Source organism: Panicum virgatum, chromosome 8K (genome assembly GCF_016808335.1).
Source record: "Panicum virgatum strain AP13 chromosome 8K, P.virgatum_v5, whole genome shotgun sequence".
Taxonomy (NCBI): Eukaryota; Viridiplantae; Streptophyta; class Magnoliopsida; order Poales; family Poaceae; genus Panicum; species Panicum virgatum.
In genome coordinates this window covers 41,947,711-42,002,802 of record NC_053143.1, presented here as the reverse complement: position 1 = coordinate 42,002,802, position 55,092 = coordinate 41,947,711, and the positions used below count along the sequence as shown (strand labels likewise).

At 44.0% G+C, this 55,092-nt stretch overlaps 1 protein-coding gene and 2 long non-coding RNA genes across 3 annotated transcripts; 2 read left to right on the top strand and 1 right to left on the bottom strand.

Annotated features, from left to right (window-relative positions):
- The first annotated feature begins 3,502 nt into the window (after nucleotides 1-3,502).
- On the top strand, nucleotides 3,503-5,051 carry LOC120646316. Its single transcript, XR_005664378.1, has 3 exons — nucleotides 3,503-3,614; nucleotides 4,296-4,399; nucleotides 4,507-5,051. It is a non-coding gene; the product is annotated as an uncharacterized LOC120646316 (long non-coding RNA).
- A 20,610-nt stretch (nucleotides 5,052-25,661) lies between these two features.
- LOC120644728 lies at nucleotides 25,662-41,992 on the bottom strand. Its single transcript, XR_005663929.1, has 4 exons — nucleotides 41,610-41,992; nucleotides 27,768-28,229; nucleotides 27,125-27,205; nucleotides 25,662-25,871 (listed from the first exon to the last, which is right to left on the bottom strand). It is a non-coding gene; the product is annotated as an uncharacterized LOC120644728 (long non-coding RNA).
- Nucleotides 41,993-51,371: 9,379 nt separating this feature from the next.
- On the top strand, nucleotides 51,372-54,840 carry LOC120644727 (putative disease resistance protein At1g50180). The gene is made up of 3 exons (XM_039921417.1): nucleotides 51,372-53,038; nucleotides 53,154-54,127; nucleotides 54,532-54,840. The coding sequence occupies exons 1-3, from the start codon at nucleotides 51,475-51,477 to the stop codon at nucleotides 54,544-54,546; spliced, it is 2,553 nt and encodes an 850-aa protein (XP_039777351.1). The 5' UTR covers nucleotides 51,372-51,474; the 3' UTR covers nucleotides 54,547-54,840.
- Nucleotides 54,841-55,092: the final 252 nt, after the last annotated feature.

Sequence of the window (55,092 nt, the reverse complement as noted above, 5' to 3'; positions counted from 1 at the left end):
CGAGTGAAAACAATGGTTGTGTGATCTCTAAGAATAACATGTTTGTGGCTCTGGCGTCCATTAAGAATGGGCTATTTATTCTAAATCTTGATGATTCACCTGTCTGTAATATAATTTGTAAAAGGCCTCGGCTTACTAATTTGAATCCTACCTACATGTGGCATTGTCATCTCAGTCATATAAGCGAGAAACGCATGAAGAAGCTCCATGCGGATGGACATCTAACTTCGTTTGATTTTGAATCATACGACACATGCGAAGCTTTTTTGCTGGGCAAGATGACCAAGACGCCATTCACAGGTTTTCAGAGAAAGCATCGGACTTGCTGGAACTCATACATACTGATGTATGTGGACCAATGAGCTCGATTGGTAGAGGTGGATTCCAATACTTCATAACTTTCACTGATGACTTGAGTAGATATGGCTATGTCTACTTGATGAAGCATAAGTCTAAAACTTTTGAAAAGTTCAAAGAATTTCAGAGTGAAGTTGAAAATTAGTGTGGCAAGAAAATTAAAGTTTTACGATCTGATCGTGGAGGCGAATATCTGAGCCACGAGTTTAGCAATCATCTAAAGAGTTGCGGAATTGTTCCACAACTTACGCCGCCCGGAACACCTCAGAGAAACGGTGTGTCTGAGCGACGTAATCGAACTCTGTTGGACATGGTTCGATCAATGATGAGCCAGTCGGATCTACCGTTATCGTTTTGGGGTTACGCTCTAGAAACAACAGCTTTCACACTGAACAGGGTGCCGTCAAAATCCGTAGACAAGACACCATATGAAATATGGACCGGCAAGACTCCTAGTTTGTCTTTTCTAAAAATTTGGAGTTGTGAAGCATTTGTCAAACGACTCCAGTCTGACAAGCTTGCACCCAAATCGGATAAGTGCATATTCGTGGGATACCCAAAGGAGACCTTAGGGTATTACTTCTACAATCGATCTGAGGGCAAAATGTTTGTCGCTCGGAATGGAGTTTTCCTAGAGAAAGAGTTTCTCAAAGGAGAGAAAAGTGGAAGAACGGTGGAACTTGAAGAAGTTCGAGATGAGCCAATAGGACAAGACTCTACAAGTGACGCTAATGTAGCTGAACAAGTTGAGATGCCTATGGAAACAGAAGCACCTCCGCAACCACGAAGGTCAGCAAGGCTCCGCGCAGCACGGGAATTATTATTGTTAGACAATGATGAGCCTGCGACATATGCAGAGGTGATGGCAGACCCTGACTCCGAGAGATGGCAAGATGCCATGAAATCCGAAATAGAATCCACGAAGGAAAATCAAGTCTGGAACTTGATAGACCCGCCTGATGGTGTGAGAACCATAGAGTGCAAATGGATCTATAAGAAGAAGAAAGATATGGATGGAAATATTCACATCTATAAAGCTCGACTCGTCGCAAAAGGTTTTCGACAAGTTCAAGGAGTTGACTACGACGAGACTTTCTCGCCCGTAGCGATGCTTAAATATGTTCGGATTATTCTAGCTATTGCTACATATTTCGATTATGAAATATGGCAGATGGATGTCAAAACAGCTTTCCTCAATGGAAATCTGACCGAGGACGTGTATATGATGCAGCCCGATGGTTTTGTCGATCCGACCAATGCTAGAAAGATATGCAAGCTTCAAAAAATCCATTTATGGATTAAAGCAAGCATCTCGGAGTTGGAATATTCGTTTTGATGAACTAGTCCAAGGGTTTGGCTTCATTAAAAACGAAGAAAAAGCTTGTGTTTACAAGAAGGAAAGTGGGAGCTCTGTTGCATTTCTAATCTTGTATGTAGATGACATACTGCTGATTGGAAATAATATTCCTATGCTTGAGTCCGTAAAGACTTCACTGAAAAATAGTTTTTCGATGAAGGATTTAGGAGAACCAGCATACATACTGGGCATCAAGATCTATAGAGATAGATCAAAGAGGCTTATAGGATTAAGCCAAGATACTTACATTGACAAAGTGTTGAAATGGTTCAACATGGAAGAGGCAAAGAAAGGGTTCTTGCCTATGTCACATGGCATACATCTTAGCAAGACTCAGTGTCCTACGACGACTGATGAGCGAGAGCGCATGAGCAAAGTTCCATATGCCTCAGCAATTGGATCTATTATGTATGCAGTGATAAGTACACGCCCAGATGTTTCTTATGCTCTAAGAGTTATGAGCAGATACCAGTCTGATCCAGGTGAACTAAGGATGTGTTTCTTGTCTATGGAGGTGAGGAGGAGCTCGTTGTAACGGGTTACACCGATGCTAGTTTCCAAACCGACAAAGACGATTCAAAGTCCCAATCAGGTTATGTGTTCACAATGAATGGTGGTGCTGTAAGCTGGAAGAGTTCCAAGCAGGAGACCGTGGCCGATTCTACAACGGAAGCCAAGTACATCGCAGCTTCGGAAGCTGCGAAGGAAGGTGTTTGGATAAGGAAGTTCCTTATTTGAGCTTGGTGTGTTTCCAAATGCGTCCAGTCCGCTGGACCTTTACTGTTACAACAATGGGGCTATTGCGCAAGCAAAGGAGCCTCAGAATCACTAGAAGAGCAAACACATTATGTGGCGATTTCATCTCTTTCGAGAGTTCATCGAACGTGGTGAAATTAAGATATGCAAAATACATACAGGTTTGAATGTCTCAGATCCATTGACAAAGCCACTCCCGCAGTCCAAGCATGAGGCGCACACAAGAGCAATGGGTATAAGATACATTCTAGATTGACTCTAGTGCAAGTGGGAGACTGTTGGAAATATGCCCTAGAGGCAATCATAGAGATGATCATATTTCCTTGTATTCATGATTAATGAAGTGTTCCTTGAATATCCATGAAAGGCAACTTGTATTGATTGACAAATATATGAATTGTTTGTGAGACTCTTTACTTGTATGGTTATTCTAAAGCTGTTCCTAGTCGGAGTTCATGTGAGGACACACATGGATATTAGACTAGCACATGTATTAGTTGATGACTATGTTTCACAAGTCATGGACATGTAGATGTCAAACTAATAATGTGCGCTCATGTGGGACATGAGTCTGAACTGACCCAACACGAGATGATGACTTCTCATTACACAATATGTACGCTGTGTCCTAAGACCTGAGATCGTCGTATGTACTCAAGATGTGAACCGACTTACTTAGGAGCCATCAAACGCTCCTTCGCGCCCAAGCCCTAGGTTGCCTTCGCGGATCTAGCAATCCGGATCGCGACGCTTCTTCCCGTACGTGTGGATACCTTGGAGGTGCCGCATCTGTTGCACAAGGATGAGCCGCACGTGAGGAGGTTCTCGCAACTGCACTGCCGGCTTCCATCTGTTCGACTACATCGATGCGCGACAGAAGTTCCGCATCCGCGCGTCTAGTGGTAATCCCATGATCTATAACTGCAGTAATCCTGGTTTATGCGGTAGAAATTTTTTTGTTTTTGCTACCCCATATTCCTACAAATACCAACCTCCACCTTGTACATGATACTTTGGCACTTGTCTAACATGTATTGTTTATATAATGTAGGAGGCATGTCAAAAGAATAAAGACAATCGAGGCAACGTCAAGTTCCATCAAACAACTGGCTCTCGTAGCTACCTGATTTTTGTAGAAAACTTGGTAAGTGTCAATGTGCAGTTCATGTGTTAGCCTCTTTTCTTTTGTCTTCTACATAAGGTACAACTTTGCATGATTCAGTTCACATACAATGTGGTACATACTAGTATTTCTATTTGCTGGTAGTGACTGCATATCTATTTTGTTGAATTGAACAAGTTCTGTCATGTTTAGCAAATTTTTAGCTACTGTAGATATGCCTCACATGCATGACTGTAGTGCTACCATTTTTCATATTTTTGACTTACTTCCATGCATGATTGATCAGTTTCCTATTCCCTAGTGAACATGTTTAGATGTTTGTTCTGACCAGTGAGTAGGCTGGTTTTGTCTTCTATGCAACTTTACATAATTCACTTGTCATACAATGTGGTACATAACTAGAATTTCTATTGCCTGGTAGTATCTGCATTTCTATTTTGTTGAATTGAACATGTTCTGTCCTGTTTTACCAAATATTTAGCTGTTCAAATGTCTCAAGTGCATGACTGTAGTGAACCCATGCTGTATAATTTTAACTTTACTTCCATTCCTGATTAACTAGTTGCCTATGCTCTGAATACAAAGTGAACATGTTGTTTACATGCCTGTTTTGATAAGTGAGCATGTTGTTCTGTCATTTGTTGCTACAATAAGCGCTATGACAAATTAAGTGATCTGGCTCCATATAAATTTTTTTCCCAGGGATATGAGTTTGAGGATAATGTGCCTAATGCATTTGATTTGTTCAAAGTCTGCCACTACAGTAAGAAAAAAAAGGATTCACATCTGCTGTACAATTGGCTATTGTAAGTCACCTCTGATGGTTACATTCTGAATTGATTATTTCAACCTTTGAGGATATTGTTAGTCACCCATGATCTTGAACCATATTTTCTGCTTGCTTCCTTGCTAGACTGAAATGGAAAACCAGCTGGCAGCAGAACCACCAGAAGGTGAAGAACCCAAGTCAAAGGCTGAGGTTGTAGCTGATGTGCTTGAGCGCAATAGCAAGAACAATCAGTTCCTTCAGAAAGTGGGGCTACAGGCTGAACAACGACCAAGGATCTGTGGACGTGATGCTGCTGCACAACTAGAAGCAGAGAAGATGGCAAATGCTGGTCTTCGATCAATTATCAGCAACCAATCAAAGCAGCTGGAGGAAGTTGAACAGGCAAGGATAAGGGACAAAGAAGAGATGAACAAGAAGTATGCAAACTTGGAGGCCAAACTTGAGCTTTTGCTGGGTACAAATTGACAAAGCTTACTGACTTGCTATGCTACTTTTTGTTAGAACCAAACTTGTGTAGTTGCTGCCCATCTTTTGCTGTGTTGTGCACTGCTAGTCTAACCATTGGGAATTTTTGTTGTCAGCACAATTTTTGTACTGTGCTCTATAGCATTATGATCCTGATTTGAACTATTGTTCTGGTGATGATAATTTGGATGATAAATTTTTTATCTCGTGGGCTGAATTGATTATTTGATAAATGGGCTAAATTTTTCATGGGCTTGACTGTTTCAATCTGATTGGAATTGTAATGGGCTGAGAACGGCCCATCTTAGTGGCCTAGTATCAAAATGAACCCAATAACAAGTGGGCCAGGTTTTTTAGAAAATGTCACGTCATCAGCCATGTTGGCTGCCACATCATTGGCCACGTAGGATGCCATGTCAGCCGCCAAGTAGGATGCCACGTCAGCCGCCATGTAGGATGCCACATCAGACACCATGTCATCGACCACGTCAGCCGCCACATAGGATGCCACGTCAGCCGCCACGTAGGATGCCACGTCAACGTCCATGTCATTGATTTTTGAACACGTGGTATTATCCGTGACGATATCTGTAACGTTTATTTTCGTCATAGATATTGGGTTTGGGTTGGGCTGAGTGGACTTCGGGCCATTTTGTGACAGTTTAAAAATGTCATAGATCGTGCCATTCTGTGACGATTACAGAAAAAACATCTTTCGATTTAATCTGTGACGCTCAATACATGACGTTATCCGAAATCGTCACGAAATCGTCATAGACGATGTTTTGTGACATTTTTTCAGCAATCTATGACAAATTTGTTTTGTCATAGATTAAATGATTTCTTGTAATGTATGGTATAGAGGAGAGAATCTCGATGACTAGGCTAGAAATATTCTTTTGGAGGAGGTAAATAGGGAAGAACGAGTATGGATAGCCTTAGTCCTCACGTGGCTTAGGTGTTCAATGATGAAACTAAGTCTCGGGTACTACTGTGGAACTGCAGTTGTTCTTTTGCTTATATTCTAAGGTGGAACTGCAGAACTTGTGTCTCTATGCTGTTTTTCTCCATTTGTTAGTGTGTCTGTTTTCTAGTCCCCTTGCATAAAAGAATACAGTGTTTTATTCTTCGAGAATCCAAAGCAAGATAAAGATTGTTAAAAAAAAATCCCGTCCGAATTTGTTCAAGCATTAACTCCATCCACACAACAACACCGTGTTCTACAATGTTCGTTCCAGAATGGGAAACACCACAATACTATAATGAATAGAACGTGTTTGACAAGAAACAAAAAAAAATTCTTCAGAAGGCTAGTAACTAAACGAAGACTACCTGCTAGCAAGAATGTTTAGATTTGATTCTGGAGTTGGATGACAACAAACATTCATTAGACAGTACTAATGGGGAAAAGAAAACTCTCAAGATCTTGAAGGGTGTTACTGTAACTAGCACAACAGGAACCAAATATCTGGCAAAGCCTTAACAACAGATTAGTCGCACGATCTTGAGTGCTCAGTTGGCGTCCGTGTGGTTGTCGCTCAACTGCTCAAGGAATGAGAGCACGGGCGGCGATCTCCCACTTCGAGACGAACATGGGGAATCATGCGTGGTGTGGTGCGTACCTTGGGAGCTGCAGGACGGGCAGTGCAGAGCGCCCCGACAGCAGCATGAGGTGCTCCACCCCTGTTTCGTCGCACCGTAGGTGGGTCCTTCTCCTGCTTCCACTGCGGCAGCTCGCCCTTGTCCCGCACCCGCTGCAGCAGCAACCACGCCCCCAACTTGAGGAGCAGATACCTCCCTCCTTGGCACCTGTTTAGGAGACGGAGAAGCCCAAAATCATTAGCACGCACATAAGAGAAATAAGAAGAGCACGAAGCGAAGATAGAATAAACACGGCCTACCAACGACTGTGGATGCGGCGCTGAAGGCTGACGACCTCGAACCCGAGGAAGACGGCCTCTTGTGTTCATGCGACGATGTCATGGGCCCGCGTGCCCGATGTGAGCGCGTCCTCACGGCGCAGGACACAAGGCCTCTCTCCCTTCATGACCTCCACGAGGTCGACCCTACTGGTTTTCTTGGCTAGCTCCAACTACTGTTATGCTTCTTACACAGGTTGTTGAGTTTGGGTAGTGATTCCTAGTCCTAGTACTGGTTTTCTTGACTTGCAACCTGGTTGGGTTTCCAGTATGTCCTACATACTTAACACAGGTCAGCTCTACGAAGTTGAACAGAGGTACAAACGATGGCTTTACCTACCGTAGCATTCCAGTACCTAATTCATACTGGGCCCTATCATCTTTTCCAATTTCAGTGCTATGGCCTATGGGCGCAGATGCAAACATGCAGTGGTTCAATACCTTCTTGGGGTTCATCTGCAACATAGAGATTACTAATCTGTGTTCTACTAGGATCTTTCTGTTATCAAAATAATGTTGGTTCCAGGCAAGCCAGATTTGTGTTCCATGATATTTTTCCTAGAATCTAGCATGCTGATCATGCTGACAATCACAGAATAAGAAAATGATGTCTGATCGATTCAATCAGAAAAAGTTCTCTGGCTTGCTTAAAAACGTCTTAACTATTTGTATAAGTTACTGTCATACGGATTTCAAATAATTATATGCACAACTGTTACAGCTCGAACTTCAAATGTCTTGCATTTCAGTTTACGCACTAAACAGTTGATTCAAGTTTACCATGCTTCTTATCGCACTAGGAGATATCCAAATCTGTGGTTAATAAAGCCATGAACATCATGGTTATCAGTTTCAGTAATATGTTTGAATGGCTACAAGGCTTCAGTTTTTTTTTTGTTACAGAAAGGATCCTTAAATTGACCCAATCATGGTTTTCAGTTTCAGTAATATGTTTTGATTTTCATTTCCTTGGAGGAGGAGGTGTTGGAAGGTAAGAGCATGTGCTTTCAATCATTTTTTTCATGTTTTAGTGAGGGATTAGTGTCCTATTAAGATTTTTTGTTTTCTCTCTCTTCCATGGCATTTGATGAGAAATTGGATCAAATTGACTTCAAACGTGCTTCAATTTAGTAGGGGAACATGATTGCATACTTGTTTATTAGCACCCATGTCTTCAATTTCTTGGTAGATTAGTTAGTTTAATTTGGAGATTGGACATAGATCTAAATATAGATCTACTAGATCTAGATCTGAGAATTAGTTAGTTTAATTGATTAATTTAAATTACACATGATGGTAATTATTTGAAATAATTGTTAATTAATTCTCCATAGGACATGATGGTAATTATTTGAATTAATTTTTAAATGCTCCATAAGACATGATGATAGAAATATGACTTAATTATTAATTAATTTTTCATAGCACCTAGCGATAGCTATTTCAATTAAATCCAAAGTTCTCCATAGGGCTTTATGATAATTATTTGAATTTATTGTTAAATTATCCGTGGCACATGATGATAATTGTTTGAATTTATTCTTCAATTGTCTGTAGCACATGATGATAATTATTTGAATAAAATCTTAAATTCTCCATAGCACATGATGACAATTATTTCTATTAATTATTAAATTCCCCATAGCACACGATGATAATTATTTGAATTAGTAATTAAATTGTCCATAGCACATGGTCATTATTATTTGAATTAATTATTAAATTCTCCTTTTATGTCTTACAGATGGACAGGAGTTCGTGGATGTACGGTTCACTTAGGTGGAAGCAAGGGTATTGTGATGGTGTCAATGTGTTCATAGAGGCCACAGAGAAAAATGCAGCGAGCAAGAACGAAACCAAAATACTTTGTCCATGCAGCGACTCCAAGAACAATCTCCTCTGAGGTGACTGACTACAATCAGATCGCACTTGATCATGCGGGGATTTGTGAAGGACTACACCGTATAGATCCATCATGGTGAAGCGTTCGCTGCTGATGCGATGAATGACGAGGCGGACAGCAGATACATGGACGCATGTATACATGAACTTGATTGCGCAATTGGAGGCCACAGACAAGGATCATCAGGTGGTGCGGATGACATTGATGGTGGGTGTGTTGGGGAAGATGATGATGGTGATTATCTGGAGGAATTGCTTCGGAACATTGGACCGGAGGTGTTACTCATCAGGAGTGCGAGAGGGGAAGAAAATTTGGAGAGGGTACAAAGAGCATCCAGGAAGAGCTTGTACAGCGTTGAAAAAGGTTGCTGTGGCAGAACGCCCCAAACCAGGATCGGAAATACAGTGTTATCGCCAAAGGCGACCTGTTGCACATCACTTGTCGAACCATTATATTACAACCAAACTTTACGAGAAACAGAAGGTACAAGGATACAGACCGAATTCTGAACTGAACAGAGGAAGAGTACTTAGATTACACAGAATATTAAACAATGCGGCGGAAAGTAAACATTACAGACAACTTTTACAGTCTCGAGCCCACCGAGACATGTAACAAGCATACCAGCAGCACTGCACACCGACGGAGGGTTGTACGGCTCCAACATCCAAACGCCTTCGTTGTCGTAGTAGCGAGTAGAACCTTCTTCGACTACATAGCCTAAAAGAGTTAAATCAAACAAGCCTAAGTACAGGAATACTCAGCCAGACTCACTACTACAGAACAGGCCTTTAGTCCAGGCCATTTGTCCCGGCTGCCTTTGGGCCCGGGACCAAAGAGTGCTTTAGTCCCGGGTCCAACGGCTAGCTAGACAGGCGGGAAACACAGGGGCATTTGGTCCCGATTAGAGCCACCAACCGGGACCGAAGGCCACACATTGGTCCCGGGTGGTGGCTCCAACCGGGACCAATGGTTCAGCCACTATTTGGTCCCGGTTGGATCCACCACCCGGACCAAAGATACGTTATATCTAGAAATTTCTATATTTACTTAGATGACTAGAAAAATTTCTAGAAAATTCTATATTTACTTAGAAAATTCTTTATGGACTTGTAAAAATCAAAGAAAATTAATGACTACAACAATTTGTATATTCAATACTTAGTTAAGATGGACCCGCGACGTGATGCGATGAATGATGAAGAATTCCTAATGGATATGATTGCATCCGGTTCCAACGCGGGTGTTCATGGCGACAACACCGGTGATGCCGCCAGTATCGATATATACCTCAATATGTCCGGTGGCAACGAAATTGATCAACCCAGAGATGCCGCGGATGACTAAGAAGCAAATGTATATATCTTAACATCGATTGTTCTTTTCTAAGTCGTGATTACAATTAGTAATTAATAACCATGAATATATATTTATTTTTGAAGCCATCTGGATCATCACAACAGCCGAAAAGAACGAAGCAAGGCCCGACCAAGAAATTGGTAGGGCGATACATTATAACAGAAGTGGCTCCAGATGGCGAACCGATTGCTCCGGAAGCAGCCGCGAAGAAATATATCATGCAATGTAGATGTCTTGTAAGGGACCACATCCCGATTAGCATTAGGTTATGGAAAGCCTACAATCCAAGCGAGCAAAGGAATGCGGTGCCCGAAAGAGAAAAGGAATGGCATTGGAATGAGCTTAAGAAGAACTTCACAGTTCCAGCTGAATCAGAAGAATCAGCTAAGCACAAGACCCTAAGCAAGATGGCCGAGCAGTTCTAGATATTTAAGAAGAAATTGACGAAGAACTATATCAACAAAGGAAAAACACCAGAGTTTACTGGAAATCTTGCAAAGTAGAAGGACTACTGGGATGCCTTTGTGGCATATAAGTGTTCGAAGCTTGGGATTCACAAAGTGGAAAAGGCCAAGGAAAATGCCTCAAAGAAAATATATCATCACACTCTAGGGCAAGGTGGCTACAAGCTTGCAAAAGTAAAATGGGAAAAGATGGAGCAGTATTTGATTGAGAAAGGTATCCAGCCTGCGACCATCAACTGGCCTGAACGTTCAAGAAACTGGTACTGTGCTCATGGCGGAACCTTGGACCCAGAGACTGGGGAGTGCATCTATGGCCCAACAATTCGTCAAGCAGCCCAGAGACTGCAGGATGCCATACAAGCAGCTGCCCAAGGAACATTCCAGCCCGATAGAGAAAAGGATGAGCTCAGTTATGCCCTTCAGAATTCAGAACCTTCGGGCCGCACAAGGGGCAAAGGAGTGGTTCCGTGGAAGTTTGGTTTCAACATTTACATTGACTCATATAGAAGCCGCCAAAGAAGAAAGAACGAGGAGCGAGAGCACCTGCGAAGGCTAGAGGAGCAGCTCCTCTCACACGATGCAAGAATGGCCGATGAGGTCAAACGGCAAGTGGCGTTAGCAATGAGCCAGCAGCAACAACTAGAAGCGGCGGCTCCAGAGCCCAATGTCGCAGCGGATCTATCGCAGCGTAAAAGTTCCACAGACCATCCTACCAATACAGTAGTACCTGTAGTTGAAACGGTAGCTCAGCAGCGGTATGCAGTGGATGAGATCACCCAGCGGACACCCTGTGAGCTGCAAACTGCCTTTAAGAACTTAACGTTCATGGTTGCGCACGGTACCGTGATGCCAACCAATCCAGGTGACTTGTACCATGGGCAGGAGATTTCGGCTAGATACGCTAGGGTTTCCATCGAGGAGGTGTCCAATGATTGGAAGATGCTCGAGCTCGATATTTCTGGTGGTGACGGGGAGAGGACGCTAGTCGAGGCCATTCATGGCTACATCCTATAGGATAAGCAACGCATCATCTTGAAGGCTACTGATCAGGCATCAAGGCCGGCATCTCCGCGACCCCTCGTGGTTCATCACCTCCTTCGCCACCATCTCCGCGGCCTGCACCAGATTCACCATTATCTCCTGGGCAGCCAGCGAGTACTCCGGCTTCACCGGCATCTCCTGTTTCACCTCCTCCGCCACCTCAAAAGAAGCAGAAGCAGGGATCGAGGTCGATGAGCCATTCGTCTAAGGTGCCTCCAAAGAAATAGCTGAAGCGGCCGAAGAAATCTAAGGAGGCTCCAGAGAAGTTAGCCGCGGACTGCACCCCTGAAGAACTGACGGAACATGTTCAGGCCGCTATGAAAGAACACTTCAGAAAGAAGACGCCAGAGAAGAAGGAAAAAGAAATCAATCCTGGGGACTTGAAATTTTTTATTGGAATGACCGAAGCAAACAAGAGAAAGTTCATTCCAGATGCGCCGCTTTCGGACTACGACCGACAGATTAAAAAGTCTTATGAGACGAAAAAATCAGGGTCGTCAGGTTGCGATGTTCCACAGCTAGGTGCCCAGAAGAAGCAGACAATAGACCCGCTTTTTGTCGGACCACCGGAACAACAAGGGCTACTCAATTTTTTGAAGTCATGCAAGCTTACTACTGATGATATCACAGGGTCAATAGATCAAGTTCAGCAGTCACAAGACTTTCAGATTGCTCCAATGGTTCGAACTTGGCCATTTAAGCTGGGCATCAGCCTTGTCCCCCCAGAAATCGTGGATGTCCTTCCAATGTAAATGCGAAGGCTGCATGATATCTACATGAAATTGATGGCCGATTGTCAGTTCATGTTGGGGTGCAAGTTTTCATTTGACGATTTCTTTCGTGGAGACATCATCATATGGATTGAATTGGAAGAAGTGTACCAACTATACCATCAGGATGCCCTCGACCTCTCCATCGCCAGTTTGTGGCTTCTGTAAGTAGAGTTCTTTAAATTTTATTTGTTACCTTATATAAGTAAGGAATATTATTACAAGACTTCATTTTATTGATTCCTTTTTTCATATTGTACCCCGTAGAATGGAGATTTCAACTTGGAGAAGGAAAGGGTACTCTCACATCGGCTTCATCGACCCATCAGTAGTGAACTGCAAAACTCTACGTGACAATCCTGAGGAAACATTTGCCAACTTATACAAGTTCATAACCGTTCAGCAAAAGAAGACTAACATACTATTTCCATACAACTTTGCGTAAGTATTTTTAGTCGTTTAACTCTTTCAATTTTGTATAATTGAATTTTTTAACCCTAACAAAAACCGATTCATACAATCTTACAATGATCACTGGGTACTAATTGTCATAATCACTGACATGAGCTTAGCGATAGTTATGGACTCTTTGAGAATGGATAACGAACGGTACCAAGACATGACCGACATGTTGAAAAAGTAATTCATTCTAGACTTACCACTCAATCACAATTACTTTGAAATGATTTGATGAATATATTTATTCATTTTTGATCATGCACAGGGTTTGGAACAAATTTAATCAGAACCGCAGAAGTAATTTCAGCCCCGAACTAAGATTGAAGACAAACTTTCTGGTACGGACTAGATTCTGCTTTGCACATCCTATTTTGTTTTGTACAGATATAAATGAATATCTGATGACTTCAAAATTTTCTCTTAAAGTGTCGGAGGTAGGCGCAGGGAAGCAATTTATGCGCATATTATGTTATAGAGAACCTCCATGGGCTAGTAGGCGCTCAGAAGTCGTATACCAGATGGCAGCAGGAAGTAAGTACAAATATTTATTCAAAATTTAACTAATTTTGTAAATTGTTGTAATTAATATTCTCGCTTTTCCATAGCTCGATGAAATGAAAGAGACACTCATAGCAGAGGAAAGGATTCTAGCGATTCAAGAAGCCATGTGCGGATTTATCGTTAATGAGATTGTCGACAAAGCGGGAGAATTCTACTATGATGGTGTATCAAACATAGATAATAGAAGTAAATATGACAATATTAAGTAAAATTTTTGTTGCACTTTGAATGTAATTAAGTATGTGTATGTATATATATCTAAATTGTTTTACTTTTACGTAATTAAGTATATGTATATATATATGCATATCTATTTAGGTGTATTTAAATATATATATCAACTTTAGTAATACATATATATATATATAGAAATTTATTTATGTAATATTTGTCCTTAATTAATATGTACCATATATATAGGAATTCACATATACATATGTATAAGTGAATTCCTATATATATGATACATATAAAGGACAAATATAACATAAATGAATATCTATATATATAAGTATATTAGTGGAGTTCATACTCCAGTTCAATTCCAATGCAAAAGTACAATTAAAATAAAAATAAAATAACCCAAAAGAAACAAAATAAAGGGAAAAAAAGGGGCCTTTAGTCCCTGTTGGTAACACCAACCGGGACGAAACGTGGCTGCGTGCCACATCGGCAAGGCCATTGGTCCCGGTTGGTATTACCAACCGGGACCAAAGGCTCCTTTTTGTCTCGGTTCACTGACCTGGGACTAAAGGGTCCCCCTTTTGTCCCGGGCTGGCAATCCCGGTTGGGAAACCGGGACAAAAACCCGTTTCCAACCAGGACAACATCCCTATTCTGTAGTAGTGACTTACCCGACTATGACCTATTATAGCATGGTCCGACTCTCAAGGATATGCTGGATATATTTTTTTTTGGTGGAAGCTGACCTAGAGCCTACTGCTTACTAAAAGTGAGCCCTTACATCAAGGTTTTAGCAGCAAGTTAGTCATTAACCTGAGTCTACAGTTATGCACCTGAACTACTTATCCAAGCAAGTTCATACAAGCAATAGTATTTAAGTCATCATCATCATTATTATGATCCCATCATCCATTTCATGTTATCTACGAAGTAATGTACATGGACCAAGGTTCTCTATATCGAGAGTACAGCGATTCGAATCGATTTCAATCTAGCTAGATCAACCCATCCACATGACACGTGGCATCTCCATGCCCCATGGCCACCGTTCGTAACCGCGGACTAAGAAGTGTCACTGCATCGCTTGGCCCAGAGCACTGGCCCCACTCTGATGTCAGGAGCGTCCTGAACACTCACGAGCTTCACGACCATACTACTCCACCGACATCCCACCAACAGAGCGAAGCGCAAGCAGTTCTTCACCTCTTAGCCCTCCACGGAGTTACATAGGTTTGTTGTTCCCATAAAACAGTATGTGGATGGTACAGTTTTATCTTGGTGTGAGCAATAATGTCGCTTCCGGTCCTTAATTGACCAGACAAGGCTAGCATGCGAACCATGTTCCATGCCATCCATGCACTCACCCAATCAAGCATTTGTCACATATGTTTCAAACGATTCACATTTCTCGGATCACAATATTCCTATCAGGCCTAAGAAATGTCGGAAGATGAAGTGTCGCGAGTTCACTCAGCAACCACGCCTCAAACCCTATTCTCGCGATAGTTGGCCGACATCCAACTATCGACTTCTACCGTAGCATTTGCATAAGTAACTCATCCTACACATACTAGTTCGGGATAGGTTCGGTAAAGTAGGGGGGCTCATGCAATTGGTTCCAATCATCTCCTATACAACCTAGTGCACAAGCATTATACATAACAGGTGATAGTGTGTGTGTGTGTGTGTGTGTGTGTGTGTGTATTTCGATATTTGACACTCAATTCGAGTGCCTCACTGTTTTTAATATCCAATTCGACCGACTTTCAAAAATTGACATCGAATACACGAATTTCTTCAATACAGGGGTTTCTCTCCATTTTCCATATTTTCCTTTCCTTTTCTTATTTTTTATGACCCAAACTGACAAGTTTGCCCCTAGCCTTATCTTCCTCTCCTCTTCACTGCTGCCCCGTGGGCCGTCACCTGTGGATGGCATTGAGGGGAGCACTTTTTCTCAAGTGCAGGTTCTGGAAAATTTACCGGAGCCCCAAGAGACATACAAAAGCTACCACAAAAATTTCAAGAATTAAAGACTAAACAAGAATTTATTTGAATTTAAACAGTTATAAGCACATTTAGAATTATTAAGGAAAAACATTGAGGTTTCATGAAAAGTTTCTTCAACAAATATGTAGATCTACTTATGAGGATTACTACAAAATGTGATTTGTCATTTTATGATTTGTTTACAATTTTCAACATATTTTACAAAACTCTTAGCATTTTCTGCATTTTACTAAATTCAAAAATCTAAAAACAGAAATATGGGCCGATGGGGTAATGGGCCGGCTGGGGGTTTGTGGCCCAGTGGGCCGAGGCGCACGGGGCCAGCAGGCGGCGCGCATGTGGGCCGCGGTAGGCCGGGAATGCGCGGGCCAGGATGTGGTCCGGCCCGGGATGGGGCAAGCTGGGGCAAGGCAGAGACGGGTTGGGGCACGACGGTGTGCATCATTGCCGGCGGTTGGCGCGCAATGGCGCCGCCGGCGGGAGGAGCGGCCGGAGGAAAGCAAACCGGAGGAGGAGGGGGAGCCGAGGGGGTACGGGGTGGCTCACCAGCGAGGAGTGAAGGCGAGCAGTGGCACCGGCGTAAGCGGTAGATGGCAGTGATGGTGCGGAGCAGTGCGACGTCACAGTGGCGAGGCTGAGGTGGGGAGCACCAGAAGCAGTGGAGTCATCGAGGGTCAGACGTGACGCAGTGGAGCTCCGGTGGCGCGGCGGCACGGATGGCGACTTCGACGATACAGAGGAGCACAGCGGAACACGCGTGCGCAACGCGGTCGGAACACACACGGCATGGAGTGGAACGCGCGCTGGGAGGCAGATCTCGGCGCGGTGTGTGTGCGTGGGGCGCGGCAGTGTGCGGTGTGGGGAGGGACGTGCACATACGGCGAGGAATTCATGAGGCGGCGCGCGACGTGGACGGGAGCATGACGTGGCGCGGTCGGAGCACAACACGGCAGCGCGGCTTGCGGCGCGGTGGTCGGCGTCCGCGATTAGCGCGGCGCGACAAGGAGGTTGGTGCGTGGGCGTGGCGCACGAAGAGGAAGCGGGGTGGCGCGATGAGAATGCGGGGTGGAGGAAAGGAGGGCTGCCTGAGGGAGAGTAGGTCAGGGGGCAACAGCGGGCGGGCGCAGCGTGGCCCGCGACGGCAGGAGGAGGGGGCAGTTGGGAGTGGTTGGATGTGCAGGATGAGGGAGCGCGTGGTGTGTTGTGCGTCAACACGCGAGGTGGAGTGAGGCGCGAGGAGGGGAGAGGCGACGAGGATGGCTATGGCTGACAGATGGGCTCGGGGCATCGGTTTTATATTTTTTCTGAATTTACAAAGTGGAGATTTCAAACCAAAATTTGAATGCTTATACGTTGTTCAAAAATTTTGGAAAAATATGCATTGGAAATGTCTTTCAGAGGAGAACACGTTTAAAAACATGTGTTACTTGAAAATTTATACAATTTAAAATATGACATTTCAAAAATGGTTAAAATTTGAAATTTATGGATTTATTTGAGATACTTAAACTTATGATAAGATTTTGGAACTTTGCCCAAAATTCTTATTTTACCAAAAGTTTCCCTGTAAGTTTTCTTGAGGTAAACTTATATTGGAAATTTGGGAGTTTCTTCACAAAGCCTTATTTTGAATGAAATTCACCAAAATTTAAAATTTTGGAAAACCAGTGTGACTAAGTTCTAGGGCAAGAATTTGAGATTTGTCCAAGAAGAAATGTTGTAAAGAATTTTTAAACCTACAACTTTTAGTTTGGCAAAATTTGAAATTCAGTTCAAATTTTCCAAGTTATTTTATTCTCAAGACTTGCATTCAAACATAACCTTGAATTATCTTGTTTTTCCAAAAAATAGACAAACTTTCTGGTTGCTAGGGTTGGCTTCAAAGACAACTTTTGAATGTTACATGCAGGGCTTGACTTGAATTTGACCCAAATTCAAAATTTTTAGGATTATGGTATTGAATTATGCACTAATGCACACATTTAGCTTTAACAATAGTGATTAGTGACACGGAGTGTCACAGTTGCCCTACGCATTGGATGACGCTACATTTTGCGTCTCATGGCTTGGTTGCTCCCGCAGCCAAACTATGTTCTTGTACAGTGGCCCAAGACACTCTATCTCGGCCATGAAAAAGAAATTGATGACGGCTATGTACAGGACAAAGTCGGCGGACAAAGTCGGCGACCTCTCCAAGTTCATTCTTGACGAAGTCATCCATAGGAGAGGCAAGTTCCACGACTAAAACGTCGGCGACAGGACGTCAAACCGACTGTAGACCTCTTCGGGAGCGGGAATGTCCAGGCTTAGGTCATTATTAGAAAAAGCCAGACAACTGTATGTGACATTATTCATATTTTTTTGTGTAAATGTCAGAACAGTTTAACATGTGTACATGTGCATATGTACTAATGTAACTTTTCTTTTGCGATCATATAAATATAAATGAAAAATATAGACGCAATTTATGTTTGGCAATACTGTTTACAAGTTGTTTCAAAAGAAAAAATATTTATATAATTTTCTGAATTATTTGAATTTTCCCTGGAATTTTTTAAAATTTCTAAAATTTTGGCGGGAAAGTTTCCCGCCTCTAGAATTCCATTTCCAGAGGCCTCTGGAGATCAAACGTGACTAAAAATTTCTGTAGAGGCTTCCCAGCCGCCTCTATAGAGCATTTCTGTAGTAGTGCCAGTATGTGAATAAGGTGATAATGCATAAATACAGACGTACATATACACTCATGGTAGAAGCATGCTACATCAGATACTCCATCATTACTTACTAACATGTGATATTTTACTACTTGATTTATATGAACAAGAGACCCACGGGAACTACAATATACATGTGAACCTTGCATCTTCAGGTATTGTAATTAGTTGTGACCCGGAAGGTGGCCATGTATTTTGGTTCGGACTCGGTTCCTGCATATAGGTTTGTGCCTCTAGCTGTGGCAATTCACGAGTTTGGGTTCCACTGTGGCTGTGGGTTTGGGTCCGGTTGTAGCATGGGCTGCGAGTGCGGATTTGGGTCTGGTTGCGGTAAGGGCTGCGGCTATGGGATTGGTCTTGGCTGCGGGTTTGGGTCTAGTTGTGGCACGGGAAGTGGCTGTGGGTTTGGGTTTGGTTGTGGCATAGGTTGCGGTTGAGGGTTTGGGTCCGGTTGTGGCTGTGGGTTTGGATTTGGTTGCGGTAGGGGCAGTCCCGCCTGTGGGTTTGGATTTGGTATTGGCACGGGCCCTGGTTGTGGGTTTGGGTTTGGTATTGGCACGGGTCCTGGCTGTGGGTTTGGGTTTGGTTGTGGCATAGGTTGTGGTTGAGGGTTTGGGTCCGGTTGTGGCTGTGGGTTTGGATTTGGTATTGGCATGGGCCCTGGTTGTGGGTTTGGGTTTGGTATTGGCACGGGTCCTGGCTGTGGGTTCAGGTCTGGTTGTGGCACGGGCTGTGGTTGGGGGTTTGGATCCGGTTGTGGCAAGGGTTGTGGCTGTGGGTTTGGGTCCGGTTGTGGTATAGGCTCTGGCTGTGGGTCCGGCCCTGGTTGTGGGTTTGGATCTGGTTGTGGCACTGGCTGTGGCTGTGGGTTCGGGTCTGGTTGTGGCATAGGCTATGGCTGCGGGTTTGGATCCTGTCGTGGCATGGGCCGTGGCCGTGGGTTTGGCCTTGGCTGATGTGGTCGTAGGTTTGGACCTGGTCGAGGTTGAGGGTTTGGCTGCTGTTGCGACTCCACACCTAGAAGAAGCAGAGCCAGTAGGAGCAGCTGAAAGAAGGGCGAGCGGAGGCGCCTCACCATGGCTTCAGTGCGTCGAGCTTGAAATGTTTGAGTGGCCGGTCGTCGTTCGTGGCTACCTTGACACAGTTCTTGGGTGCCAAGCCGACTGGGTAGAGCATTGATATTTATAGGCGCAGTCAGCCAATGAGCGATGGATCTCTGTGATTTGTGCGTTGTGACGGTTTGTGACACCAGATATTTCGATCGATCTGGTTAGCATGAGTGTTGCTCGTGCTAATGAATAAACGTCTACTTGTCTTAGACGATAGAATAGAGTACACTGTTTAAAATGCAAAAAAAAAGAGTGCACTGTTTAGGCCTCACACTTCGCTAGGTAATCGATCTACCAGTACCGGTTTATTTTCCATTTGGCGACTAAAATGATGTGCGTTCGACATACGTGCAAAATGCTCAAGTGCGGTCTGGAAAATCAAATATGAAATAATGGAGCTCAATTTACGTACGTCCACCTCATGAAGCCAGATTCAAAGAGAATTTGCTTGTAAGGAGAAACAAAAGAAAAAAGCCGCAAATAAAGGAAGCTCACTAAGTTAAGGGCCTCTTTGGAACATAGGATTTCCAAAACACAGAAATAGGAAAAAACATAGGATTGAAGTTGCGTAGTTGTTGGAATCCTGCAGGAATTTAAAACACAGATGCACCGTAGGAAAAACACAGGAATTGGAGGAGAGAGATAGAATCAAAGAAATTTTTCCATGAGGTTGGACCTCATGCTAGGAATCCTTCAAAATTCCTATGGAACAAGCCATTCCATAGGAATTTTATAGGAATTCAAGGTCCAATCCTTTGTTTCAAAGGGCTCCATAGGAATTTTTCCTATAGGATTCAAATCCTTCGAAATTCCTTGACCATTCCTTTGTTACAAAGGGGGCGTAAGGGCCCCTTTAGAATGGAGGAAAAATTCTTATTTCCTGTGAAATTCCTGTAAATTGAATTGATTCGTGTAAAATTCCTACGTGATTCCTGTGAAATTCCTGTGTTCCAAATGAGTCCTGAAACTTTGACCACTAAACATGAAGCTTTGAACACTTGCAAAAAATTGTGAGCTTTATTTTACAGAAATGTTTTTAGTAAATACCAGTGTTAAAAAAAACAATTCCACGTATTCAACATAATCATCTTTCCAGATTTTTTTTACTTGAACAGAAAGGGCACGCTGCGACTGATTATATATATTAGAAAAAAAATCAAAAGAGTTTACAAAGTGCATCAAGAAACATGAAAATGCAAGAAAAAAGAAATAGAAGATTACAGAGTTATTTTTTTGGGAAACATCTTGATTTCGCTCTTTTCATAAATGGTGTTCGAAATTTCGACAGCTAAGCCTCTGAAAAGCTGAAATGAGTATTAGTTGTCGAAATCACCTAGGCTTGATCGCGCACTTTCTAACACACTCAAGAACGAACTAAGTACATAGTATAATTTTTGAATGACTGACGAAATTAAATATATCTTCAGCTTTACCGCCCCACTTGCTAGCAGTTAAATAGCTAACGTCCAGTAGTGCATGCGTGCTTGTTTCAATCATGGCTGTAATTTTCACATCTTTAGCTGGATAGGCATGTTTACAAATTCCACTACACGCACATCTGATTAATTTAAAGTACTTCTTGCCTAATGACCAAACTGGCTAGCAAATTCGTCACGCCGATTGGACCCGATCGATCGAGCTGCTTTCTGAGCGTGCACGCGAGGTCGCGAGCTAGAAAGTAATGGGACGTACAGCTAGCTTTCTTAACGCAAGTTAACGTACTCGACCTATCAGGATTAACTATGGTAACACCCCTGACAAATCACAGTGGGGATTCGGGTTCATATTTCTTGCTGGCCATTACAAAAGCAACGGCATGTAGTTTCGAAACGAACTCTAGCACTATGGATCGTGGCAATGAGATGTTGACGTTGTATTCCATTTTTTTTGAAAGAACTACGCGGGGGGGGGGGGGGGGGGGGGGGGGGGGGAGAAATCCCCACCTGGAAATTTCATTCAAAAAAGGCACGAAAGGTGCCCAAGAAAAGGTTTAGGTAGAGTTACAAAGACGTAAGAAATAGCACCACCGGTGTAGCGCCTCCTTGTCCAAGGATTTAGAATAACGATGAGACCAAACATCTAAATCGTCACAAACAGTGGAGATTATACGGCGACGATTGAAAACTTCATCATGGAATGTGAAGCCATTCCTAGCATCCCAAATACGCCACAAGATGGTGAGCAGAACATCTGGCCAGACAAGTTGTGGAGCTTCAGGCGGCATCGACATACACCATAGACTGTGTAACGAACATGGCCCCATTAGGCCATCTTCTTGTGATTTTGGTGATCGAATGACAATGCAATCAATGTGACTAACAAGTTTGTGAGATCATATTTGTAGGATTTCTAGGTCCCATGGATGAAGTCCAAACCATATACGAGATGTCTAATGCGCCGTAGAGATGTGTCTAATTCACCGTCAAGACGCCAAAACATAGTGAAAAAGCAGAGTTAGAATATATTTGAGGCGTCCAAATGACCGCAGCGACAAGTTGGACAAGTGCAAGAAGGAAACAGGGCACCGGTTAAACCGACGGGGTGCATCGATTAAACCGATGACCATGCACCGGTTAAACCGGAAGCTTAATACCAGGGTAATATACTGAGCATTTGGAATTCAAGGAAACAAACTCAGTAGCACCAGTTAAACTGATAGTGCCAAAACAAGGCATCGGTGCATTCATCGGGGCATTGTCCAGAGAGCATGTCGCGAAGCAAGGAGCCAAGTCTTCAGCACCGGTTAAACCGATGGTGCACCGGAGCAAGGCGTCGGTGCAATGACATCAGCGATGCAAAAGCTGAGACGGAGTTCACGTAGCACCGGTTAAACCGACACCCAGGCATCGGTTTAACTGATGGCAGCCACGTCAGCAACAGGCGCATGTCAGGGCTCAATGGCTACCTGCAGGTCTAGAGTGACCAGTTAAACTGATACCCTAAGCACCGGTTTAATAGATGCTCTACGCAGAAAATGGACAACGGCTACAAACGGCTAGTTCGACTTGGTGGCCTATATATATGCCTTTCCACGGCCATTTTGGTGTTGCTGGAGTTCAAAGAGACCCCATACACATTGAAGAACACCTCCAAGCCACCCAAGTGCTTAGTGATCAAATTCTTAGGCTTAGCACAAGCTTTGTGAGTGTTAGTACTAGGATTAGCTCTTGAGAGAGTGTGAGAGCAAGGTGTTGTGCCTTGTGAGCTGGTTCTTGAGTGAACCAACATGTATCTTGGTGCGCCGGCCATCCTTGGAGTCTTGGCGGCTCGCCGGCACGTCAACGACCCTCCGGCTTGGTGTGGAGCGGCGTCGACGACTTTGTGCGGAGGACGTGGAGACCCCCATCCTTCGTGGAGAAGCTCCTTAGTGGAAAGCGGGGCCAAGATGACCGCGGTGACATGGCAAGTCTTGGTGGCAAGTCAAGAAGAGTCCCGGAAGAGACTTGGTGGCCGAGAAGCGATACTCTTGATTGAGTGCTTCAAAAACGTGGAGTAGGGGTGGCTTAGTGCCTAACCGAACCACAGGATAAATCCTCGTGTCGAGAGTTTGCTTTCTCTCATCCCTATTTAAGCTTCCGCATTTATTTCTTGCAACTTGTGTGCCTTTACTTTCTTAGAGTAGCATCAATCTAGGATTGGCAGGTTGCAAACCACTTTTGGGATGAGGATTTCACACTAGATGAACCGTAGTTGCACATTTAAATAGCATGTTTTAGCTTATATTTTGTGCAAACTAGTTGGAGCCTTGGGTTAAGGTTTTAAGTTGTCTAATTCACCCCCCCCTTAGGCTACGAGCGCCCGATTCCTTTCAGACTGTCAGTCGTAGACGAGGTAATCCCCACCAGCCGAAGAGCTGTCCAAAGTTCAGCGCTGCTTGCACAACCAAAGAACAGATGGTGACGAGTTTCTATGCATGAGCCGCACCTTTGGCACTTGTCATCATCCAGGATACTTTTGTGAAACAGATTTGAACGAGTGCTTAGCCGGTCTTTAAAAAGCAACCACGAGAAGATCTTTACTTTGTTGGGAACCTTTGTACGCAAAACATTAATGCTATTCTGGTCTTGCATACCAGTGTATGTCAAAAGCTTGTACGCATCACGGACATTAAACTTTGCACTCGTCGAGACAAGAAGCCGTTGGTCAGGGGCATTCATGGTGAGATGAACCTGCGCAAGAGCAAACAACTAGCTGTGTAGCTCACTGCGTACAGCCGTAGTGAGCCTAGGACGCAGATGCAAATCAAACCAATTTTGGAAAACATATTGAACTGAAATATCCGGCCTTAAAGTGTATTCCATTAGAACTCTCTCTATAGACTCGCTCTCTAGCCGAGCGAGCTCTTGCCCCCGCCGGTGACCACCCCGGTCCCGGCGGCCACCAGCCCCACTGCCGGCAACTACTACAGCCCTGGTGGTCCTCCGCCCTCCCTACTGACTGCCTTTCCGCCCCAGCATCCAGATCTACGCCCCGTCGCCCACTCGCGTCCTTCGCGATGTCGGATCCACCCCCTTCGCCCCGTCAGGATGGTAGTCACTCTGGTGCCAGATGTACGCCAAATCCACACTGACAGCTCAACCCTAGAGCTACCCCCTTCTGCCCCTCCCCCGGAGCCGGTCCCTCTCGCCTGGTGGAGGAATCTCCGGAGGGGATCTACTTCAGCCTCCCGTCCAATTCGGAGGTGGACAAAGAGGAGGATCTCCACTGGCTCCCCCCGTGCTCCTCACCAAAGGGGAAAGGTGTCGCGTCTGACGGTCGTCGCAGACCCCCCTCTCCTGTACGCGGGGCGGGCGGCTTCATGGCCGACGCTCGCCGGTCGCATCCTGACTCTGGCACCACAGCTTGGTCACGCAATGATTCCTCTGGTGGATGAGGATGGATTCCGCAGGGTCGTCAACAAGCGTCGGGCGCGGGAGGAGGCACACATCCTTCATCACCCGCATGTCCGCCGGCTAGTCCCCGCTGATTTGGTGGGAAGATGCTTCAATTGCCTCGCGTTCGACCACGTCGCCTCCCGCTGCACCCAGCCGTTATGGTGTCTCCGCTGTGAAGAAATCGGGCACGTTACCAAGAACTACAAGCGCCCTCATCTCCCGGGACCGCCATGCGGTCGTGGTCGCCCACCAGGAGGCACTACTACAAAAACGATTTGTAGGAACACCCTAATTTTTTTCTCGGGGCGGGTCAAAATTGGACTCGTTGCTACAAATGGAGTGAGATTACTGTAGCAACCGACCCACCCACCTAGCCCTAAAAATGCAGCTTTAGGGGCGGGTCACCCCTCACCCGCCCCTAAAAATTGTCTCATTTTTAGGAGCGGGTGAGCCAGTTTTAGCGGCGGGTCACCCCCTCACCCGCCCTTACAAAAAAATTTCAAATTTATTCCAGAAATTCATTTAATTCAAAAAATAGCAAAACACATACAAAAGTAAAATTTTTACCATAAGCCTATTGTGATCTATAGAACTAGAAAAAATATTAAAAGCATATTTTAGTGTATATAGTGATTATGAGTGTGGAAACCACAAAGTAAGCTTTAGGTTGTATGCGAGAGTAGAGTGAGTGAGTTATACATTATGCTTTCACACTCTTAACCATTATAGACGGTGAAATATAGTTTTCATATTTTTATTAATTTCTACATATCACAGTAGGCTTATGGAATATAGTTTTCACACTCTTAACCATTATAGACGGTGAAATATAGTTTTCACACTCTTAACCATTATAGACGGTGAAACAAAATTTTAGAATTAAAAAAATCATTTGTAGGGGCGAGTGGGGACGTCACCCACTCCTAAAAATTATTTATAGGGGTGGGTGGGGGCGTCACCCGCCCCTAAAAATAGACAGCCTATTCGGAGTGTGCTGAAAGGAACAAGGAGGCAACTACGTGGAGAGGTCTCTCCATTTAGCGTTAAGTGGAGAGCCCCCTTTCCATTTTTATGCAGCCAAATTAGATGGAAATGGAAAATAATTCCACCTGCCCTCCCGCATGACGCACAGGCCTGTTTCGCGTCAAAAAAAAAAAACTTACCTTCCTCCCGCACGTCTCTACTGCTGCTGCTACGCTAACCATATAATAAGCTAACATAAAACTACGGATCTGCTGCTACTTTCTGCAGTATTAATATTGTAACGTTGACTATATAATAAGCTAACATAAAACTACAGATCTGCTGCTACTTTCTGCAGTGTTAATATTGTACCCATGACGACAACATTCCCAGGCATAAATCAAGATAAAAATAAAAATAACTAACAATAGAATGCACAACATCATAGAGATAAAAAGCATCAATTTTGGGGGCCGTGAGCAACAGATCCATGTACAAATCCTTCTAAAACCATCATAAAAAGTTTCTTACATATTCAACTAATGTGATGCAGATTTAGGGAAAAATAACTAGAGCATCATTATAAGCTATGTACATGCTGTTAGCTTCTTCAATATACTACAATTTCTAGCATGAGATAAAATTGCTTATTATTTCAGTCCTTTCAAGTTGCCCACTCGTACATTGCAAAGACCTGTATTAAGAAAAGAACATCTTACTTTGTTTCTCATGTAAACTATAGAAATGTTATTACTTTCTCATTCACACAGATAGTTCCAGTTACTTCTCATGTCCAATAAAATAGTGAGAAAGTTACTTCCTATTATATGTGAATCAGAGATAAGTTACATTCTAATCATATAAATAGTACTAAGTTACTTCCTCTGTGCACCAATATTTTGAGAAAGTTACTTCCTTTGTTATGCAAAACTAGGATCAAGTTACTTTATTTCACATATGAAGTATTGATAAATTACTTTCTTTCTAATTCACGCAAATAATGACAAGTTACTTCCTATTATGTGCAAATCAGAGATAAGTTATTACTTTCTAATTTCACATAAACAGGGCCAAGTTAGTTCTTCTATTCACCAAAATACTGACAAAATTACTTCCTTTATTATGCAAAAATAGAGTCAAGTTACATTATTTCACGTGTGAACTATTGATAAGTGACTTTCTAATTCATATAAATAGTGCCAAGTTACTTTCTTTATTCATCAAAATACTGGGAAAGTTATTTGTATTTACAATCTACTGCAATACAAAAAGATAACATCCACACCAAGTTCATTCCCATTACATCACCCAAAAACAAAACAAAAAAAAAAGGTAACAGAGGTGTGGCCTAATCTCTAGTTATTTTTATGCATGTAAATAAGAAGCGATTGTGTTTGTGGTGTGGTAGGTCAACTTGCTGATGATCTGAATTCCAGACCAAAGCTGAACCCAACTGTTTATAATTAGATACAACAGCTAGACACAAACAGGATTTATAGCAGTTCGAGACAACTTTTTGGCACAAGTTTCGCGCTGAAAATCAGGGGCAAGCTACTACCTACCTCATCTAAATCAATGATAAGTTATTATTTTAGAGAAACTCTAGAAAATTCAGAGCACCATAGTTATTGTGAATAAAAAAAGTATCTAACTAGCATAAATTAACAATTGGGACAATAGTAATAAGTTTAGCCTACCATATAATGGTAAACTACAAAAATGAAAAACATTAGAGCTCAGTGCGCGGAACAACCACACTTTGATTGATATCACGATATTGTTTTGAGAAAAAAAAATCCATTAAGTACAACCAGATATGTAGTTCACTGAATTCATTGCATTATAGATGGAAGAAGGATTTATAGCAGCAGCATTGTGCAGCAGAAAATATTATTCTAAGCATTAAAAAAGATAATGCATAGCATGTGTGATTGGGAGAATCAGGACCTGATCGATATATGCCAGTTCTTATATTGTCAATAGAAGGAAAAACCAATACTACAGGCACTGATCCTGGCTTTGGTGCACCTGCAAAAATAAAAAAAGAGTAACATAAAAAAGTTAGCTATTTTTCCACAAAGGTTACTTCTTATATTGACTCAAAAGACTTGTCGATCCCCAATGAACCTTGAGGTTTACTCCTCAAATGCTATATTGTTCCAACCAGTAGCAAGATGTACTTTACTTGCAGGTTAACAAATTTAATAAGCTATTTTTTAAAATAAATATAATTAACATGCCATGTAAAATGTGAAAACTGGATTAAAAAATTAGTAATAAGTTACTTCCTGTAGCATGCTATAACTTGAAGAAGTTACTTCCTCTAAGATATAATTTAATGGTAAGTTACTTTGTTCATATGGGAATTTCTTTAAAATATCAAAAGTTACATTCTACATGTACTAGATAATGGGATTGGTTACTTTCTACCTTATATAAAACAATAAAGTTACTTCGATGAGATGCAAAACTGAAACAATTAAAAATTAAAAAATATACTATTCATAGAGAGATGTAGAGATGCACACAAACAAGATTAGCGTGAGAAATGCTGGATTGAAAGGAGATCTTCAAACCCACCAGCGCCTACCTTATTTTCTCCGGCTTAGGAGGTGGATCTGTGCCTAGAACCCAGTACCACATCGGCACATGGAGCAACCCTTTGATCCCTTCCCCTTAATTCAAGCAATGCAATCATTATCGATCCATGATTCTACATAATCTACCAGAATTTTTTTTAAAAAAAGGCAAAATCATGTGCAAACAAGCACCTCGATCCACAGAACCCCCGGAAAGAACCTACATATTCTTTGAACTTGCTAGCTGTATCCCAACAACCTAAAAGAATACTTGAAGAATATCTAGCTGTAAAGAAAAACCAATAACCTACCATCAGTAATATCTATGAACTGTCACATTTAAAAAGTACGCACAGCATATGTGATTGAGGTAAACCTAATGGAGATATACCAGTTCCCGGATTGTGTCAATACAAATACAAGGAACACCAACACTATATGCAGTGACCCTTCCTTTGCTTTGCCTGGAAAAACTGAGGAACATGAGAAAGTTAGTTATTCTCCTATAAAGGTTGCTTCCTATATTGATCAAAAAGATCTGTCGGTCCCTAATGAAAATATGAGGTTTACAATATTGTTCAAACTAGTAGCAAAAAGGTACTTTTACAAACAGTTTAAGAAATTTTATACTCTACTTAAACATAACTAACTTCTTATGTAAAATATGAAAATTGCAGTTAAAAAATCAGCAACGAGTTCCTTCCTGTAGCATGCCATAACCAAAAGAAGTTACTTCCTCCATGACATAATTTAATAGTAAGTTACTTTATTCATATGGTAATTTCTCTAAAAATTAAAAAAGTTACGTCCTATATATAAGATAATGGAATGAGTTACTTTCTACTTATTATGTAAGTCAATGATAAGTTACTTCAATATAACACCTTGATCTGCGGAAAACCCCTCACTACTACAAAACAGGCCTTTGTTCCTGGCCATTTGTCCCGGCAGCCTTTGGGCCCGGGACAATAGGTGGCTTTTGTCCCGGGTCCAACGGCTAGCCGGGCCAGCGGGGGGGACGGGGGCCTTTTGTCCCGGTTGGAGACACCAACCAGGACAAAAGGCCTTGCGCCCCTTATCCCCTTCCCTCTCCCCCCGCCCGAGCCATTCAGCTCACTTGTTTTCTTGCTGTTCTTGGCTCGGGATAGAGGAGTTCTTGCTCATTTCTTCACCACATTTGTGAAGATCTTTGATTCCCCGTCCATCCATCTGCTCTAAAGGTTTGGGGCTTGTTTTTCTCTTCTTCCTTGGCTTGTATAGCTCATTTCATACTTTAGAAATAGAGAAAATGTGTAGCTAGCTCATTTCTTGGACATTTAGCTAGCTAGATTGCATATGTAGGTGTAATTTTCTTTTAGATTTAGATGAGTATATGGATAGTAGAAATTTTTAGAATGAGTGTAGATACTTCATGTGATGTACTTGTATATATGACCATATTGTGGATAGTTGATTTTTTTATTCGTGAATGAATTAATGAAATGAGTATATTATAGAATTTTTTGTATTATGAATGGATTATTTTGACACTCTAGTGATGTATTTAATCAGGCTCACATTGAAACCATCTAGAAGCTAAAAAAATCTTTATTTCGAAACAAGTATACGTCGTTAATCTCCATCCAACGGTGATGGCACTACCTTTCAGGGATACACGATGCGCTATAAGGACGTCGCAAATCGGTTGGTCGCATCACCAGCACTTCCGATTGATAAGAAGACAGCATTTGACGCAGTCAGCATGCCGTTGTTGTACTGAGAGCATATGAACGAGCATGCTGCCTGTGCCAAGTGCTGTGCCTATTAATCGTAAATGTTGGTGCTGCGACTAGCCGATTGGTGACATCCTTGTACCGCACCGTGTCCCCCCGAAAGGCAGTGTCATCACCGCAGGGTTGAGGTTACTGACATATACATTTTCATAAATAAAGGTTTATTTTTCTTCTAGAGGGTTTCTGGATATTGAAAAGAGTGTACTCCTGGAACTGAAGGGTGTCAAAGTAATTAGAAGTTATAGAGATTTCTTTCAATTAATTAGAGATTTCTTGAGGATTAATGATACATTTCGTCTTTTTTATATAATTTCATTGTTATTTGCAAGAGTTATTAATCTGATCATTGTAATTGTAATAGTAAATAATTTTTGCTTTGTAATGGTAAGAATTTATAATTTTGTGGAAAATAAAGGTATTTTTCAGTAAAATATGGCTTCAGCAGCTGGAGGGAGTGGCGCCGGTGGGGGTGATCGTTGTCCTTCTGGAGAGAAGGGCACAACTCGAGTAGGTCGTCGGTCCAAAAAACCTAGTGCTTTTCATAGGGCAGTGCTCCGTTATTGCGGCGTTACGGTTCGTCACCACCAAACTCGGAGGTTTCAGCTCCGCCATCTTATTCTGCGCCAGCAAGAAATCCGTTAGAACATTCTGCGTTCCAACGCAAGGACGGTTGAAAACCTATGTGTTGTTGACCGAATTTTTAAATTTCATGTATAGTACTCCTTTGTTAAGTTCTGTAATGGATTAAGTACCCCTTTTAATTAATCAAGATGTATGATGGATATAGCATATCTTTTAATTATTCATGTTATGTTACATTTAGTTTAATTTAGGTTTGATATATTTTATTTATTCGATACGTGTAAAGAATTCAAATCGATTTATTTAAAATGCAGATGGACCGGCAATGGATGTACAATGCTGACCGACGTTCGAAAGAATTCATTGATGGCCTGCATTATTTTTTGTCTGTGGCTGAGGCAAACAAGCAGAATGGTTTTATGTGCTGCCCGTGTGTTCATTGGAACAATAACAAGGATTACTCATCTTCAAGAATCCTACACAGCCACATTTTCGCAAATGGTTTCATGAAAAAGTATGTTTGTTGGACGAAGCACGGAGAACAGGGGGTTACCATGGAAGACAATGAAGAAGAAGATTTTGACGACCACTTTCCCGGGAATGCTGGAATCGGTGCATCCGATGACGATATTCCCATGGAAGAGCCCGAAGTAGATGTAGCAGAAAATGATCCCAGCGACGATCTGGGGCAAGCATTGCACAATGTGCAGGCAGACTGTGAGAGTGAAACGGAGAGGTTGAAGTTCCAGAAGTTGTTAGAGGACCACCATAAGTTGTTGTACCCAGATTGTCAAAATGGATTTAAGAAACTTGGCACCACCTTGGAGTTGCTGCAATGGAAGGCGACAAATGGTGTATCCGACAAGGGATTTGGTGAATTACTCAAACTTGTTAAAAAAATACTTCCTAAGGACAATGAATTGCCTGCCACAACGTATGAAGCCAAACAACTTGTTTGCCCTTTGGGACTGGAAGTGCAAAAGATACATGCATGCCCCAACGACTGCATCCTCTACCGAGGCGAGTACGAGAATTTGGATGCATGTCCCGTATGCAGTGCATTGCGTTACAAGATTAGAAAAGATGATCCTGGAGATGTCGAGGGGGAGCCTCCCCGGAAGAGAGTTCCTGCGAAGGTCATGTGGTATTTGCCTATAATACCACGTTTGAAGCGTCTGTTTAGAAATAAAGATAATGCTAAGTTGATGCGATGGCACAAAGAGGAACGCAAGAAAGACTCGATGTTGAGACACCCCGCTGATGGGTCGCAGTGGAGAAAAATAGATAGAACGTACCCTAAATTTGATTTGGATGCGAGAAACATAAGGTTCGGTTTTAGTACGGATGGCATGAATCCTTTTGGTGAGATGAGCAGTGGTCATAGCACTTGGCCTGTGACTCTTTGTCTGTACAATCTTCCACCATGACTCTGCATGAAACGAAAGTTCATCATGATGCCATTGCTTATCCCGGGTCCAAAGCAGCCCGGAAATGACATTGATGTGTACCTAAGACCATTGGTCGAAGAACTCTTATTGCTCTGGGGCGATGAAGGTGTACGGATGTGGGATGAATACAAACAGGAAAACTTCAACCTACGAGCATTGCTGTTCGTAACGATCAATGACTGGCCTGCTCTTAGTAACTTGTCAGGACATTCGAACAAGGGATACAAAGCATGCACACACTGTTTAGATGATACCGATAATATATGGTTGACTCACTGTAAGAAGGTTGTATACATGGGTCATCGTCGGTTTCTTCCCATCAGGCATGCGGTACGAAAGAAGGGCAAGCATTTCAAAGGCCAAGCGGACCACCGAACAAAACCGATGCACCGTAGTGGTAAAGACGTCTTCAACATGGTAAAAGATCTAGAAGTTGTTTTTGGAAAGGGATCTGGTAGCCAACCTATTCCGAACGAAAACGGAATGGTGCCCATGTGGAAGAAGAAATCTATATTTTGGGAGCTACCATATTGGGAAGTCTTAGATGTTCGTCATGCAATTGATGTGATGCACCTCACGAAGAATTTTTGTGTCAACCTGATAGCATTCTTGGGAGTGTACGGAAAGACAAAAGATACAGTAGAAGCACGTCAAGAATTGCAACGTATGGAAGAACGAGATGCCTTACATCCACAACAGCGAGATAATGGACGACAATACTTAAGTCCTGCCAGCTATACTCTTAGCAAGGAAGAGAAAGAAACCATGTTTGACTGCTTGAGCAGTATAAAGGTTCCATCTGGATACTCATCCAATATAAAAGGAATCTTAAATTTGGCAGAGAAGAAATTTACAAATCTCAAGTCCCATGACTGCCATGTGCTTATGACCGAACTTCTTCCGGTTGTGCTGCGGGGGATTCTGCCTGATAACGTCCGGTTAACCATCGTGAAGATATGTGCCTTCCTCAACGCAGTTTCTCAGAAGATAATTGACCCGGAGAATTTGATAAAGCTGCAAAACGATGTGGTGCAATGTCTTGTTGGCTTTGAGCTGATATTTCCACCATCTTTCTTCAACATCATGACACATCTTCTAGTGCACCTTGTCAAAGAGATTGATATTCTCGGACCAGTATTTCTACACAACATGTTCCCATTCGAAAGGTTCATGGGGGTACTCAAGAAATGTGTTCGTAATAGAGCTCATCCAGAAGGAAGCATCGCCAGTGCCTACGGAACTGAGGAGATCATTGACTTTTGTGTTGACTTTATTGATGACCTTAAACCGATTGGAGTCCCTGAATTGCGATATGAGGGGAGACTAACTGGAAAGGGTACATTAGGAAAGAAATCTTATGTCTGCACAGATGATTTCTCATTCAAGAAAGCGCATTATACGGTTCTTCAACAATCATCCTTGGTTGACCCATATATCGAGGAACACAAGAAAATTCTGCTCTCCAATTTCCCGGAAAAGTCTGAGGCATGGATTACACGTGAGCACATGAACACTTTCTGCAGCTGGTTGCGGAAGCATCTAATGCATAACATGGATATAAGTGAACAACTGTTCTTATTGGCTAGGGGACCATCTTGGAATATCTTAACATACCAAGGGTACGAGATAAATGGAAACACATTTTATACGATAGCCCAAGATAAAAAGAGTACCAACCAAAACAGCGGTGTTCGTATGGATGCCACGGACAATAATGGAAAAAAAGACACATATTACGGCTACATTGAAGAGATATGGGAGCTGGATTACGGTCCCAATTTCAAGGTGACTCTATTTCGTTGCCAATGGGTTAAGCTATCTGGAGGAGGGGTAACAAAAGATGAGTATGGGATGACAATAGTTGATCTCAACAATCTTGGGTATAGAGACGAGCCATTTGTCCTAGCCCAGGATGTCGCTCAGGTTTTCTACATTAAGGACATGTCCAGCAAGCCAAAGAAGGGGATCAACAAGCAAAAGGATGAGCCTAAGCGACACATAGTTCTATCAGGAAAGAGAAACATCGTTGGAGTGGAGGACAAGACAGACTTTTCAGAAGAATATAATAATTTTGTTGCCATTCCACCTTTCGAAGTAAATGCTGATCCATGCATCCTGCTAGCCAATGATGATGCTCCATACTTGCGCCGTGATCATAATCAAGGGACATTTGTGAAGAGAAAGTCTGTTACCGCTAATCCTTCATGTACTTGAATCATTTTATATTATTGTATAAAAACATAATCGCAATTCGAATACTTTTATTATATATGTACTGTACAATTATACTTTATGTGTTATTTATATTATTTTATATATTTTTCACTTAATTACTAGACTCAATTATAATTTTCATTCAATAATGGATTACTCAACTAATTTTATTTATTTCATGAAATTACATTCACATTAACACACTATACTCTCTCACTAACACACACAATCTCACTAACACACACTATCTCTCAAACTCACACACTACTCATTAATATCATGAAATTGCTTAATTTTATCTAAAATTCACTCTTTAAACGTTAATATCGTGATAGAATCCACTTTCTATCGAAAAGCAACAGTTTGAAAAAAAATTTCACCTAATATATTTTTGCATGGTCAAAATAACAAATATGATTTCAAAAAAGTTAGATATTTCATTGACCCAATCACTTGAATGAAAATTAATTATTTTTGTTGCGTGTATCAAGTTTATATAGAGATAAGAAATTTTGTTCCATAATTTTTGGAATCATAATTTTATTAACTGAATTAACAAATGAAAGCCAATTTTAAAAGAGAAGTAAAAAGAAACAAAAACAAACATAACATTAGGCGGGAACGAGGGAAAACAGGCCCCTTTTGTCCCGGGTGGTAGATCCACCCGGGACTAAAGGTGGGCCGCGGGCTGGGAATTTTCCCGGCCCGCCCAAAAACCCCTTTTGTCCCGGGTGAAGCCACGACCCGGGACAAAAGGTCCTTTTGTCCCGGGTGGTGGTTTCACCCGGGACAAAAGGGGGGGCCTTTTGTCCCGGGTGAAGCCACCACCCGGGACAAAATGACCTTTTGTCCCGGGTCGTGGCTTCACCCGGGACAAAAGGCCCCCCCTATATTTCCTTCCTCCTTCGCCCTTCTCCTAACACTTTTTCTCATCTACTGCGCCCGTCCTTCTCCCCCCACCGCGCGAGCCGAGCACCGCCGCCATCGACGTCGCCGCCGCCCAGAGCCCCGACCTCACGCCGCCGCCCAGAGCCACCGCCGCCACCGTCCTGCTCCCCCCACCGCGTGAGCCGAGCACCACCGCCATCGACGTCGCCGCCGCCCAGAGCCCCGACCTCACGCGTGCCGCCGCCCAGAGCCACCGCCGCCGCCGTAACGCCCTCGCCACCATCCCCTGCTCGCCGTCGACAGTATTTAAGCTTCAACAGTATTTCAGTTGTCTTAGGCTAATTCTTTTTCGCAAGAATCTTTAAGAAAAGCTAACAAAATGCTCCTGACAGCACGATGTTCTTTGATTGGTTGTTAGCAAAAGCATGACACATGGGACACATTGTAAAGATTAGCTGAGTGTGTCCATCAGTTCTTATTTCTCTTATGTTAGATTGGTCTCCCAGCATCCTCTACTGCTACTGAGGCTACCTTTGGGAAAGTGATCTAGAGCAAACTTTCTGAACACATAGTAGGGGATCTTGCTGCAACTCTAATGAATTCTAGGTTGATTAATAAAATTTAGGTTAGTTTTCTTTGCTTGTTGGCAAATAGATCTTGCTATTAATTCTGAGTTTGTCTCTGTTAGAAATGCGATAGAAGTGTGTTCAATCAGGGCACATTAAATTTCAGAGGCTTTCAGTTTGGATTTATATGCATATATCACTGTCATTATTTAGAAACGGATGTTCAATCAATGCCTTCTGATACAAAATTCGCCAGTGAATAGTAGATGCACATGTTTTGTCACAGTGATAAGTGAGAAACAGCCTCTTCTTTGTAGCTAATCGTTAGATCATAAAGCCCACGCCGCGTACCCAAAGGTAGAGCTCGATCTCATCCCCTCCAACACAGAAAAATTATGATCTGCATGAGAGAAAAATTATTGATAAGTAATTGACATGAATCTATGAATTTACTATAATAACAATATTCAGGGTCCAACTTAATTGACGTAAATTGCTGACTTCGATTTACTAGAAAGAAAACTCTTGGCAAGTAAGTAACATGGATCCATAAATTTTCTATAACATTTACTAATAAAAAAACTTTTAGTTTCGTGCTACTTAGACCTAAGTCCATAAAATCAACCACAACAAAAGAACCTGATGAAATCGGCACAATTCAAAGAAAGTAGCAAATTATATGGTTAATTTAGCATTGTACACAATCAATGAAGGATCAATGAAGGTCTAGAAAATAGATGGAATCATACTGGAGAAAGGCCGAATCCCACTGCATTTGACACCGACGTTTCATCTCCTAAAAGATCGTCCTACTACGAGAGTCCCCTCAACACCTTCTCCATTCCATTGAACCCCAGAACCTCTCGCTACGTTGGGAAGCTCCTGCCTCTGTATATATAGTTCCCCAATGTTCTTTAATTTTTAGTTCTCAGAGTGTGTCGAGTGTTTGCAGCACTGAGATCGACATCGTCGACCAATTATGGCTCATTTTCAGTAGCTAGGAAGCTACACTCATGTAACTTTGGGACATGCTCATAATTTGAAATCATAATTTAGAGTTCATGTTATTTAGAGTGAAATCATAATTTGTTGTTAAGAGTGAAATCATAATTTGTTGTGTAAATAAAGGTATATTTACAAATTTTTAAATGTATGTATGTATGTATGTATGTATGTGTAAAGTGAGTTTAAATTTATTTTAAATATTTCATGTATATTTCTTGAATTACTTAGTGAAATATTTCTCGACCTCATCCATCGATCGGTACTTAGTGAAATTATCGATAGAATATTTCAAGTTCATTTCTTGAATTACTTAGAGAATATTACTCGACCTCGTCCATCGATCGGTACTTAGTCAAATGCTCGCAAATATGTGGATTATTTAGATAATTTTTTAAGGGTTTTATTTGTATTCATATTTTAGTTACGATGGACCCGCGACACACAGACGCGGAAGACGAACAGTTCTTGTTGAATATGATTGGTGAAGGTCAAGGAGATGTCGCTGAACAAGCTGATGATGGCAGCAATACCGACATATATTTGAATATGTCCGGTGATGGAATTGAGGCACCATCTATTCAGGATGATGCTGCTGCTGAACAAAGTGCTAATGTACATATCACAACTATAATTATTTGTAGTGACAATCATATTTTCATCTGAATCTATATGAATACTATGAATGTTTTTTTATAGCCGTCTGGATCATCGTCGCAGCAGAAAAAGACGAAGCGAGGCCCAACAAAAAAACTGGAAGGGCGGTTCATTATAACGGAAGTTGGTCCAGATGGCGAACCGATCGCTCCAGAAGCTGGCGCCAAAAAATTCATAAGACAATCCGGATGTATTGTCAAGGACCACATCCCGATCAGCTTCAAGCTCTGGAAAGCTTCCAATCCAAGCGAGGAACGGGATGCGATACCCGAAAGAGAAAAAGAATGGTGCTGGCGGGAGCTTAAGAAAAACTTCACGGTTCCAGCTGAATCCGAAGAGATATGCAAGCACTGGACCCTGAGTAAGATGGCCGAACAGCTGCGATCATTCAAGAAAATTTTGAAGAAGAAATATATCAAGACCGGGACCACACCCGTATTTACCGGCGAGCTCGAAAAGCTCAGGGGTCACTGGGATGCATTTGTAGAATACAAGTCTTCAGAGCTTGGGCTTCAGAAGGTGCAGAAGGCCAAAGACAACGCCTCGAAGAAAGTGTACCATCACACTCTAGGCCAAGGAGGCTACAAGCTTGCAGTACCCAAATGGGAGAAGATGGAGCAGGATCTGCTTGACAAAGGCATCCAACCTGCGACCATGAACTGGCCTGAAAGGTCAAGGACCTGGTTTTATGGTCACGGGGGAAGCTTGGACCCATTGACTGGTGACTGCGTCTATGGGCCAAACATCCAGCGAGCAGCCCAGAGACTACAGGAGGCCATACAAGCAGCGGCCGAGGGAACATTCAAGCCGGATAGAGAGAGGGACGAGCTGACTTACGCCCTTGGGAATCCAGAGCATCCGGGCCGCACAAGAGGCAAAGGCGTGGTTCCGTGGAAGTATGGGTTCAGGGATTACATTGAGTCATATAGAAGCCGGCAAAGAAGAAAGAATGATGAGCGGGAGCACTTGCGAAGGCTAGAAGAACGGCTCATGTCACACGATCAAAGACTGGAGGAAGAGGTTCAACGCCAAGTGGCCGTAGCAATGAGCCAGCAACAGCAAGCGCAAACGTTGCCTCCAGAGCCTAGTGTCGCAGCCGATCACCTGTCTCAGCGGAAAAGCAGCTGCGCTTCCACAGACGTCGCCGCCGCCGAGCCCACGGGGATCCAGGCCGCAGTTGAAGCGTCGGCCCCGCAGCGATTTCCAGTGGATGAGATCACCCACCGGACACCTTGTGACCTGCAGACTGCCGTTAAGAACTTAATGTTCACTGTTGCGTACGGTACCGCCATGCCAACCGAACCAGGCGACGTGTACCACGGGCAGCAAATTCCGCCTAGATACACAAGAGTTGGGAGACGCTCGAGCTTGATATTCCTGGAGGCGATGGGGAGAGGACACTAGCAGAAGCCATTCATGGCTACATCCTATGGGATAAGCGCTACATTGTCCTAAAGTCGGATGATCAAACACCAAGACCGGCATCTCAGCATGCCTCTCCAAGACCGGCATCTCCGCAAAACTCCCCAAGGGCAGCACTGTCTCGGCAAGGTTCACCGGCACATTCTCCATCACCATCATCTCATGCGCCGATGAACACTCAAGCGTCACCGTCGCCTCCATGGTCACCCCCTCCGCCGCCGGCAAAGAAGCAGAAACGGCCGCCGGCAAAGAAGGTAGCTGCACCGGCTAAGGAGCCTCCAAAGAAGAAGGAAAAGAAGAAGAAAACCAAGGAGGCTCCTATTAAACCCTGGGACATGAGCCTTGAAGAATGCGATCGGATAACTCAAGAAAGAGTTAAAGAGCACTTCAAGCCGAAGCCGAAGCCGGAGCCCGAGAAAGTGATAAATCCGATAGATTTGAAATTTTTTAAGGGAATGTGCGAAGCAAATAAGAGAAAATTCATTCCGAGAGACCCCCCTTCAGACTACGAACGCACAATTATCAAAACTACTGAGAAAAAGAAGAGACAATCAAAGTCGTCGTCGTCCGACGTTCCACAGCTCGGAGCCCAAAAGAAACAATCAATAGAGCCTCTCGTAGTGGGACAGACGACGCAAGAACAAGACTTTGTTACATTTTTGAAAGAATCAAACTTGACGGCCGCTCAGATTGCAGGGGGAGAAGATATTCCAAAGGCCGATGTGGTCGTCAAATGGACGTTTGAGATCGGCAAAACTCTTGTACCCCCCGAAGTAGTGTCTGTGCTTCCAACGCAAATGTATAAGCTGCACCAGCACTACATGCGTGCGATGGCCGATTGCATCTTCATGCAGGGCGCAAAGATTAAAGATGACGATTTCTTACGGGGGGAGGCCATTCTATGGATAAACTGGGAAGAAATTTACCAACTATTCCATCAGGAGGCCCTCGACATCTCTATGGTCGCCTTGTGGGTTCTGTAAGTATTTTACTCTCCTTACGTATTGTTTTGCATGATCTCAACATACTGATCTCTTGATTTATTCGGTATCATGTAGAATGGAGATACATACTTGCAGAAGAAAGGGATACTCTCACCTCGGCTTCATCGACCCAATTACTTGTAATTGGAGGCTTCTACGCGACAATACCGATGAGATATTCCAAATGTTGTTCAAGTACATAAGCGTTTATCACAACAAGCAAATGATATTGTTTCCTTACAACTTTGCGTGAGTGATTCCTTCCGTCTAACTCTTTCTATTCTGTAATCGAATTGTTTAAACCTTAACTACCAAGAACTGCCTCCGTATAATCTTGTAGTGAACACTGGGTCCTAATTGTCATAATTCCCGAGAAGAGCCTACTCGTGGTTATGGACTCATTGAGGAGACCTCCAGAACAATACGAAAATCTTCTTAACATGATGAAAAAGTAAATCTACCACTACTCCGTCGGTGACCGATAATTTGAATCACTTTGTTACTTGACTATAATTGTTCTAATCATGCACAGGGTTTGGAAAGAATTCGCTAAAAATCATCCAGGCAAATTTGACAAGGAATTGAAGATCAAGACAGATTTTCCGGTACGCGCTTGGATGATTCGTTGCACGATTCATTAGTTTTATTATATATTCATGTAAATACCTGATAATTTCTTCTCTCTTAAAGTGTATGAGGCAGAAACCAGGCACTGTATTGTGTGCATACTATGTATGCGAGAACATCCATGGTCTGGTAGGTCCTCCAAAGGGCTGGACAGATTGGGAGGAGGAAGTAAGTAAAAAATTTGTTAATATTTGAACTCGTATTTTAATTAGTCGAAATTAATTATCCCCTTTTTCCATAGGTCGGGGAGATGCGCGATAAACTCATACCGGAGGAAAAGATTATGGCGATTCAAGAACAATTCTCCGGATTTATTGTTGAGTAAGTCCTCGATCCAAAAGGCGAATTCTACTACGATGGAATATCTAATATTGACAATCACAGCAAATATGACAATATACGCGTATATATGTAATTAAGAACGAATATAACTATGTAAATATATATGTGTGTCTATGTATTAAATTTCTATTTATGAGTATGTATGTATGTATTAAATTTCCAAAAGCCGAATTCTACTATGTAATTAAGAACGAATATACCTATGCAAATATGATGGAGTATGTATGTATTATATATATAAGCACTCCAATAATATATATGTGTATATATATATTTATATAATATTGGTCCTAGACATTTTCATATGTAAAGGAATTCACATGTATAGATATGTGTATACATATATATATATAAGTGAATTAATTTATATATGAAAACTATCTAGGACAAATATTATATAAGTAACTATATATATATATGTATATATTAGTGGAGATCATACACACTGAATTCCAATACATAAGTTTAATTGAAATGCAAAAGTATAATTGAAATAGAAAAAGAATTGAGAAAAGAAAAACATGAAAAAAAGAGACCTTTTGTCCCGGTTGGTAACACCAACCGGGACAAAAGGGTGCGCCAGCCACGTGGGCGCTGGCTGCACCTTTTGTCCCGGTTGGTGTTACCAACCGGGACAAAAAGTCCTCTTTTGTCCCGGTTGCCACACCCGGGACAAAAGGGCACCCCTTTTGTCCCGGACAGGCGTTCCCGGTTGGGAAACCGGGACAACAGCGGTTTCCTAACCGGGACAAATCAACGTTTTTGTAGTAGTGCCTGGAAGTACAGTTGAAAATCAATGAACCTACATGTTCTTTGGACTTGCTAGCCCTATCCCAACATCGACACTGCCTATATGCTCGAGAGCAGTGTTGCTAACTGCGATGTGTTAAGATGAACACTAGAATACTATATAGTCTGCAAAATCCAAAAAACTCTTGGGCTTGTTGTAGCAGCAGGTTTTCGCTATCATGTGCTATTAGGTTTTGCCCACTGAGTATCCTACAAATTAGCCTGAAATTCATGTTTAAAACAAATATTAACAATGACAGAAGCAACTTTGTTACATCTTATTCTATTTCAAAAGGGGGGTTAAGCATAGAGCAGAACCCCATCCATGGCACAAAAACGGCTCACAGCAAATTAAATAGTCGAAACCAAATTGTTTCAAACATGTGTTGGTAAGAAATATACGTAGACATGCACCAAAACCTTCACGGAAATGCCAATCTACCCATGCCAATATGTCAGATCGATGAAATGTTGATCTACTTCAATACAAAGAGATAAGCCAGGGATGCATGAAGGTTGGTGGTGGTGGGGGGGGGGGGGGGTTGAGGAATCTTCGCATACCTCGATCCGTGGCCTCATCGTCGCCCATTGCTAGAATCGTTGGCACATCGTCGAAGGGTCGAGTTGAAGGCGGCACTCCCCTTCGGTCAAGGGCGGGTTGAATTGAACCTGCAGCACCTCTTCCACCCCGGTCGGAGTAGCCTGTAGCGCGGAGCAGCACCTCCAAATGCAGCAAGCCGCCTCACAACGCCAACTCTGGTGACCTTCACCTCCTCGCTTCCACATGTGACTCCGGCCACCTCTGCATCAACCAACCACTGTGCGTCACCTTCCCGCTGTCGACACGACGCCTCCGCCTCCACCGGGACTCCGTCTCCTACCCGCCGCTCGGCGCCTCCTGCCCCAACCACTGCCAAGCCACGCCTAGATCTGGCGAGCACAAATCCACCCGGCCGCCCCCACCCCACCACGAGCTGCCTCCACCTCCGCCCCACTGGTCGTCGGACACGTCGCCTTCGCTGGACCCTGCTGCGTGAACCGCCTGGCCTCCAACATTCCACTCCCCTTGCCTCTGCCTTGACCCACTGCGCGTCGCTAAGATCCAGCGAGAGAACGGGATTGGGGATGGGAAAAGTGGAGGACCGGTTTGTCTCAGTGATTCGCTAGATTCAAAAATAGATTGGAACCGTTGCCCTCACACCCGCTAGTTTTTTTTGTCTCCATCCAATTAGATACGGACGGCAATGGAGAGGCTCTCGTGATAAGGTTAAGTGGAGAGGCCTCTCCCTGTAGCTTTTCCGAAGGAACAAAGGGCAGACGGCGGTGGGCGGACGGTTCGGCCCTGGTGGGCGGACGGTCCGCCAGTTAAAGAAAGAGGTTGTCCAGATTCTTTGGAGTTTCTAGTGGGCATCGAAAGTTGAACAGCGGACCGTCTGCCAGCTAAACGTTTGTACGTCTGAAGTTACATGCAGATAGTTCGGATGTCCGAACGTCTTTATAGGCGGATGGTCCGCTCAGGTGGAGCGAACGGTCCGCCACCGAACAAAAACTGGTAAAGGGCGGGCGGATGGTCCGCCGGCGTGAATTTGTAGGGGCGGGTGACAGGGTCAACCGCCCCTAGAAATGGAGCTGAGGATCTGCGTGATGGACAAACATGCAAGACCATTGGTTGAATCTAGTGATCGAGGATCGACGGGCCCACCCACCCACCGCATCCATCTTCCCTCATCCTTATCTCTTCCCTCGTCCCATCTCTCCCCACCTCTCTCTCTCTCTCCCCCGTCATCCCCTCCCCTTCCATTCTCTCTCGCTCCCTAGCCTCCGTCGCGGCGGGGCACACGGCCGCGGGGCGTCGGGACAGCTCGCGGCATCGCAGTCGGCGTGCAGGCCGACCAGCTCATCCTCGTCGTCGTCCATGTTGTCTAGCCTGGCCTCCTCGTGCTCCATGGCTCGGCTGCAGTGGGGCGCGTGCACGGCGGCCGCAGGTCCCAATGGCGGCACGGCGCGTGGCGCGGCGGGGCACACGACCACGGGTGTCGGGGCAACTCGCGGCGTTGCGGTCGGCGCGCAGGCCGACTAGCTCTTCCTCGTCCTTGTCCATGCTATCCAGCTTGGCCTCCTCGTGCTCCATGGCTCGGCGGCGGTGGGGCGCATGTGCAGCGGTCGTGGGGTGCGTGCGCGGCGGCCGCGGGTCCTGACAGCGGAGCAGCGCGCGCCGTGGCAGGACACACGGCCGCGGGGCATCGGGGCAACTCGCGGCATCGCAGTCTGCGCGCAGGCCAACCAGCTCATCCTCGTCCACGTCGTCCATATCGGCCTCCTCATGCTCAATGGCTCGGCAGCGGTGGTGAGCGGCGACCGCAGGCCCCGATGGTGGCGCGGCGGGGCACACGGCCATGGGGCGTTGGGGCAGCTCGTGGCATTGCAGTCGGCGCGCTGGCCGACCAGCTCATCCTCGTCCCCATCCACATCATTCAGCTCGGCCTATTCGTGCTCCATGGCGCGGCGGCAGCGGGGTGCGTGCGCGGCGGTCGCGGATCCGGACGGCAGCACGGCGTACAACGCGCCTGATCTTCTTTGTTTTTTATTCGATTCATAAGGGCAGGTCGCCCAGTCGCCCGCCCCTGAAAATATATTTCTAGAGATGGGTGAGGGGTGACCCACCCCTAAAAATGGATTTTTAGGGGCGGGCATGTTACCCGCCCCTACAAACTTCATTTTTGGCTGCGAAAAGCAGCAATGGGCCTGGCGCCCACTGCTACAAATGCTATTTGGACAGCCCCTGCACATCCTTTCTGTAGTAGTGTGGGTCTGCTCCAGCATTGATGCAGCTGTGGCGTCTCACCGTCGGGGTCAGGGTCACTCCGCAGCCTCCGCTTTGACCGCTTCTTTGGGGTCGGCTTCTACAAGTCGTGCCTACTCTGGCCCGCCGTCCATCTGCGCACCTTCTTCGGCGGGTCACGCCTCTTCGTCGGAGGATCCCGGGGTTTCACCGTCGCTGCCTCGGAGTTCCCGTGGGGACATCCTTCTCGGCACCCCTCTCTTGTTGTTCGCACGGTTCCTCGTACGGTGGAGCTGCAGCATGATGAGGACACACTCGTGGCCACCACCTTGATCGTCTTGGTCATCGGCACACACCCTTCCCTCGCTCCTTTCTAGGTCCGACGCTTTGTTCAGGATAGCTATGGGGTTTCCAGCAGAGATTTTACCTTGCATCAGTACTGGCCGGAAGACTTCCTACTCATATTCCGGAACGCTGAGGATCTGCAGCACGTGCTTGATGCTCCTCCCCTGCCGCGTGCAGACATGGTTCTGCTTTTTTGCTGTTGAAGAAGGCTCTCCACGGCCGAGGGAGAAAAATTGTGCTTTCGGGTGCTGGTTGAGTTCCGCGGTATCCCCTCTCATGCTTGGTCGGCTGCAACTGCACAGATCATGCATCCTCGGTGACGCCTATGCTACCCCGGAACCCACACCCTCCATGGTGGCGCGTGCTGATTTGCACCGCTTTCAGGCAGCTATTTGGTGTAGCGATCCGGATCTCATCCCAAACGAGGCCATCATCCGCATTCCTGAACATGTTGATAGTTTGGGTGACAATAACCTCTTTCTTAGACAAGATCAGATCATAAACCATGATCTGCCTATGCTTCTCTACAAGATTGAAATCGAGATTCTTGAGATTCATGATTGGAATGATTCGAGCTCCTCAGATGACTCCGGCAACTTACCTGATTGTGTGCTGAGCGACTATGATGACGAAGATGACTACCCGGGCTTTCACCAGGCCTCTCGCTCTCATCCTAGGCCGCGGCAGCCAGTCTTCCGGACTCCTGGCTATGGCAGTTCTGCAGCCGCTGGTGGCAGCGGCGAGGGCCCGAGTTCGGATGCTCCGACTGCCGGTCTGGCGCTAGGATGATCGCTCCCTTTTCCTTTGTGCTTCGGCAGTGTCCCGTCGGTGGGGTGGGGCCAGCGTGCTCCGAGCAAATGTCTTGATGCTGCAGCTGATTTACATGATTTTGGTCGCTTTGTCATGCCTGATGATCAGGTTTTTGACCCCATGATATCTGAAGCAGAAGGCTGCCATTTGTGGGTTTGCAATCTGGAGGCCGGTGATGGGCTCCCTTCTCGCCAAGACTCGCTGATGAGCGACACCCTGATGGACCCCATGTTTGTCAAAGTTGAATTGTTGTCCGCCCCGTCAAGCCCAACCGCTGCCGAAGATGATGCTCCCTCGCCGATCTTGGGATCCCGGTCAGAGATGCTCGGCCCACTACGGAGAGGGATCCCGCCTGACCTGCGCCGGTCGATTTGGAATCGGTACATTTCGATGTTCAGACCCCTGAGCCGGTCCTCCGTGCCTCTCCCTCCCTACGCAATGTCACAGTCGCCCGAGGGACACGGGAGGCCCTTCTGCTGCATCTTTTCTCTGATGCCAGCACGCCGGTGAAAGAGACTGTCGCTAATTTCGCAAATGCTGTGAGTAGGGAGCCCCCCCCTCCAGCGGTGCTGGTTGCTTGTCCACTGCGCCGGCGTTCCAGGCAGCAGCAGCAGGTGTTCTCCATCCTACATAGCGAGAGGCTGGCAAAGAAATCGCGCCACCGTGCTACCAAGCCCGCGGTCCAGGCGCAAAACGTGATGATGAAGAAGTTAGGCCTGACCTCGGACGTTCGCCCCCCGGATGCTTCCTCATTACAGCAATTTACGGATACGTTCTCCTCCACCCTGATAGTATCCCACTATGGTGCTCTGGACACTTTGTTGCTGGCCGGAATGGGTTCTCTGGCAACGGAGGTGGCTGCGCCTGTGATGATGTCTTGACCCCATTGTCGTTGGGCCTTTGGTGGCAAAGAACTGTTATCCATGTTAAATGAAAACTGTCTTGTGTGGAATGTGCGGGGCTTGAATTCTAGAGCCCGGCGCAACGTGGTGCGTGAGCTTGTTGATCAGGAAAGCATTTCCTTGTTATCATTGCAAGAGACTAAGCTAGAAATTTGTTTGTTGGACCTTGTCCGGGAAATTTGTGGGGCTAGCTTCGCCTATTTTTTCCAGCCAGCTTCTAACACCTGTGGAGGCATCCTGCTGGCATGGCGGAGCAACATTTGGTTGGTAACAAACCCATTGTTTAGATCACACATCCTGACAGCACAAGTAACCATATTACAGAATGATAAGACGTGGTGGCTCACATGTGTCTATGGTCCACAAACGGACCCGGAGAAAATCATTTTTCAGGACGAACTGAGGGAGGTAAGAGCAGCCTGTTCAGGCACTAGGTCGGTATGGGGCGATTTTAACCTGATTTATCAAGCCGAAGACAAAAATAACCATAGGCTTAACAGGCGTATGATGTGCCATTTTCGACAGTTCCTCAATGATGTTGAGCTTCAGGAGCTTTATCTGAAAGGGCGGCTCTATACTTAGTCGATCAAACGCGATAATCCGATGCTTGAGCGCCTTGATCGTGTTTTCATCTCAGAAGACTGGGTTGATTCCTTCCCAAAATCATGACCTATCGGCATTGGCAACTGAGTGCTCTGCTCATGCGCCACTTCTACTCAAAACTGAATGTTCCCTTCCACACTTTAAGCGCTTCTGCTTTGAAAACTTCTGGCTGAAGCGTGAAGGGTACCTGCAGGTCGTGGAGGAAGCTTGGAACGCACCATTGCCATGGTCGCACACCGATGTCGATGCTTTCAGATGCGTGGGTTTCAAATTGTGTAATACGGCTAAGGCGCTTAAGAGTTGGAGCACTAAACAGATCAGGTCGGTGCATACAACTTGCAATTGCGAAGGAGATCATATACCGACCGGAGGCGGCACAAGATTTCAATACTCGAGCACCACATGAGTTGGCTTTGTGCAGAAAGGTGAAGCTATGCTCGTTGGGTCTGGCTTCTTTACAGAGAACGCTGGTTAGGCAACATGCGCTCATTACTTATCTCGCCGAAGGGGATGCCAACACGAGACTTTTCCATTTGCAAGCTTGTCACAAAAGAGGATTACTTATCTCCTAAACATGATTGACCAATTTTTTTTAAAAATAAAACTTTTATAGGTTGGTTTATTGAACCTGTATACTACATGCACAATAATGTGGCTTGATGGCTTATAACGGAAGGTAAACCGGTAGGATGGACCTTTGCGCAATTGAAGTTATCATACAGCTTCAGCGTAGCTGCTTAGGGGTTGAATGCATCTCATCATTGTGACATCCCGACCCAGGGCTTAATAGAATTATTAGAATACTCATGTCAACAAGTTGCAACTTCTTTTCCGGAAGCCGATCTCCAAAGAACTCCGAGGTTAAGCGTGCTTGGCCTGGAGCAATTTTGGGATGGGTGACCGACCGGGAAGTTCTTCCTGGGCGCGCACGAGTGAGCACAAAGTGTGCAGAAAAGACATGTGTTGGTCTATTAGGATAGTCTATGTCCTATAAAACTGCCAGATGTAAGCGGGCCTGGCCTCGGGGAGGCGGGATGTTACAGAATGGTATCAGAGCCAACTCTCGCGGTTTCACGGGCACGTACGGGCGTAAATGCACGGGCATGTGGACGGGCGCGTGGTGGTGCAGATGCCACCGGCATGTGGACGGGCGCGTGGCGGGTCAGTGCGCGGGCATCTGGGATGCGCCGTTGGCACTGGTCGCACGGACGTCGCACAGGCACCATTGGCACTGGACACACGAACGTCGCACATGGGCCATTGGCACTGGACGTACTGGACGGACGTTCCTGGCTTGGGATTGACCGACAAGGACGTCGGTCTCTTAAGGGGATGAGTATGTGACATCCCGACCCAGGGTTTAATAGAATTGATTAGAATACTCATGTCAACAAGTTGCATCTTCTTTTCCAGAAGCCAATCTCCAGAGAACTCTAAGGTTAAGCGTGCTTGGCCTGGAGCAATTTGGGGATGGGTGACCAACCGGGAAGTTCTTCCTGGGTGCGCACAAGTGAGGACAAAGTGTGTAGAAAAGACATGTGTTGGTCCCCGGCCTCGGGGAGGTGGGACGTTACAGTCACCTGGCCAGATATTAACAGGTTATGTTCATCTCGAATGTTTTTCCCCATTGCATGGTAGACCTGATTGATAATGAACACTATACAGGTAGTCAGGTGATTTGACATTAATCTAACTTCGTTATGTCTTTCAGGCTGAGGCCCTATTTGGGACCGCGGTGGCGATGCGTAAACGCGGAAGATGGAAATAATCCTGCCAAACGCCTCGCGTCGGCGCGCGTTTGGCGAACACCCACGACGCAAAACGCAGAAGTTTGAACCGCGCACGAGAAAATCAGGTAAGCGACGTCGGAGCCACGTTCGTGTATAAGCGACACGCGTCTGCTGCTCGCGGTCCCAAACGTGGCCTGAATCTACCGGCACTACGAATGAGTCAGTTTTGAAGGTTGCTCTTAACCACGGCAAAGCTTCTGGTGTGATCAAGTCCCACGGGAGATTCCTCAGTTGTGAAGACATTGAGCTGGACGATTAGACAAGTAGCCTATGCGTGGCTGATACTGTGGCATGTTCCAGCAGATTTTTTCGTAGGCTGAAACTTCTCGGCTATGTATAATCATGTAGCTTGCAAAATGAGCAGTTTTTCCTATGATGTGATCGTAGGATTTGCTTTGCAATTCCAAACAACTACGGCACAGTCTGGAAGTTTACCTGATTTTACTGCAGTGTACCATGGAATAATGAAATCATACTGCACCATTGTCCATTTCTGTGGTTGACCTAAAGCCTATATTACATTCATCACTGGTTCACTCATTTACCATATTTGTTTTTTATCAGATGATACCTTAGCTTGTATATTCAGGTGCAGCATCTTTCCTGGGTGAACTAGTGGCCAGTCGATTAACGTTGAGCTGAGGATCTATTATGCTCCTAGTATGTGTGCAACTCCAAGTGATCTACAACCACGACACATAATGCTACACTAGAGCCATTATCAGGCACTACGGAAAGAACGGTGTCAATTACAACTTGTACAAAAGAATGACAACGAAAATCATATCTGTTATTGTCAGCAATGTGGTTTATCAGTTCTTCCTTTATATTTTGATCAGGACAATTTGATAGCCTTATCTCAAAATTCCTCCGATGATGCCATCAGAATAGCTCGAGTTTGATAGCTTCAACACGATGAGCAAGTGTTCGCGGCGTTGTTCATTGAAGTGACGGGAGTGTGTAACAGCATGAGCAAGTGTTCGCTGCGTTGTTCATTGAAGTGACGGGAGTGTGTAACAGCTGGGATGGATTGGAAGATATTCCCAACAAGTTTAACACTTTCACAAAGTACTGATCGCTATTCCACCCTTGTTATGCAACACGCCAACAAAAGAATATTTTGGTTTCATTGCGCCCTGTATTCCGAGGCGACCAAGATCACGTTCATGCCTACATGAGTGACTATAGGAATTACTTGCTAAGCACCGTACCTAACAGCTATTATGCGTGGCACAAGCTCTACCTGGTACAACACAAGCTGGCAGGAGGGTGAGTTTACATAGCGCATTGGCACTAGGAAGAAAATTTTGAAGATTGCACACTTCAAGTTCATTAATATTCCTGACCAACTCCATGAGAGCTTTAGCCACGAGCCAACAGCCATATCACAACACGGTACTCAACTTCCGAAAAATGTCCCAGTTGAATAAACGGAAAAAGTGTATTTTTCATCCTTGAAGTTTTACAAAAGTGTGGCAATCATCCCTCATGTTTCATTTGGTGCAAATCAACCCCTTAACTAACTAAACTGGTGCATTTATCATCCCACCTTAGTTAACAATAGTTTAGTGCAATCTAATGGCAGTTTATACCACACAATCATTTGACTAATCTCCGCTTAGCAATGTAATATGCTGAGTTGACGATATAAAGTCTAAAAAATCGGTAAATCCTCTAAATTGGGTACCCCATAAAAATTTTATCCGAAAAATTAACTTAACCAATTCACGTCAAATTATTATAGCAATTGGCTTAACATTAGACGTGGCTAGGCCACAATTAGTAAGATAATTACATGACCTAAACCAATATTATATGACACTAGACCATTGTTAAATTAAGTTGGGGATGATAAATGCACCATTTTAGTTAGTTAAGGGGTTGATTTGCACCAAATGAAATATGAGAGATGAATGTCACACCTTTGCAATACTAAAGGGATGAAAAATACACTTTTTCCTTGAATAAATTATCTAGCTTAGTAATTCGAATTTGCACTCTGCTCTAGGCCCCCCACGCCATCAAAATAGGATCCCACAGACACACTTTTCTTTATCTAAGCACAAACCATACAGTAATCTATCAATTATCTTAATATTTTGCTAACAAAAGCAGCCATCATGTCCGTTGTCAAGCCCTAAAATTACAGCATTCATCAAAAAATGAAAAAAAAAATTTGCTTGGCTCACTTTACTAGAGTAATTTCCTTTCAAGGAACCCGCGTGCCTATCATTATTAAAAATTCAAGTCAAAGGGTCCTAGAAAAACTTATTTGATTTAGGTATAAGTATGTTGTACCTTATGCATTTAAGGATTTAAATTTGCAATTAACATGGCATTGTGATGTAAAATATAACTGAAAAGGAACGAAAAAAGTAGAAGCTAGATTAAAGCCAGAGACGTAAAAAGAAAGAAGATGAGATAAAATTTTATGAGAAAAAAAACATGGCAGATCTATTAATATCATGAAAGAAAACCGCTACTCAAAAGGAAAAACAATGCACAAATTCTCTTTCTCCCACATGCTCAGACATGCGAGCAATTCGACTACTTGACACTGTTCACTGACTATATGCAGCAGTAGAATTGGACTGGGCGAAGCCAAGTGAGAGGACAAGGATACCGTAAAATAGTGGTATTAAAGCACGAGATGAGCTTAGATCATGCTGAGCGCGTGGTAACACTACCTCGCCGGAGTCCCACACTGCAGCGATGAATGAAGAACAGCGGGAGAGAGTAACAGGTTTGACACAAATGACACCATTGCGTGCTTAGCTCTTAAATTAGGGGACAGACTGTGCGCTTAAACAAAAAGAAAGGGGTCTCCCATACGTTCCAGTTAAATAGGTTGAGAGGGGTAGATTGCTTTAGGAAGAAATCATCCGGACTCTGCATGCTCATTGTTGTTGTTAACCGATCACATACACTAAGACAAAAAAAAAATCCAGAAAAGTCGGTGAATGAAGGCTTTCAAGCTTTTCCTTTAGCATCTTCTTGCCGTGATGGAGGTGCAGTTCCTTTTCTCTTTCCAGCATATGTCCTGTGCTTTTCTCTACCATCAAGCAAAGGAGGCCAAATTCCAAAGCAATCCTTGCATTACAAAACAAAAACATAGCCCTGTCACAGGCACAGTTGCATTCTATCAACCATCGTCTGACCAAGCATTCAGATTCTGAGAGCAGGGAGAAGGTGCAATGGTTGAGCCTGCTATTTCTGCCACTGTTGGCAGAATTGGCGAGCTCGCTGTTCAGGAGACAACATTCTTGTGCGGAGTTACTTCAGAAGCGGGATTCTTGAAAGATGAGCTGGAGCGGCTGCGGTGCTTCCTCCAAGATGCTGGCACCAAGAGGAAATCAGGGAGTGCAACTGCTAAACTTTGGGTTAGCCAAATCAGGGACGCTACATATGAAGCTGAGAATGTCCTAGAGGTGGTTGACTACATGGAGAAGAGAAACAGGCTCAAGAAGGGCTTCATGGGCGCCATTTCAAGGTATGCTCGCCTCCCAAGTGACTTGGTTACCCTTCATAAAGTTGGTAATGAAATTCAACGTATCAGAAGGAAGGTTAATGAGATATATGAAAGTGCAAACCGTTTGAATCTTATTGGTAGTGCTGCTGCAGAGGAGAGTCTTGTTGAGGATGACTCTTTGCAACATAGCGGTCTTGTCTATCCAAATTCTGAAGATGTTACTGTTGTTGGTTTTGAGGATGAGCAAAATGAGATAGAAACAAAATTACTTGCTTCAGATAACAACCTTAGTGTGGTCTCAATAGTTGCCATGGGTGGAGCAGGGAAAACTACACTAGCTCGAAAAATCTACAATTCAAATAAAATCAAGGAACACTTTCACACAATTGCATGGGTGACTGTATCCCAAAAGTTTAAGGGTGCTGATTTATTGAAAGATATTATGAAACAAATATTTGGGGGTAAATATGAGGGCAGAGAAATTGATCAGATGCAAGAGTATGAAGTGGGAAAGAAGATCCATGATTTTCTACTAGATAAAAGATACTTAGTTGTGCTTGATGATGTGTGGACAACAGATACATGGAATCAGATAAACAGAACCATCAAAGTATTTCCAGATGTAGATAATGGCAGTAGAGTAATGTTAACCACCCGAAAGATTGATGTTGCAAATCACATTAAAATGCCGAGAAAAGTTCACAATCTGAAACTCTTGGATGCTGAGAAAAGCTGGGACCTTTTCATTAGCAAGGCCTTGCCATCATATAACAGGTCCTCGATACATAACATTGGTGAGTTTGAAGAACTTGGGAGACAGATTGCAAGTAAATGTAATGGATTACCACTTGCACTTTCTGTTTTGGGGGGTTTTCTATCAAAGAATTTAACTATAGAAGCATGGAAAGATACACTATCAGGTTGGACATCGACTGAAAATGGGCGCATGATGGGAGAAATACTGGCTCGAAGTTACAATGACTTGCCAAATCATCTAAAATGTTGTTTTCTCTATCTTGCTGTTTTCCCTGAGGATCACCTCATACATGTATCAGATCTTATCAATTCATGGATAGCAGAAAGCTTCGTTCCTAGTTCAAGAAAGCATAAGGAACAAATGGCACGGAAGTATGTAACTGAGTTGGCTCAAAGAAGCTTGGTTCAGGTTACTGATACAAGTAAAGCGCACGGGTGGATTGAAAGTATACGACTTCATGATATTTTACATGATTGGTGCGTTGGAGAAGCAAGAGATGCTGGTTTCTGCGATGTCATCGACAAAACTACGGGTCAGGTTTCGTCTCCCCTCTTTGAATATATAGTTCCTTAGCTTTGAAAACAGAGTTCGTTCTTCCTAATTATTGACTCCTTCCTGACCTGTTATGTATCCCCCCAAAATTGCAGGGCATGTTGTGCTATCATACCGCTCTTCTCTTCAGAACTGCTATGAAGATGACATGTTCGAGGCAGCACCTAATCTCCGAACTCTTATTGGTTTTGATCTTCCATCCCTACCTATGCTGAGATACCTAAGGGTTCTTCACGTAGAGAAATCGAGAGTAATGAATCTCTCTCGGGCAATCAGTGGGTGCATTCACCTTAGGTGCCTCAGGTTAATAGAGTGTGACGAGGTCACGCTTCCTTCTTCACTTGGGCAATTACTTTATTTGCAAACTATAGATCTGAGGTATACAGATTTGGAATCAGAAGTGCCAAAATCCATATGGGCTATCCCTGCCCTAAGGCATGTTTACCTCGGTCCACCAAGGAATGGTCCACCGAAAGAGCTCCAGTTCTTACACATATATGCGGGGGTTAATGATTGTTTCCAGGGTGGCATGGTGGCATTTTGGGGTCAAATGACCCAGTTGACCGCTCTCGACTTGCATGCTTCCAACATGCCCGCACCAATGATTCATATTCTGGCAAACATGACTTATTTGGTTGAGGCTGACCTTGGGATTTTCGAGAGGCTCAATAAGTTGCCTGAGAGCCAACTCTTCCCGCAAGGCCTACGACAGCTTCATCTAGAGGCTGAGGCCATTGAAGAAGACCCGATGCCCATCCTGGAGAAGCTTCCCTGCCTTGTGGTGCTCTTATTAAGGGGGTATTCAGGAAGCATCATGGTCTGCTCTGCGCAAAGGTTCCCTCGGCTGCAAGAATTGAAACTTGCATATTTTGAATGTGATGAGTGGAGAATAGAGATTGGGGCGATGCCAAGTCTCTCACGCCTGGAACTTGTTGGGTGGTGGAATATGACCAAGCTCCCGGAGGGACTTCTGTATTTGCCGTCCCTCGAGGAGCTTTCTCTGGCGTTATTGACTCAGATTTTTGAAGATGATGTCACTTTGAAAAATCTTCGTGGGAAAGGCTGTAAGGTCAGTCACAATTTATTTTCCCTCCCATTTCGACCTTAATTTTCTACTATATTTCGAGGAGTAGCAAACAAAGGGTTCGTTTATAGATGTAAACAGTTATTAATCTTCATGGAGGAATGTGCTCGATAGATATTTTTTTTAGATAAAGGAAGTATAACTTCCGGCCTCTACACCAACCATCAGGATTTGAGCCCTGTTTGAGATTCGTGCTCGATAGGTATTGTGTACCTAATCTACGCCTCCCTCCTCTCTAGTACCTTGTTTAAGTGTTTGGAATAATCGTTGCAGAGTCAGCTGGTTGGGCATGCTATTGCCTCTTAACATAATCATTGTGTTCCGAATATTAGACAACTACTCTATGTAATTAATAGACGAGTAATTTAACCCGCAACAATATTTTGCAGGTGTCCAGCAGATGACGACATCCAGGGACCAAGCGGTGCTCATGATCAAGACTAACGGGAGGCAATTACAAATCTTTTAAGAATATAAATATGGAACAATGCTACAGCTTTCACCAGGTGCTCTCGAGTGTAAACTGGCATGCGATCTGTATGACAGTCTTATCCTTGCACTTATCTGCCTTAGTTCAGGTATTTCCGGTGTGTTTTTAAGTACTAATACACATGTATTATTATGTACTCGGTTCTCGTGGATGTAAGTTCACCTTACATTTGGATTTGGTTGAAGAAATAAAACCTAGTGATTGTATCTGTGCTTGATGCATGCACTACAAGAAAACGACCTTTCGTCCATACACGTTAGTACCGGTCATAATTTAGTCCGGTACTAAAGCTGGCATAGAGCCATTTTAGTACCGGGTCTAAATTTGAAAGCCCCCGGAGCCATTTTAGTAAAAGTCACCTTTTAGTAGTGATTGGTATTTTAGCTCGGTACTAAAATAGCGCGGCCATTTAGTACCGGTTAGCGTCTTGGCCCGGTACTAAATAGGCCTCTACGGGTTA

Coding starts and splice junctions, on each gene's coding strand:
- LOC120644727 (XM_039921417.1), top strand. CDS start 51,475: ATGGTTGAGCCTGCTATTTCTGCCACTGTTGGCAGAATTGGCGAGCTC. Junction 53,039..53,153: donor TGTCATCGACAAAACTACGG/GTCAGGTTTCGT, acceptor CCAAAATTGCAG/GGCATGTTGTGCTATCATAC.